The 72089-nt window shown below is 45.9% G+C and overlaps 1 long non-coding RNA gene across 1 annotated transcript; it reads left to right on the top strand.

Annotated features, from left to right (window-relative positions):
- The first annotated feature begins 34656 nt into the window (after positions 1 to 34656).
- On the top strand, positions 34657 to 62983 carry LOC138467127 (uncharacterized). Its single transcript, XR_011268058.1, has 3 exons — positions 34657 to 34944; positions 43568 to 43657; positions 62896 to 62983. It is a non-coding gene; the product is annotated as an uncharacterized lncRNA (long non-coding RNA).
- The last annotated feature ends 9106 nt before the right edge of the window (positions 62984 to 72089 follow it).

Raw genomic sequence — 72089 nt, 5'->3', positions numbered from 1 at the left:
GGTCAGGGAGATTCCAAGAGAGGGGTGTTATATAGGGGTAGTCATCCAGAACGCATGAACTGGACATAAAGATATATCAATAAGGGTTTCTATTCAGTATCCCAGACTAGGCATTGACTTAGCTGTAGTGTTGAATTGAATCCTCTTACAGAGTCCTGCAGATGGACTTGAGCAACATTGCAGTAGAAAGTATTGTCCTGCAATATGTGAATGACATCCTAATTTGCAGCACAACAGAGGAGCAATGTAAACACGATTCTATTCAGCTATTGACTGTACTGGCTGAGAAAGGATATAAAGTTAAAAAGGAAAAGTTACAATATTGTCAACAAGAAGTGCTGTATATAGGCCAACTGATCTCACATGAGGGCAAGAAGGTGACCCCAGAAAGGGCTGAAGCCATATTGAACACGGCTAAGTCACACACAATAAATCAGATGGAGAGCTTTTTAGTCCTATGCAACTATGTCAGGGCATGGGTTTTTGACTACAGATCTTACACTGAGCCTTTACTGCAGGCCCTAAAAAAGGCCCAAGTGACAAAAGAAAAGATTGAATGGTCTGAGGCAATGGAGAAAGAATTAGCCGAACTCAAAAGAGCCATCTGCACAGCACCAGTTTTAGGGATCCCAAATTATGCAGAAGAATTTACTTGTTTTCGCACACAAATGGCAGCGTCATGACAGCGGTGCTCGCCCAAAGAACCTTGTTGGGGTACAAGCCCCTGGCATATTACAGTGGGAATTTGGATCCAGTAAAGAGAGGTCATTTCCCGTGCGATCAAGGTTTAGCTGCTGCAGCGTTCGCCATAGAGAGAGCTACAACCATTGTGATGGGATGCTCAATTACGTTGTACGTCGAGCACTCACTATTTGCCATTCTAGAGAAACCAAAGGGCACATTAACATCTCAGAGAGCTTCTGCTAATGAAGTGATCATATCAAATCCATCGATCAAGATAGTTCGATGTAAGATAGTCAACCCAGCTATGTTCATAGTGGAACCAGTCACTGAAGGAGAACCGATACATGACTGTGCAAATTATGAAGAATTCTATGATGAAATCCCTAGGGTGAAAGAAAATGCCTTGGCAGGAAGAGAGATTGTCTTTATTGACGGGTCTTCGAGGATTGACCAAAATGATTGGCAAAGATACACAGGCGTTGCTGTGGTGAAGAACACAGCAAATGGGAAATTTCGAGTGCTTCTTAGTGCCCAAATACCATCTCATTATTCTGCACAGGCTGCAGAATTATTGGTACTGATACTCGCCATTGAGAATCACGCATACCAAGAAGTAACGGTGTACAGTGAATCCGCCTATGTGACGTCCACAGTGCACGCAGGCTTAGCGCGCTGGAAAAGATGGGGCTACCTCCAAGCGGACGGCACACCAGTGCAGCACGCAACCTTATTGAACAGGCTGATCAAGGCACTACAGCTCCCAGTGGGTGTAGCAGTCATGAAATGCACCGCCCACATGAAGGGGACAGATTTTATCTCACACAGAAATCACGCAGCAGACACGGAGGCAAAGCGTATGGCATCCAAAAGTGAGACGATCATGGAGATAGAAGTCATCCATATCAATGAAAGGATGATGTGGGCACGAACTACACCTGAGAGTTATAGCAATTTGGGGCAAACACAGCTAATGGAACTCCAAGGGGAGGCACCACAGGAAGAGAAGAACCTATGGAAACGTCAAGGGTGTTCTTTAAACCCCTCTGACAGCTTGTGGCGACAGGACAGCACTGGTAAACCAGTGATGCCTGTAGCCCTATCAAAAATAGCACTGGAACAACTACATTACCCAGCCCACATGACTAAACAGAATCTAGCAGCAACGCTTGTGGAAGACTGGTTCATACCGAATTTAACCAAGCACGTTGCATTCTTCATAGTGAACTGTATAATTTGCCAGCAATTTACAGCAGGGCACACATTAAAAGTTATGAGAGGAGTCATCCCCAGGCCAAATGGGCCTTTTCAGCACTTGCACGTCAATTACATTGACATGATTCAAGTATGTAACGGGTACAGATATTTAATTGTTTTGTATCCATTCTCTAGGTGGATTGAGGCAGGTCCATGCACACAACCAGACTGTGCGGCCACATTTTTAGTGAGGGAAAAGTTCCCGAGGTGGGGGGTTTGTGAAGTCATGAGATCAGATAATGGCCCTCATTTTGTCAATGCTATATTTGAGCAGATTAGCTTGCTGCTTGGTATAAAGCACAAGTTCTCGTTGGCGTATCATCCACAAGGTAATGGGCTCTGTGAGAAGCTCAACAGCTTGTTAAAGGAAAGGATAGCCAAGTTGAAGCTTACTCTAAAGAAGGGATGGTTGCACTGCCTTCCACTGGCACTGTATGCTCTTCGGAACCAACCAGGCTCTGACCATCATCTTATGCCAACACGAGATAGCCACAGGAAGAAGAATGAGAACTCCCTTGACACCCCGAGACAGAGCTAGATGTGATGTCTAGTCAACAGTAGAGGGTTTAGGGTCTGGAATGCGAAACTATCTAAACTACATGACATCTAGCCTTACTTTAATTTCAGACCAGCTGCAGCGATGACGAAAAGGGTGCAGTGCAGCACAGAACACAGAAGGAGACACTAAAACAGACCAAGTTCAAGGTCTGTGTGTTCCACCCGTCTTTCCTGGAGACGCCGTCCTAGTGAGGAACTATGCAAAGAAAAAGTGGGACGAGCCAAGGTTCAACTGACCTTTTACAGTGGAGGACTGCACTCTGTCCGCTGTGAAATTACAAGGCAGGAGAGCGTGGATTTTTCTCGGCGATATAAAACCCTACATCAGAAAAGGCCCCCTGCCTGTACCCCAACGAGAGGAATTGACGAGTGACGGGGAAGAACCACAGCACGTGCAGACGAGATCCATGACACGGAAGAAGGACCCATGACCAGCCAGACAAAGACAAAGAACTTTTTGCAAATTGTTGCCTAAATTGAACACTTCCTCTAAGCAAAAAGGGGATAAGGACATAAAAACAGACACTCTGTGCATCCCAGTTGAAGGGTGAAGACGAAAATTGCATGCACAAGCCACAATACAGTCAGATGACTTTAAACTCTGAACTAAGGCACACAAAAGCCTTAATAAAGAAAGGAGAACATGAGAAGTTTTGATCGAGGACACATAAACTGGAAGAACAACCAGTATCCTGACTCTTTTTGTACGATAACTCTGTTCGGAATCACTTATGGTGTCCAACAGTAGAGACATCACAAAGGATGTGGTCACCTATTTCAACCTGTTGCTAACATCATACCCGTCATTGGTAGGGAGGCTCACCAGTGCCATTGACTTTCTACAAGATCCTGAAAATGAAAAGATAATTAGACAACTGCTCACTGTCATTGCCGAACAATTTATCCTACTCCCTGAGTGCAGTGAGAAGGAACCAAATGATCCCAACACAGGCGGAAATAGATGAGCTCATCAACACACTGTTCTTTCTCATAATCGAAGATTGTCCAACTCTCATTGGGAGAACAACAGACACACTCACCTTTCTTTGAGATCCAGAAAATACAGAACATTTGAGCCATCTCCTAAATAAGATAATCATTCTGGTTGCACTCCATGCGACCGGGCAGTGCAGACATTGTTTACATCAAGGAAAGAACATATAATCCTGAACCTCAACAAAGACAGGACAGATGTCCCTGTCACCAGAAGACAGCAGGTTGGCACACAACATCCTTTTTTTGCCTAGTTACTGACTTTCCAGAGCTAGTGGGGAGACCAATCGATGTTGACGTCCTCACTTTCATCAGAGATCCAACTAATGTTGCACAGATGGGAATGCTCCTGCATGGAATCATGCTTCAAGTGGAACTTTCTAACCATCAGAGGAGCTATCTGAGGAGATTCTAAAAAGCTTTTGCCGAGGGACAGATCGAGGAAGCAGCGTCAAGAACTTCATTTGCATTTGATATTTTCTGTCCTTACTCTTCGTATCTGACCAACATACACCACGTCCTCAGGATTGAAGCAAATCAGGGGGGTGGATTGGGAGCTCACCTATTTTGAACATGCACAGTAAAGGGGACTCACTGAAGTGTTATTTATTTTGATTATTCACATAGTCTAGCAAAGGCTCTGCATCCTGAATTAAGAGACAATTTGTCACCCGCAAGAGGGGGGACACTTGTGGAGTATCTGACATTCTAAAACACTGAACTCAAAAGACAATACTGGTTAAGGAAATACTAACACTGACATTTGGCGAATGATCAAGATGGGGGTCCCGAGAAGCAAACTAGTCCTCCCACAAGAAGAGAGGTATCTCGCTTCTCTGGAAGAAAATGCTGCCGCCTGACTTACAGGGGCATAATATATCTATGCATCATATTCATCTTTATTTTATTGTCATTAACAATCAGAACTGCATTCGTTATTGGTGCACAAAGCATTTCAAATTCAGTGCACCCACCTAATGATGTATGCATAAGACCCACAAAAACACCCATACCTTATATAGTCATTCCAGTCCCTAGAAAATCTGATGGTGGAGTGAATGAACTTGAAATGAATGTGATTAGCATTGATACACACACTCTTGTGGTAACAAAGGGAAAGGAAAGCCAGAGACAAGGTTGGCAAGGGATGAATGAAGTAACATCACTGACAACTACATGCACGCAAACAGTGAATGCACACGAAACAGGCCTAGTGTCAATGACTACAGAACCACAAACACAAACAGCAGAGAAGAAGAGACTGCCCGCCATAAGAAACTCCACAGCAGATGTTGGGAAAAAACAAGAGTTAAGAGGACAACCAACAGAAACCGTCATACCAGAAACTCTTAAGAAAACAAGAGCCAACTCAGAGAAACTCTCCACATGGACACAACGGATAGTAGACTCATTGTTTCCACACATAGCCAGAGCAAGGAAGCTGCAAGAGGAACTGAAGAACAAAACTGCAGAAACTGTATTACAACGCATATATGTCCCAATGAAAGGAACAAGCTCCAGTTCCACAGTACAGCCATACACCAGACAAACGGCGGAATAGATACGAACGTTTATAACCCGACAAAGAAAGATGCATGAAGAGAGGGAAAGAGCTGCCAGAATTGGATCTACCCAAATGGCGCAGATGAGAAGGCCTGCACCATCGACCAGGATACCTGAGAATCCCCCAGCAAGAAAAAGCCATTCAGATGCCTTCAGTGATGTAGTCATAGCCAGCCACAGGAAAACACTAAGAATAAAGAGAAGCATGCATGGATATGACAATGAACTAAACGACTACCTGGACAGCACAGCACATCTGGGAAACAACATTTGGTACCAGCACATGAAAGAAGTTGGAAGACAAAGTTCAGAAGGGGAATGTTTTGCATGTGCACTCCTACCATAGAGCATGCAGAAGTCCAAGATCTTTGTGGCTGTAGAAATTGATGTCCAGACAGCACACTGTATGTCACATGTAGCAATGTGCAAGATCCGAGGCCTGTTCATGGGTAGTGATGCCTCTCTGAAATGGGCAACTGAAGCAACCGATCCAAATGAAGACGATTATGTCCAGGACATAAAGACAAGAAACAATGGAAAGATGAAACACATTGTGATAAGGTATGAGAAGGCTGGAGTTAAAGGAGCAGAGATTAGAAGAGAAGCAAATCAGAAGCTAAATGTCCAAGGAAAAACTCCAGAAGAAGCTCAGAGATGGAAGAATCAAGGCCAAATGCAAATTTGGGGAACCGTGCTTTCACCAGACGGATGGGAGAAAGGAGTAGTGATATGCCGAGCATGGATGGTCTTCGATCACTACGAGCCAACCATCAACATACTACAAAACGGATGCAACCCATTATGGCCGAAACTTGTAAAACTGCTAACATGGATCGAAGACAGAGGAGGACCCCTGCAGATAGTGCCACCAGAAAGCCCAAAATTGTGTTTCAGGAACAATGGCACAAGAAAGATGGGAGAGAATCAGAACTGTGGACGAGTTATTGACGCTCCAGGAATGGTACAAGGAACTGCATTGATTATGGACCATTATTGGGCGTGTGGATCCAAAGCATACATCAGACTGCCAAGAGACTGAGGAGGCTTTTGCACGATAGAGAATGTCCACGTTCCAGCATTGGTAATCCCAAAAAGTGACCTAAATATTGATAGTTTCCCGAAAGCAGATGCTCACCTGAGGAAGAAGAGATCTGTGGAACTGACAACCCGAATGAAAAGAGAAAATTACTTCTCTGCCGAATCAGAAGAAGCCTTTCATGCAATCCCATACAAACACAGGCTGTTTAGCCTCACCTCATCAGTGTTCGCAACAATTTTCATGCCAACATTTCAGGTTGGAGCAAATACTAAATGGTTGCAGATAACCAGATGGGAGTTACTACAGACCATTAACTCGACCATAAAAAGATTTAATGCGATTAAAGAAGAATTGAGAGCCATCCGACTGATGACTCTCCAGAACAGATATGTCCTTGACATGATCACAGCTATGGATGGAGGAGTTTGTGCAAAAATAGGAGAATCGTGTTTCACATACATACCATCAGATGATGAGAATTGAACCTTAACTGAAGCCATAGTTATGCTGACAAAATAACAGAACCAAATGATTGATGAATCTGATGAAGTTGATGATGACAGTTGGTTTGGATCACTGTTCTCATGGGTCCCACAATGGATGGCAGACATATTTAAGTTCCTGGGAGCCCTGCTAGTAAAGATATTGCTAGGATTGTGTGTTATTAAGATAATAATATCACAATGCCAGAAGACTTCGAAGAAAGCTATAGGGATGAAGATCATGATTGATGTTGAGCCAGGATGGAAGCCCAAAGACCTGACTGATGAAGAAATAAGAGACTTTGTGAAGGCCAGCAGGCGCGCGCCAGAAGGAACGAAGTTTCACTATCCCAAGAAGCACAGAAATTATGTGGGAAGATGGGTTTACTGCAGCCCAAATGGACAATGTCAACTAATGACATGGAATAAAGATGAACATGTAAGAACAGCAGGAAGCCTGAAAGGAGTAATAAAAATATGGACTCCAAAGAGACACTTATTCAAACCTTCATGTGTATACCCAGAAGATGAAGAAGGAATGAACCTAAGAGAAGAAGTGAAGGAGAATACAGAAGAACAGAACAAAATGGATCTAGAGAAGGAAGTGAAAGTGGTTGATGAATCGCCCAGAGGGGGGAGTGTAGAGGAGGTCCCAAATAAAGCCTTCTCTCCAATCATACATTTTGAAGTACCAGGAACATTTACACCACAATATGTGACATATGATGAGCAAATAAACCAGCAGAGAGCCTCAGTAGGGCCCTGCCCAGTACCCATTAGAAGAACAGCACCTATTGACGTACCTATACCAAGAACACCATGGACAGTAAGGTATCCATTAAGAAAACCCTACCAGCAAATGAGACAAAATTAAGATTGCTTAAGTACCATCCTGGAAGAAACCAAAAAGGTCTTAATGGAAGACGAATGGTGATGTCATGAGGGCCCGGACTGACTTGCAGATAGAAGAAATGACAACCAGAGAATGATGCAGAGAGATGAAACGCTATGAATAAAGATATCGTGAACATAGAATGAAAGAACGATGTTGAAACATGAAGAAGCTTAAGCTGAAAGCAGGATGAAGATATTCAACCCGTTAACGCCTGTACATATGCTTGAAACGCAAGAAGCTAAGAAACCAGTGCGGCTTGCTATGCTTGGTAGAAGAATAGAGCGGCAAGTGCCATTATACATAATGTACCTCAAGACAAGGCACAGTATTATAAGTGCAAGTCCACTTTGCACGAAAAGCAGAATCAACTCAGGTTACTAGAGGCCAAACAAGACAAGATTCATATTCTAGCAAAATGAGAAGAGACGGTTGAATCGAAACTCAGCAAATGCAGATCATGCCAAAGGAGCCATGGTCATATGAATAGAAGGGACGAACAGTAGCTACATCTAATTGAAACTTAAGAACAGAATATCCTGCCTCTGAAAGGTCGAGATAAGGAAGTGTAGGCAGGTGGCAAGCCAAATAAGAATTAAATGCACAAATCGAGAGAAACTAGGCAAATTCACAGTGTCTGCATCATGTGACCATCCGAGCGAGGAGAAGCACGAGTTCACACCTACGCGTGGCATCTGCCCGGGAGAAGATAGCGGTACTTTCTCAGGTAGAAGATGCAGTTTCAATAATTGACACATTGTTGTTGAAGTGATGATTGTTTGTAACCTTAATTAGATCAAAGCCGGGTAGCTGAGGGGGGCACCATGCACCAGCTGACCGTTCTGCATGCTGCTAAGCGAAGTGGAAGAATATGCTTGGGGTTGGTGCCAACTCAATCACAATGGACCAAATAATCTAGGGTCCTATAGTTAGTAGAACCAATGGGACGTCGTACTTTTAGTGACGTCTACAGTAGTCATTTTTGAAGGAAGGGTTTAGATGCTCACCTGACAGTGTTTATCTAATCCCCTCACCCCGTTACCATATACAGATATTGCACCTATATTAAAGTTACCCTTTCCGAACGAATAGAAATGCTTATTAACTTCTGAGTATCACATGTCAAGTATGACGATTTTTGAGTATAAATGTTATTGTTTGTATGAAGTTCGTTGGAGTTGAAGCGAGAAGGACGATCGCATCAGAGCTGATTTCCATGACTCCCCGTTTTTTGTACTTGTCATTAAACGGACTCCCTTTGCCAAACCATTGAGTTGTCCTTATTAATTGGTGTTGGAGTAATAAATCTGCACCCCAATCCATCTCAAGATGCAGCTATCTCATCTTAAAGTACTCCGGAGCAAACCCTGACTCTATGGGTCGGTGGGGGGTCTCCTCAGTATAAGCTTTCTGCACATTGTGACAAAACACATGTAACACCAGACACCACCACCATAACTGGAGCACCAAAGCCCTCTGTCGACTCTCCCTCCAGGTCAGGGTGACACTTTCTTATGGCATGCAGCCTAACCTGGGTAATGTGCCAGTAGTGAAATCATTTTAAGGTAGTCCCTTGTGCTTCACACAAGCTGATGAGGTCCTTCCGTGGCCCATCTCCAGGAGAACTCCATGTCTGTAAAGGTGATGCCCAGTTCTTCTCCCCACTTGGTTAAGTAATAAGTGGCACCTAAGCTTTGGAACCTGCTCCCGGCGGCCTTAAGATGCCAAAGCTCATTGACGGCATTTAAGAAAGACCTAAAAACCTTGTTATTCTCTTAAATCCAAGCTTTGTCTCCCTTCATACCCTGACAAATGATACCAGATTGCACTTTTCATTTTTCTTCTGTTGGTTTGTATTTACTGTATGCGCCCTAATGCCTGTGGGTCCAAGGTGCACATTACAAATAAAAAAAATCCATCTGTGTAGTGGAGTAGATGATCTTAGGACGTTGCACGTTGGACTAGAGAGAGTGTTCAAAACTTGTCGGGGTTCGTATGGCTGCTTCCTTCTTTCCCTTTTGTAACGCCTACTGCCTTAACTGCAAATATTCCCATCTACCCGTCTCAGTAATCCCAAACTCTTCCTTGCAGTCCTTGAATGTGTTGATGTTTCCATTAGTAAACAAATATGAGATCCGTAAACTAAGTTGAGAAGCTACCTCTTATAGTACCAGGAGAGAAGGAAGGGTTCCTAAACAGTGGCTTGGAAGGGTTTCCCTTAATGGGGATTAATCCCTTACTATCAAGACCAATCCAGTTACTGGGTCAATGTAGATCAAAGGCAGCCTGCTAGATTCATGCAGCCAAATAATATCCCACATATGTCTCCCACTGATAGCCGTATCCGTTGCCCACCACTGTTTAGCAGAGAACTGCTTTTCCATACCCCAAATATGTGCAATTGCATCACGGGATAGTACCTGAATAGATCAGAACACCGAAATGCCTTCAAGACGGCATCCTGTTAGCATGACCCGTCTAGCTATCCTCAGACTCTTCCCATTCCAGAAAAATGGTATCATCTCCTTAGTCCGTTTCAGTAATCCTTATAAAGTGCACAATGAGACCCTGAAACAAATATATAAATAATTATGCTTGAGTATGTTGTGCCTACCAAACCATGACAAAGCTAATTCACCCAATCATCCTGTAACTGCTTTAATACATTCCAAAAACACATGGTAGTTAGATCTATATAGGTTGACGACTTTTGTGGTTACCTTAACATCCAGCTTTTTAACAGAAGACTTGGCCCATGCAAACCTCACTGTCTCGGAAGTCCGTGTTCAGTCACCCCCACATCCCCAATGCTTACATCCAGCATTTCAGATTTGGTTTCAATACTCTAAAATCCGGAAACTCTGAAAAAGTCTTAAATTTCTCTTTGGAGGGCTGGAAGTGAAGCCAATGTCTTAAGAAGGTGGCAAGGATGTTCTTGGCAAACATTGACCATCTATATTTGGCCTTCTGGAATTCAATTCCTTGAACAGCAACATTTTCCTGCAATCTTCTTGTAAATGGGCAAACGTGCAAATGACTAAAAGGGGATAGAGTCGGTTTTCCTGCGTAACTTCCAACTGAACAAGGATTATCTCCAATAGATATCCAATTGCTCTCACTTTAGTAATGGGACTGACATAACACTTAATTATGTATCCCCAAGTAAAGAATGTCACCACAAAAACGATTACTCAAGGTCGACTCCATGAAGGCCCAGCCCACCCTCTCAGAAGTCCTCTCAGTATATACTGTGAGAAGGGTGGGAACCCACAGAATCCTGTCACTGTATCGGGAAAATGAATGACCTTTCTTATATTGTGGAATGTTTGATGCCCGTGCTCAAATCGTTCCTGAGTCTTAAATATCTAAATTTAGTAATGGTGTGGGCCTGTATGAGCTACACATTTCAGGAATTCCCTATGCTTTCAGTATTAGGCTAAGAGTAGCAACCCTCATTGAGTCCACCACAATTCCCATCATGGAAAAGGAATTAAGCAGCTGTGTAAGGAGGGCCACCAAAAGACTTATAGACAAGGGTAGTTAGGCATCTGGATCTGGGACGTTATTGACTTTCAGAGAGGAGACAGCCCTTGCCATTTACTCTCTGGTCATAGGTTTCTCCAGAGGTTCTCTTTATTCAAATGGGAGCCTAGGAAGTTACGCATTCTTAAAATAATCCATCTGTAGGGCAGGGTCACAACATCCAGTAGCATACAGAGTTGTATTTATTTATTTGTTTATATTTATTATGATATATTCTACAAACAACCTTCAGACAAATTACCATTACACCATACAAAATCTTTTCGTGGCACGCATAATTTAACATATCACATAGTTCATTCCATATTCCATCCTGTAAATACAAACAGCATTTTATCATTAATTAAATTAAAAGTATCTTATTTAATTCTTATTACATTCTTTAAAAGTTCACAGTACCTTGTTTCTTACTTTTCTGTCACCTCTTACACCTTTGACCAGCTCATCGGAATCATTTCCCAAATTCAAACATCTTCATTATTGAGATTTTCTTTTCCGTCATGATCCATTCCCAAATTTCCCGAGTATGAATAAAGTTAGCATTGTGTTCAGAATGCCCAAATATTTCCCCCCCCTAATAACTTCAAACCAATACAATTCATGAAAAGATGTTTTAAGGTTTCAACTTCTCTCTCAAAGAATGTACAGGTATGAGACAGGCTGAACTCCTTTGTACATGGACCCAAAACCTCTAAGGTCCCTAGAAATGTTGCTCTAAATCTAAGCTAGACATATCTCTTTTCCCTAGAAGTAAAGATGATCAAAGAGGTCTGAGTTTTAACCTTGGTACGGGCATATTTCAACATAGTTTTTAAACCTTTATTTCCTCCTTAGGTGTTAGCGATTTCTCGTATGGTCCCATTGTAAAGCTTGTTTTTATTATATCCCTCAGGACCCTTCCCAGATCATCCTTGATGTAACCTATTTGCAACATAAATCTTTTACATCAGTCCATATAAAGTAAAACAGTTTTTTTAATGTTCTTTCTTTTAAATACCATCAGATAGATACCTGTTTCCAGAGAATAAAGAATGGTAGGTGCAATTTCCATTTTATATCCCTCAATGAGAGGTGTCAATGTGAAACCCCATGTTTCCTATCACAGCCCCTCAATGCCCCCATTATTTCTCTAGCTTTGGACTTTATTTTTTCATTAATTTTAACTTCAGAGAATTGGGTTCCAATAAAAATCCCATTACATTTTCCAATGTATTGTTTTCAAGATACCTGTCCATTCCCCTATGTTTTCTTTTTCTTTGAAGACCTCAAATCATGATTCTAATTTTTGAATAACTAATAATGTATTCTTTGGCTTCAGCGTATCTTCCTCTGGAGACCCACTTTGGTTCGATCAAAGATAACAATATCATCTGCATATGCCATAGAACGCATTGGGTAAGCGCATAATTTGCGGGTAAAATGGCGCATTTTATGCAGGGCCTACTCCAGGTCTGCTAAATACAATTTCAAATGACATGGGGCAAAAACACAGCCTAGTTTTCGTCCTCTATTAATTTGATTTTTTTCTGTGAGAACTTTGCTTGCACATAGGTCTTGTTTGCGGGTATTTGTTTGCAGAAGAGTAATCAACTGCAGCAATCCGCTGTCCATTCCCCAGTTCTTTCATTTTTGTCACAGCCGTATTCACTATGTCAAAAGCTGCAGATAGGTCAAGCCCTGTTCAGTTGTTAATGCGTTCCCTAATGTTATACCGGGCATTGTGCCACATCCACGTCTAAATCACGTTTAGTAAACTGATAGATTGTGTGTTTCTGCTATCCACTTATTAACTGCATCCAGAAGTAGTCCAGCAAAGATTTTGCTGGACACGTCTGTGGAGCTATACGTCTCCAAAAGTATCTCTTTCCTGTGATTCTTCAAGCTATATAGTCGACCACAAATCATGGCTGACTGGGCCAAGGAAAAGCTGCTTCTTGGCCTTTAACATATAAGCCCACATCTTATCTGGCTTGTTCCCCTTTTCCTAACAGCTGTGCTGTATATTTAGAATGCTGCATACCACTTTATTAATATGTGTAGTAGATAGGTATTTTCTAACCTCTTTCTGGTAAGCTTGTTTGGAACTGGATTCTCTGGATTTGGTTTCTGCTCTTTGCAATTGCTTCTGCAATGTTGACGTAGTCTACTTCCAAACTGCTGCGACGAGAGAGGCACCAGCAATGAGAGGCCTTAAACACACCAGTGGAGTTGTGTGAGCCCATTTAGTGTAGGAAAAGACACTGGGCCTCATTACGACTTTGGAGGTAGCCATGGCGCTATTGGTGCCATGGCTGCCTCCAAAATCGGGTCTGGGTTCCCTGGATGGGGAATTACCAGGCCATTCTGAGTTTGGAGGGCCCGGTAATTCCTCCTTCAGGGAACCCGGGCCCGGACCTTCCCCATTCCCATTTGAGCCCACATAGGGCTCAATGGAAATGGGTGCGGGAGCTAACAAAGGGCCGATTACGACCGGCCTGTTGCTGGCTCCCTGGACCCCTCGCGGGACCCGCTCTGGACGTCTGGGAAGACCAGACGTCCACATCGGGTCCCTTGAGGGGACCTCGTAATATTGCGGAATGGGTTTAACGTCGCCGCCACCATTAGCAGCGCCGGTTAACCCATTCCGCAATACTTGTAATGAGGCCTACTGAATATGTCAATGAAGTTTACTCCTTCATTCAGCAGTCGATGGTCCTTAATGGTATGGCCTTGAATGATGTGACAACAGAGCTGATGCTAGCTGGTACAGCAAGCAGGATAAATAAATAAAGCTGCATATGAAAGCTTTGTTATAGTGTTGCACTATTGCAACCTTGAAGAAGGTAAAGACCTTGGGCGTCTATTTAGATTCGAAGCTGAGTATGAAGGTGCATGTGAACAGTATTGTATCCACCTCGGATTAGCAGCTCAAACTGTTGAGCCAATTGCAACCTTTCGTATCGAAAGAATAGCAGTACAGTTGTGGCGAGAGCTATTATTGGAACCAAGTTGCATTACTGCATCAGCTTGCTACATGGGATTAGCATGGGAGAGATATCGAAACTGCAAGTGTTTCTAAATAGTATAGTTTGCGTGATTGAAGGCCTAGGTAAAAGAGAGCATGCTTCTGAAGTCAGACGAGCATTACAACGGCTGCCAGTTGAAGCAAGTATTTCTTTCCGAATTCTTACTCTAACTCATAAATGCCTATTCGGCACTAGTCCAATCTATCTTTCAGAATGAATCTCTTGGCTACCTAACCATAGGACACTAAGGTCAAATTCTTCGAACTTCTTGTCTGCGTGGTGATCAAAACTGACTACAATGAGCCAGAGTCAGGGTCGGATTGGCCCTTCGGACTTGGCCGGGCCCAAATCATCCCCGGAGAGTGGGGGCCAGTTTCAGGCCATGCCTGGGCCGGTTTGGAAAAAAAAAATGTGGAAAAAATAAATATTGTTTTTTCAATGTTTTTTTTTTCTCAAAAAGCCTTTCATCCTTCTTAGGTCGATAAATGAGTACCAACACAGGTTGGGTGATATTGTATGCATATTTGCTCTATAAAAAAGAGTTTAAGCGTAAGTGCTATACATTAACATATTATCATTTGGCCTTGGACGTCTGCTTGGATTCGCAGTAATTTAGTGTATTTAGGAAAAATGCTATTTGATGCCACTTCCTGTTTTGTCAAGGGGTGAAAGGGCGTGTTTCATCACTTCCCAGGATGTCACTTTGGGGTCGGGTCAAATGTCATCACTTCCAGTGATGTCATCAGAGGTCAACGGTCGTGAGGCTAGGGGTGGCACTTTTTTGAGGTGAGGGGTGGGCCACTTTCTTTTGGATGACCGGTCCTATTTTTTGTCCCAGTCTGACCCTAGCCAGAGTGCTTTTCACGTCGATGCACTCAAACTCTGGATTTGAGGGGTTACAGCTCATTGACCTTGTTTAAACAAAATCTGAAAACCTACGCCGTTGGTTGAGTTGTTATCTATAATGCATAATGATTTCCTGGCTTGTTGTCTCTCTGGACATGATTCTTTATCATCTGTCTTTGTGAGCACCCTGATGCCTCCAGGCTTGCCTTGTATTGGTGCTATGTAAGTAAATAAACAAGTATTCTATTATATGCACTCACATTTCTTCTACCACTCCATTATCTTTCAATACATATCGCAGCAGATGCCACGGTTGTCTGTACATGATAGTAATCGGGCAGCAGTTAATCATTGTAACATTTCACTTGGATGTCGCCTAAGTGGGGTAGAAGGGTAGTGCTTCATACAAAAATGCCTATTTTATTATGAAAATTAAGGCAGTGTGAAAAAAGTATAGTCCCTCTCATTATGACTGTGTTATCTCCATGTGTCTCTCAGAACCAACCCACTCCTCTTTAGCCTCTCTACCAGTTCTGTTCTATCTTATATATTTAGCACCTAAATTGCTCCATCAGAAGGTGTATCAGAGAGTTAAAATCCCCCCACTGTGATTTTCCCATTTATGACATCTTCCAGCTTCAGCAGGATATCAAGTATGAAAGTATCTTGTCTCTCATTGGGCGCATGCATTGATGATAATGTGATGGACTTGCCGGATAGTTTTCCTCTTTGGAAAGCAAATCTATCCTTTTTTTCAGATAGAGTAGCTTCCAGCTGGAGGGATTGTTTTTACCAAATCCAACAGTTCCTCCAGTCCGTTTGGACCCCCCCAGGTGCCTGCACAATTATGAAGCCGCTCCACCCCCCACCAGTGATGCTCCGTCAATTCCACCTCGCCCAGGCAAACTCACAACACACTGCAACATGATCCCAGAAGAATAGCAAAACATTAGAACACGTTGACAGTCATCAATCTAATGCCACAGCTGCCTGATGATATCACAGAGAGCTCATGCACTCTTGATCCAGTGGTCCCCTGTCGGTTCCTTTCTCACTCTAGAAACCCACACGTGGCCAGACTCTTTTTCTGCTTTCTGAACAAGTCATGAGAAACCCACACGTGGCCAGACTCTTTTTCTGCTTTCTGAACAAGTCACGAGAAACCCACACGTGGCCAGACTCTTTTTCTGCTTTCTGAACAAGTCACGAGAAACCCACACGTGGCCAGACTCTTTTTCTGCTTTCTGAACAAGTCACGAGAAACCCACACGTGGCCAGACTCTTTTTCTGCTTTCTGAACAAGTCACGAGAAACCCACACGTGGCCAGACTCTTTTTCTGCTTTCTGAACAAGTCACGAGAAACCCACACGTGGCCAGACTCTTTTTCTGCTTTCTGAACAAGTCATGAGAAACCCACAGGTGGCCAGACTCTTTTTCTATTTTCTGAACAAGTCACATTCTCTGGCAGGTTAGCAGAAAGATCAATGTTTACCAGGTTACAACCCACCTGACGGTGGACATAGATTGCTTAAAGTCCTTGAATACCAAGTATTGATCAGGGGGAAAGGCCCATCTATAGGTGATCTGGTTCTTAGGTAATTGATTGGTAATGGTCCTGAACTCTTGCCTCTTCATGAGGACCTGTGCAGGAATGTCTGTAAAGATGTGTACTTTGTTCCCATCATATTCCATATCCAAACTGGTGTGAGCAGAATGTTCTATTTGCCACTCTAGGAAAGTAGCTTACCTAAGACAAGCCGGGACGGTTACTTGGATTTTGTGAGTTTAGGACCAACGTGTGTGCGAAGCCGATGACCATGCCCAGGACAGTATCCAGGGGCAAAAGAGATGTAAATGAACCTATCAGTAATCAGGGTGGAGCCGCAGTTTACGCGTCCTATTGAAACATTTTAGGCAGAGGTTATCTCTTCAGGGTCTATTTTTGAAGGTGGTCACACTTGTCAAGCAGTTGGGCTGTCAGTAACTGAAGTGCCTCAGCTATATTAGGGCTAATGTTAATTATAAAGGCCAAATCTGTCTTGAATCAGCATTCTCTTTACTCTTACATTTACATTCACCAGCAGTTACATTTCTCACCAATATTCTTTAGGCATTCATCTGTATATATCTGCATTTTTCATTCATAGTAGAATTGTCTTTTCTTTTAAGCGTAGAACTCGCATTTTGCAAGACTTTGTCAAGCAGAACGTCTTTTCCTTGTATATAATATTGACAATTAGCATGTCCGATCATTGTTTCGCATGGTCTCTGAAATCACAAAACCATCGAAAAATGTGTTGTAATTGGGGCCTTCAACTCTGCTATAAAAGTGTACTTTGTGCTGTACCACATTCTCTTGGTGCTTAAAGCTGTGTGCCAAGCACCTGGCGGCTTCAAGAAAAACGGTGTCATCAGTGGGAACACTTGGCAGGGGCTCCACCTGAGGGCCTGCACATATGCAGTATCCCGACAACCCTAAGGCATTTAGCGCCATTGTTTTCTTTCTTGAAGCCAAAAAATAAGTGATCCTCAGTGCCTCAATGTAGGATTCGAACATCGGTAGCCACTGAATCCAGGCTTACAGGGTGAAGGCCAATACAAATGTTTTCCCTGGCACTTGCAGTACCGAAATGGGACAGTTCACCTTTATTTGTTTGTTATTCTTCATCAGGTTACATAGTGCAGTGGTGAAGTGTCTGGTCTACAAACCCAATTACTGCGGCTCGATTCCCCGAGGTTGGCTTAAATTCAAAGAACACATTCAATGTTTCTCATTTTAGCTGGGGGGGACTGAGTCCACCCTCTGAATAAAGCTGGGGGACGGAGTCCCCCCGCGTGTACCCTCGACTTGAGCCCTGGCCCTGAGTGTTTGTATATCAGTCAGAGCTCTGCCACAATGTATAGAAAGTATCCATCCTTGGTTTAGAAAAAACATTGAAACCACATGTACCAGTTCCCTGTTTTCACAGTGCTCATTTAAAATGTTGTTGTTTGATTGTTTAAAGCATGGACCTAGCTCTAGAGCAACAGAGCACTGTACAGAGTGTGGGTAGCCGGCATTTGGGCTGGCATCTTTTAACAGTAGCACAGTACTGTGAGGTAGTTGTGTCGGTATGTGTGTCCATTGGAATTAGTCCGTGGTCAGGTGTTGTTGAAAGAGCCATGTTTTTAGAGATTTGCGAAACTGTAGTATTGTGGGGTCATTCCGAGCCGACACCATGATCGAGTTCCAAGAAGCTGGGTGCATGACAAGAGAAGGATTGTTTGCGGGTCCTCTCGTTACGGAAGAGTTGTAATTCAAGCTGGTTGGTCGATTTGCTGTGTGAGGAGTGTGTGCCAGCATATATGTGGAACTTAGCCGCCAGTTACGCTGGTGTGCCAGTCGTGACTGCTTTGTAGATGATACATGCAGTCTTGAACAGTATCCTGACTTGGAGTGGAAGCCAATGTAGATTGTATAGAATGGGGGTAATTTGGTCACATTTAAGTGATCCCATAATAAGACATGCTGCATCATAGTGGACTGCTTGTAGGGAAGCCAAGTGAGCAGCTGGGGGCCCTGTCAGGAGAGCATTTCCCCCATCAATGTGTGAGACCATGAGGGCCTGCACTAGGTTCCAGAAGTCCTGCGGCGGGATGAAGGGTTCCATTTTTGAAGGGTAGAGATTCTGAGTCAGTCTATTTGGGTCTTCTCGGCTGCATGTTTCTGGAAGGAGCCATTGCTGTCAAGGGTGAAGCCTAAAGATTTTGCTGAGTCTGAGAGTTGTGGAACATATCCTTCTAGGCGCATATCATTGAACCATTGCTGTACACGTTGTTTTTGAGTGGGCGGACCAATGAGGACGTTTTCAGCCTTGGATGAGTTTAGTTTGAGGAAGGCAGTTGACATCCAGAACTGGATGATGGCTAGGTAATCACGCAGATGAATGATGTTCTGCACACTATTTACTCTCATGTACAACTGAGTATCGTCTGCGTATTGGTGGATGGCTATAATCAGATCTTGAAGGAGAGTGCCCAGAGGCCCCATGTAAATGTTAAAAAGGATTGGTGAGAGAAGAGAGCCTTGGGGGATTCTGCAGGGGACCTGGAGTCGGTTAGAACACAACAAGTTCATCAGGACAGCCTGGTGTCTGCTTGGGAGGTAGGAGGTAAACCAATTCAGCACATCTTGTCAGCATGGAGGGAATGAATGTTTTGGTTGTTGGCAGTCTCAAATGCAGCCGAGAGGTCAAGGAACACAATGAGGCATGAGTCATCCTTATCCATTATTTGGAGAGCATCATGCACCACCTGGATGGTTGCTGTCTTGATGCTACACTTTGGACGAAACCCTGACTAGTCATTTGGGAGGGGGGGCTTTTCGATTCTGGTGAGAAGTTGTGTAGCAACTACTTTTTCCAAGACTTTGCCAATAAATAGGAGGTTCATAATGGGCCTGTAGTTGGCCAGGTCATCTGGATCGAGGGTTGGTTTTTTCAAAAGAGGTTGTATGAGACCAGTCATGAGGGTGTCTGTGAATTTATCCTTCTGCAAGGGAGGCATTGATGATGCTGAGGAGCGCATTGAGCGCTGGGCCCGTCAAATGTTTAATGATGGAGGCTGGAATTATATTGTCAGAGTAAGAAGTAGGTTTGAGCGAGGCCATACTTTTTAGGAGATCTGGGGTAAAGAGGAGAGAATTTGTTCCAGAGGAGTAGTGTGCGTGCTGGGTTGCAGGTGATGCTAATGCTGTGAGAGGTTAATTCGATGTTCTCTCGGATTTTGTTGCATTTTTCCTGAGTTGCTGGTGCCTCGGGGTCGGGTAAGGGTTTGGTACAATGCCTGACTACTTCAAAGAGGACTTTGCCCATGTTCTGTTCATGTGCTGCTGCAATGGTGGTGGAGCAGTAAGCAGTTTTGGCCTCAGTAATCAGAATCCTATGGTTTGCGCACAGAGATTTGAGGTTGGTGAGGTTTCCCTGAGTTATGGTTTTTGCGCCACCATTTCTCCAGCACTCTGATTGAACGTTTGTTGGAGGCTAGCTCCGGCGTGTACCACGGGGTGGATGATTTGGTCTTAGCCCGGCTGGATTTTTGGGATGCATGAGTGTCCATCAGTATCATAGCAGAGTTGCTGAATCATTTTAGGAGGCCTGAATGCTGAAATTAATTCCAGGAGGCCTCAGTGCTAATGAGTATGTGTATTTCATAGATCTTTTTACAGTCTTCTGACATATATCATGCAAGTCATGTTAATTTCCTACTAAATCATTTGATAAAAAGAGAGAGGAGCTCTGTCTCTTAAAAGGCAATTGAAGCCTCATTAATTGACAAAGCGGATCAGATTTTGAAGAGTCATGTTGGATCAACATTTTGGGCATCTCCAGAAAAGAAGATTTTCTAAGGAATAAGAAAGATAATTGAATACACTGAGAGACCGATTGAAGAAGATGTACATTTGATTTTAGCTGTGCTGCATTGTGATTTCTTTGGAGAGTTTAGAAATAGCACATGTCGGGAGCAAGAAGTGCTGAGGAGAGACAGGTCAAGGCAAGCGAAAGGATAATCAGGAGAGTAGGACAGTAGTCCTGATGGTATTACATTTTCTGGTTGAGAAGTTCTGACTGGATCCCCAGAGGCACAGCAGCAGTGATATCGCACTATTGTTTAACATTGATGCACTTCCTGAGATATTCTCCCCTGCCACACAAAGTACCAGACAGCCATTATATATCTTTTGTGCCCCTATTGGTTCTGCTGGCTAATCCATTTTCTTTCTGCCACATACAGAACCTTCTAAGGTGCAGAGGGAATGTGTAATCCTGAAGAATTGTACTATTTAGTCAGGGTGGGATGTTATTGTTGACTGAGGGACGTTTTACAACTTTTACAAACATGGGTGAAATCACTCAAGTCGGTGATGGACAATCGAGGCCCATTTTCAATATTGAAAGAAGATTTTCCGGCCCACAGAAGCAGATTTTGAGTGTCAAAAGGATAAGAACCAATCAGCTCCAGGATCTCCAGGAATGTCCCATATGTGCTGCTTCTTCCAGGTAAGTTTCAGTAAACAAAGGCTGAGGGCTTTGGTGGGCCCTAAAAGGGTCGATGGGACAGAACTACCACATTGGCATTTTCTCTTGCTTAAAAAAAGGGATGCAAAACGAAATGGCCAAATGACTACCATTGACAGAAAGAGGCTACTGAGTGGTGAAGGTATTACACACTTTGCTCTCAGCCCATTTCCTGGAATCCCATTTCCCTGCAATTGTTTTATCGCATTTTACAGCAACAATGTGGCTGGAGGCTTGGGGGTAGGTATTTAGACAGCTGGGGGTGTGGTTGAGAGGACGCAGGGGTTCCCCCCTGCATTTATTGCAGTAAAATGTTGAATACAGATTTGGGGAAATTGGATTAAAGGAACGTGCTGCGACTAAATGTCATAAATATGTGGTGATCCAGCTGCCAACAGCACACACCCCCAACACAATTTCTGACTGACTATTGTCCTCTGCATTGTCCACAAGGCGTTCTGGGGCCTGGGCCCAAAATACCTTCAGCTATCCCTCTTCAAATACCTCCCATCTCAAGTTCTTCACTCCTCTACCTCTAAATCCCTCAGGGTCAGTCGTTTTTCAAAGAAACGAGCTAGGAGTAGATCTCTGTCTTCGGCTGCGTCCTCCTCTGGAACAGCCTCCCTGACACTCTAAAACCGGTTCTGGAAGCACCTCAAGACCTTCCTCTTTGCTTCTGCCTTCGCTCCCCCTGCTGATATGTTCTCTCTTGGCACTGTGCACCTGGCCACCCTCTGTCCTCCGAAACCAGGTACCTGCTCACCCTGCCTCCTCCCACACTGCCTCCGGGCCACCCTTTGCACTGGGGTCTGTATCTGTACCCATACAGCCCCTGCCCCTTTTTTTTCTCTTCCTGCACTTATCAGACATACCCTGTCTGCTGCCTTAAACCCAGCACTTGCCACTTGCTGGCTGCACTACCACTGTTTGCTGCCTTTATTATTTATTTAGTTATTATTATTTGTTCCTCCTTTGCTCAGCACTTTCCACTTCTCCCCCTTCCATGCACTTTTCCCCTCCCCCTCTCCCATGCACTTGCGCAATCTCAATGCCACTGGGCCTAGTGAGATCGCTGTTTTGTTCTCCCCTTTTCCCTTCCCTTGCCTTGTCACGCTTTGAAAAATTTGTGTACGAGTGCAATAGAAATAAAATATCAATTCAATAGGCACCAAAAAGCTAGGCTAGCAAAGGATTAGGGGACTAGCAAAGGCAGCAAAAGGACCCCTGACAGGGAATTCTGATATAAAAATGATGTACAACACACCTTTGATATTGATTCTTTTCTGTTCCCTAATTCATGCTCCCATTCATATTCAATGATTTGAAACTTCTCCTTCGAGCAATAGAGGTGCTAGACATGTAATCAAAATAACAATATTGTCCTCCTTCCTCTCTATTTCCTCATACTTTGCCCCCTCCCACCCCACCCCTTCCTTTACTTTCCCCTCAGGATGTTGCACTGGCCCTTTAGAACAATTCAACAGTCAGACATCCCCAACTTAGCAGTCCAAGGTGACCTCTCAATTGTTCTCCTTAAAGACAGGACCTAGTACCTTGAAGTTACACGGTTAGCCTCTGCAGCTTGGTTGGAGACACATGTTGCATTTAGTCTGTGGTGGTATGTGTGGGAGGGCAGAAGGGCAGAAGGAAATTACAGGCCTTTAAACCTTTCTCTAGACGTCTACGTGTTCCTCGAGCACTCATTTGAATAAAGGTGTTTGGAAAACTTTTCAATGAACTGAAATGCGTTCCTTTATTTTGCAAAGATTACAGCCGCAATCAGCTGCACCGAGATAACTGGGCGTGATATGAACTGGCCATGCACGCACCAATCACGAGCTCAGCATTTCTAGATTGACTCATTGGGATCATGCTAATTTGTGACTCTTCGCCCATATTATGCAATGCACTGCTATATTGTGTAATGTAATGTCACTACAGACTTACTCGGTACTTCGAGGCCATAGCAATGACAGTCAAGTGTTTTACAAATGCCACATAAATTAACATCTCTCTACCTGCTGCGGAAGCTGCCTCATTCGGTAATTCAAATATACACTTTTTTGTATTGTTTTGACAGTTTATAATGTAAATCGGATTTCCACCTGTATCTACTTCTGAAATGCTAATGTCTCCCGGTGCTTGGAAATGGCTAGTCTGCGAGTCCATTTTGGTGCAAATTAATTTGTGTTTCTACAGATTTTAATTAGAGCCTGCGTGCGCTTTTAAAAGTGAAGGATTGCAAGTCCTAGCTAGAGGGGCTTCATAAAGGGCAGGCAGGTGCAGAAGCTTCAATCCATGGCTTCACTTTGGGTACCCCGTGCATTGTCTTTGAGAACCCTAGGTGTGTGAGGAACAGTAGAATGCATGTGTTGAGTGATGGCCTCTAAAGCATGAGGCTGTATAAGGAGATAGTGCATGCATCCAGCTTTCAACCCATCTCCAAATGCTCAGAGGTTATACATCAAAGTGGATCTTACACACTTCTGAAGTATAACTAATACAACATACATCTCATACCTGTTTGCCTCACCAGGATCCCTCTTATTGCTGGCTGGGCAGCCTCCTTATCAGATCCCCTTAATGCATCTTTTATATTTTCTGGGGAACACTTAGAGTTCAGTTTTTATTTCTTGTTTTAATTGTGCCAGAGGCCAGCTAAAGATAACTGTTTACCACTCTATTTCATTGTAACAGAAGCATACACTTCATTTCTGAAGCGTGTGTATGTGAACTTGACATATGGTTGAAGCACCTGCACCTTGGATAAGGTTACCATACCTAGGATATGTGACATCAAGTGGCATTACATGGCATGTACGTATTTACGAGACATTGGAGACTGTACTCATCATTTGATTCCCGCAGATTGACGTAGGCCGTACCAGACATATTATGTCATCCCTGACATGTGAAGCGATAAGATAACAGTATGGGCATATAGCAGGCTACATGTAACTTATTATGACAATAGCTGGAAATGTGGGACTGCATTAGACATATAGGGCCAGATTCACAGAACGTTTTCCAATGGGATCGCACCATTATAGAAACGCTTCTGTGTTTCAGGCTCATAATGACTCTACCTGCTGTGCAAAGCTATAACTACCATAGGATGGCAGTAACTTGCCCTATGCAGCTGTATTGGCAAATGAGGGCAATGCCCCTGACCTATGTTGGTTCTGCTGGATTAACCCCTGTCATATCACAACCATTCCAAGGCATAGAAAGGCAGAAACGGGCAAACACGTCCTTACTAGATGTGTCGCTATGGCAAAGGTCTATACAATATTTTATACAGACTTTGTTCATAACTTGGAATATGTTGGCAGTAACGAATTCTGGCACAGAGCCGTCAATGCAAAGGGAAAAGGAATGAAATTATACATTGCTATGTATAATGTTTGGACGATTGCTGAGAAATCATTGGACATAAACATATAGCAAATGTCAACTCGGGGATGTCCCGTGGGAACGTCACTCCTAGGAAAAAAGGGAAAAACTAATATTTATTCATTGGTGGATTCATGGATTCCTTTTTACTAATCTATGCCTTTTATGCTATTATTTTTTTCTATCGACTCAATATGTCAATATTATTTTTAATGAATGATTGTTGTTCGAATGTAATTTCTTACGTCATGTGAAAAGCTTATAATAAGCTGTAACACATTAGTAATAAATAAATAAATAAATAGAAAGGCAGCGCTCGAGTTATAATATGAATGGTAAATTAAATAGTTTTTTTAATGATTTAATAAATATGTATTGTTTTATCAATGCTGATATTTTAAAGTTGCATTACATCCGAAACATTGTTTTCAGGTGACGTCATCAAAGGTCCATAATGCATCACCTTATGTGACATCCACAAGTAAGCAATGTCACTTCAGCTACCGCTGGCAATCTGGTGAATTAATGTCCCTACGTATCTACTGATCGAATCCTACTTCTCCTGATGCTGGCAACCAGCCTAGTCCGGTAGTCTGTTTTGCAGCAAATTCATTTGTGTTTTGGAAAGGGTTTATTTTAATTCCACCTGTCTATTTTAAAGGGTTTCCAAGTTTATCAGCTGCCAGATCACTATTTCTCCTTCCGGTCAGTCTATTTTGGAGGAAATTCATGTGTGTTTCTATCCCATTTTCACCACTTTGAGCATGAAGACTGTCCTGCTTCTCACTCATTTCCAGCCTGCTTGGACATCTTGCCGCACACAGAGCTTTCACTTCCCAGTGGTTTAGTGAAATGTACAAAAACTATTCCAAGGGATCAGCCTATGCTTCGATATTGGCCTAGTGCGTCGGCATGCAGATATCGGCCCCCTTCACTTGTGTCATGTCCCTTGCCTCTTCCTCTCTCACCATGCTGCAATTCTGCTGGCCCACCTTAGCACTGTACATGGAGCAGGCTGTCCAGTGTCTGCACACCAAGACCATATTCTGCAATAGATTGCCAGAATATTCCACTATTCCCATCCACTGCACCCATCCCTCAGTATTTCCCAGTGTAAGAATGACCGTGTGAGGGACAGCCCACACACCTGCTTTCTCTTCCCAGATGTGTACCCCTTATGCATCTTGCACACAGTCATCTCTGAGCTCTCTCATCTTGGACAGGCGGGTGGGCAGTCCCAGATTTCTGTCTCTCTGGGGTCTGTCAGATTACAGTAACACCTAATGCGAAAAGAAAAGCCTCCACATTCGAAGGGTTCACTCTAGCACATCTTAAGCTCACATACATCCACTGACTGACTAATGTCATTACTTCCCTGTAAGCACTTCTCACACAGGTATTCACTCATTTGCTGGAGCATTATGCATGTGACCTTTTCTGATGAGTGGTATTATTCTACACTGATCTGCAGTCATGTGATTTATCACAAACTCTTTCTCTCTTTCTTACCTGTGCAAATTGCAGTTGTGCATTGACCCTTTCCCCTTTTAACCATTACCCTCCTGTGCTGCCATTTTCTACTCCATCGCAGAGCAAAGTCTACAAACCACTGCCGGGCCAAAATATGTCACTCTACACACAATTCTGAGTGCTGTACAATTCGAAAGTACAAATTACTGCATTTTCTTTTTTTGTTTAATAATGTGGGGTGTCCCCCCTAACCGTTGATGGGTCAAGAGCAGCAACACCTGCCATCTGGCATGCCAGTGACACCTGCCACAGCAGCACCGACCATGCCAGAAACTCACTGGAGCCTCAACCTAACATGCAGTAAGCCATTCTAGCATTTCCCTCCCAATGACTTCAGCAGTAATTGTCATTGCAGCAAACCAGGTCATACTTTGGGGATGTGAGTATCTGCCTCTGAGTCAACTGTTGAGGTAGCCAATGAGCCGGTGGATAGCTCAGGGGCAACGTGCTTGTCTTGGAAGTAAGACAACGCCATGAAATTGCTTATGAAAGCAATTAAACCACTGCTTAATGAGGAAAACAGGGCAACGATAGCCAGAGCCATTATTCTCTCACGGCTCGACTACGGGAATGCCCTGCTATTGGGAGCAGCATCCAAGGATCTAGTTGTCAGGTGATCCAGAACGACGCGGTCAGATTAGTGAAAAATCTGAAAAGGAAAGACCATGTTACTGAAGAGAGGCTTGCTTTGCACTGGCTCAGAGTAGAAGAGCGCATCAAGTTCAAAGCTCTCTGCCTGGTGCACAAGTGCCTTTATGGCAGAGCGCCTGCCTACTTGAAAACACATATAGTGCCCTACAACCCCAGCAGAAACCTACGCTCGGGTGGAAAATGCCTCTTGCACGTGCCCAAGTTTAAGCTAAAAACTGGGCTGGGAAGATCCTTTCTTGTGCTGGCTCCTAAACTGTTGAACAGTGTCCCCGAATCCCTTAGGTCTGAAGTTAATCACTCCGCTTTTAGGAAGATGCTGAAGACACACCTCTTTAGATGAGAACTTGGGCGAAGGACATCTCTCAGGGATTTTGTTACGCAATAGCTATTTGTACTCATCGTCCGTCTCATACTTGTTGTCCATCTTGCAGTACCAGTGTTTTATGTACAAGCGCCCTGATGCCCGCGGGCTACCGGCACTATACAAAAATTAAATACATACATACATACATACACAAGCGGCAGAGGTTCTAAACCGGCTCCTGTGACTGTTATTGCGCTTCCTGGCTCTGGCATGAAGTGCAATATATCTGTTTTAACATCAACCCCAGTCTCTGAGCATGAGTGTACCAAGTCTAACCAATAGTGCCAAATTTGGGCAACTCCGGATCACTTCAAAAGCAGGGCCTCATTTGGCTACCTTGCGACGAATGAAGAAGATGCTGTTCTTGTATGTAGTGTTTCCAGACAGCAAGATGCTGTGAAATGTTCGAGTGGGCAACCTTCATGTGTGGGTGCTGATTGAAAATAAAATTAATGTTTGATGTGAATTGCACTTCAATCCGAGTCTTGCAGTTGCAATGTTTTATCCATAAAAGAACAAAGGAAACGTACATTTTTTATGAAAAATTTGGAAAACGTGGCTGTTTTTAAATTGTGTGTTCACCTAGGTGTGGACAATTCTTTTTATAAGACGCACAGGAAATAATAATTAAAGAGTGATGCATCTTGATTGCAGCTGGAGATGCACGGGCTGTTCTTGTGGAGGGAGATAGGCAGCCATTAATAGTTATCCAAATATGTAGATCCGGAAGGATCTGGTGTCAGCCTGGAACTGTTTATGTGTCCTTCTCTTTTACAATGAACATGAAGGCTTCTTTCTGAAGTTACAGCGAGTTCTTTACAGAATACATGAAAAGCCAGACCAATTTATCAGATATCACATAAATAAAAACATCTGTGATCAAAGGTCGTAATTATACCGTGCATTCACAAACGTGAACTTTGATAGCATCCTCTCAGCAGAATGGCTTGCTGACCTATTTCTGTGTAGGATCCTCTGTACACCAGGGGTAGCCATTCACCAAAATGGCAGGGTTAGCAGAAATCACATTTCACACTCGCCCATCATGATGAAACCACAGGAAGTGAAGTCACATGACCTTTCAACTGATTAAATCACAGGAAGTGGCATCACATAACTTTTGACTCCCAAACCCTGGTTCTCTCTAGGTTGGACTATTGTAAACAGCCTCTTTCCAAATCTACCTGTCTCTACTTTCAACTTGCAACTCATCTAGAACAGGACTGTGAGACTTGTCCTTGGCCTCAAGCCCTGGGATCTATCTCTCCAGCCCTGAAATCTCTCCATGGGTGCCCAGTGGATGCAAGGATTAAATTCAAAACCCTCTGCATTGTTTGCAAAGCTTTCTGGGGCCTGGGTCCAAAATACCTTCAGCTATCCTTCCACAAATATCTCCCCTCTCGAGCTCTTTGCTCCTCTACCTCTAACTCCCTCAGGGTCAGTAGTTTTTCAAAGAAACGAGCAGGGAGTAGATCTCGGTCTTCGGCTGGGGTCTCCCTCTGGAACAGCCTTCCTGCTACTCTGAACTTGAGGAGAACCATCTCAGGTTCCGGAAGCACCTCAAGACCTACCTCTTTGCTTCTGCCTCCGCCCCTCCTCTCCCCTGCTGATTCTGTTCTCTCTCGGCACCCTACACCTGGCCTACCCTCTGTCTTCTGGGCCAGCTACCTGCTCAGCCTGCCACCTACCCACACTGCCTCCAGGCCAGCCTTTGCACTGGGGTCTGTATCTGTGCCCATACAGTCCCCCCCACCCTTTTCTTCTCTTCCTGCACTTATCAGACATACCCTGTCTGCTGCCTTAAAGCCAGCACTTGCCACTTGCGGGCTGCACTACCACTGTTTGCTGCCTTTAATATTTATTCATTTATTTATTTTATTATTCATCTGTTTTTCCTTTGCTCTGCACTTTCCACTGCTCCCCCCTTCCAAGCACTTTTCCCCTCCCCCTCTCCCATGCACTTGCGTGTTCTCAATGTCACTGGGCCTAGCAAGATCGTTGTTTTTGCTCTCCATTGCTCCCCTTCATTGCCTCGTCACGCTCTGAAACACTTGTGTACGAGCGCGATACAAATAAAATATCAATATCAATGCCGATATCAAAATCATTACACCACATGAAGTGATTCCAAGAGATACTTCATGTGTAAGATTAATAAAATAGCAACTGTTTCTAAAGGTAAAGGCTTGTTTTATCATCAGTTATTTGCATTACATGGGCTAGGGTGCGGCCATGTTATAACTGTAGAGTCAGACATAATGTGCATTGAGCACACCCAGGACAGGCGTCATTGAACAGGCTTTTTGCCATCTTATGTCCAGCTGCAAACACTTATGACCCAATACCACCATTGTATGCCATGTGCAGACTTATATGTCCAGCTACTGCTTTTTCCAGGTGTGGCCTCACATGTCAATTACAGTCATCACATGATAAATACAGTTCTCCAATGAACACCTCACCGAATCCTAATGGACAAATTCCCTGTCACCAAAAGCCTAACACTTCTCCTTTGCCCCTAGCTGTGTTCTCCCCCTTTAAATGGACTGTAAACTTTCCCTCCCTCAAACACTTCTCCACCTCCATCCCTCTCTGGTTGTATGATTGTGTGCGCGCCCGCACAGGTCCAGCACAGTGTTCCTTCCCTGCTAGGTTTATTCTTTATACATCCGTATACATACACAAATAAATGCAATGGACATCACATGTCCAGGTATCGAAATCATATGGCAAGTGCGCCTTTACATGCTGTAACCATCATAAGCTCGACTCGGTCTTATCCATCTCTTCAGAAATGCGTAGGTCCATTTGCACTTCCTAGGGCTTAGCCCGCCATCCCATGGTCAGTGTTCGCTCCCATGCCCAGCTGTAGCCTCAAATGGTTACTAGTGGTTATGCAAAACTTGAAAGATGCAGAGCTAGGAAATTGCTGAATTGTTTAGATGCGTTTCTAGGGACTCCATGCTGGAAATGCGTTCAGAGGTTTGATATGGAGTCTCCTCCCCATGTATTCTCTCTCCCCAGTAGAGTGTGGCCCCTACTTGTGGGCTGCGCTGTGAGTCTAGCTGTGTGGGGCTACTGAATGGCTCATAAGGTGCTGGCACCGACTACAGTATGGGGACATGACGTTAGGATTTTCACTAATCTCAGGAATGTGCCAGTGTACACATGTGTTATAGTGCTCACGCTAGAAATCAAGTACCTAGCAGAGTGGTACGTTTGCTGAGATTAAACATCAGTGCCGCTGAATACACGAGATTGGGAGTTGTTCTTGGAAATTGAAGCAACTTGAATGAGAAATAAAGTAAAGTAGACTCTACCTTACATCTGGAGAAGATGAACCCTTCTAGGGCAATAGGGTGTGCGGCCCACACCGATGGCTCATCAGGCCAGGTCTCTTTTTTCTCGCTAAGGCGGCTACTCTGCCCACTTTCCCGCACTTCTGTTGTCATGGCAACACCCTTTTTGGCATCCACCACAGCAATGCCGACTTTGTGATTTACTGTGAACATCCTGATGCTACTTACGGCTTGTGCTGAAATGTACACATACTTCCCACTATATATGTTACACGCCTTTCCAAACCCCATGTAATCCTTCTTCCCCTCCCTTAATCTATATGGTACCTCACTCACAAGTCCTCAAACCCTTGCAGGAAACGGAGATATGAATGCGACACGTAATGCATTTATAGCTGTGCCCCGTTTTCGTGCTGACCCAAGGCAGATGACATCGCTGCCACGCTCACCTACTCCGAGTTGTGTGAGCCCTTCATTTCATGCCACCTTGAGACGTTCATGCGGGCGTAAAATAAAATGGCTTCCTATGGAATCCGCCTCGGATTTGTAGCTGATCGAAAGCAGGTGGGTTCCATAGCAACGCATGAATAAATGTGACCCGCAGAGCGTATGCAGGGGAATGCGCAAAGGCATGCACTTTACACGTCATATAAAAGGACTCTAGCATTACCTTATCAAGACGGCCTCGGGAGATATTAGCGAACCACCCCAATCATAGTATGTGTAGCACATACTTGTAACGCTGGTGCTGTATTGGGCTGGTGTATCTGCGTGCCACCTGCTGGGAGTGCTGTTGAGTGAGTGCTTTCCTCTTCAGCTGCAGCTGCGCTGCTTGTTTGATCTTAGGGTCGTTCTTGCTCATTGCAGGTTAAGACCTACTTGTAATGGCCTTCTGGCTGCGTACCTGCTCCATCCCTCGTACCTTCCGCTGCAGTGTAGGGAGTCTGCCCTGTGGCTCAGGTAAGAGGCATGTGAAGGGTTGTAGGCTGCAGCTAAGGAGCCCCGCTCTTGACTGAGACGTCATCTTCCTTTTGCAGTACTTCCAGTTATCTTCTGCTAATGCTATAGACCGGAGGCCTTTGCACTTGTGTACCAGAGTAATAGTTTGACACCCCTTGCGGGTACAGAGCTCGTCCTCAGCATCTTGCATCCAGAATACCTCAGGAGGCCTGATCTCATCGGTCTCCATGGTTTCCGCCTCCTGCTGTCTGATGAACTAGTCTTCCTGCTCTGGTCTAAGCAACGAACCAATGTCTTGCAACTTGCGGTGTGCACGACTCTATGCCCAATCCCTCCACGACCTTCCATCTATTGCACAGGCAGTGTCTCTCCATCTATTGCACGGGCAGTGTCTCTGTATCTATTGTACAGGCAGTGTCTCTCCATCTATTGCCCGGGCGGTGTCTCTCCATCTATCGCACTGGCAGTGTCTCTCCATGTATTGCACAGGCAGTGTCTATCCATGTCTCTCCATCTATTGCACAGGCAGTGTCTCTCCATGTCTCTCCATCTATTGCGTGGGCTGTGTGTCTCCATCTATTGCACGGGCAGTGTCTCTCCATCTATTACACAGGCAGGGTCTCTGCATTTATTGCACAGGCAGTGTCTCTCCATCTATTGCACGGGCAGTGTCTCTGCATCTATTGCACATGCAGTGTCTCTCCATCTATTGCACGGGCATTGCCTCTCCATGTCTCTCCATCTATTGCACAGGCAGTGTCTCTCCATGTCTCTCCATCTATTGCTTTGGCTGTGTGTCTCCATCTATTGCACGGGCAGTGTCTCTCCATCTATTACACAGGCAGTGTCTCTGCATCTATTGCACAGGCAGTGTCTCTCCATCTATTGCACGGGCAGTGCCTCTTCATGTCTCTCCATCTATTGCATGGGCAGTGTCTAGCCATCTAATGCACAGGCGGTGTCTCTCCATCTAATGCACAGGCGGTGTCTCTCCATCTATTGCACAGGCGGTGTCCCTCCATCATTTGCACGGGCAGTGTCTCTCTATCTATTGCCCAGGCAGTGTCTCTGCATCTATTGCACGGGCAGTGTCTCTGCATATATTGCACGGGCGGTGTCTCTCCATCTATTGCACAGGCAGTGTCTCTCCATCTATTGCCCGAGCAGTGTCTCTCCATCTATTGCCCGGGCAGTGTCACTCCATCTATTGCACGGGCAGTGTCACTCCATCTATTGCACCGGCAGTGTCTCTGCATCTATTGCACAGGCAGTGTCTCTCCATCGATTGCACGGGCAGTGCCTCTCCATGTCTCTCCATCTATTGCATGGGTAGTGTCTCGCCATCAAATACACAGGCGGTGTCTCTCCATCTATTGCACAGGCGGGGCCTCTCCATCTATTGCACATGCAGTGTCTCTCCATCTATTGCCCGGGCAATGTCACTCCATCTATTGCACGGGCAGTGTCTGCATCTATTGCACAGGCAGTGTCTCTCCATCTGTTGCACGGGCAGTGCCTCTCCATGTCTCTCCATCTATTGCATGGGCAGTGTCTCTCCATCTAATGCACAGGCGGTGTCGCTCCATCTATTGCACGGGCGGTGTCTCTCCTTCTATTGCACAGGCGGTGTCTCTCCATCTATTGCCCGAGCAGTGTCTCTCCATCTATTGCCCGGGCAGTGTCACTCCATCTATTGCACCGGCAGTGTCTCTGCATCTATTGCACAGGCAGTGTCTCTCCATCTATTGCACGGGCAGTGCCTCTCCATGTCTCTCCATCTATTGCATGGGTAGTGTCTCGCCATCTAATGCACAGGCGGTGTCTCTCCATCTATTGCACGGACGGTGTCTCTCCTTCTATTGCACAGGCGGTGTCTCTCCATCTATTGCCCGAGCAGTGTCTCTCCATCTATTGCCCGGGCAGTGTCACTCCATCTATTGCACCGGCAGTGTCTCTGCATCTATTGCACAGGCAGTGTCTCTCCATCTATTGCACGGGCAGTGCCTCTCCATGTCTCTCCATCTATTGCATGGGTAGTGTCTCGCCATCTAATGCACAGGCGGTGTCTCTCCATCTATTGCACAGGCGGGGCCTCTCCATCTATTGCACAGGCAGTGTCTCTCCATCTATTGCCCGAGCAGTGTCACTCCATCTATTGCACGGGCAGTGTCTGCATCTATTGCACAGGCAGTGTCTCTCCATCTATTGCACGGGCGGTGCCCCTCCATGTCTCTCCATCTATTGCATGGGCAGTGTCTCTCCATCTAATGCACAGGCGGTGCCTCTCCATCTATTGTCCAGGTAGTGTCACTGCATCTATTGCACAGGCAGTGTCTCTCCGTCTATTGTCCAGGCAGTGTCACTGCATCTAATGCACAGGCAGTGTCTCTCCATCTATTGCCCGGGCAGTGTCTCTCCATATGTTGCACAGGCAGTGTCTCTCCGTCTATTGTCCAGGCAGTGTCACTGCATCTATTGCACAGGCAGTGTCTCTCAATCTATTGACCGGGCAGTGTCTCTCCATCTATTGCACAGGCAGTGTCTTTGCCCCTTTGCCCATGTAGCTTCGTTTGGTGCAGTTGAATACCCTACCGTGTACACTCAGATGGCCAAAACAAGTAGCTGGGGGCGTGTTCGCCCCTGCCTAGTTCCGGGTTTATTAACTTGTTTGTTTCTGTATGAATGGGCTTTGTGAGGTGGCAGGATGGCGGGCGGGATAGGATAGTGCCCTCAATGAATTGTAACCCAGCAAATGTCCCAGGACTAGCAATCCTTCCTTGCACACAATACACATCCTGGAATCAAGGATGGACCGTCACGCTCCTGACATGGACCTCCTTTTAAACCCAATTGTCTTTTCATGCCTAGTCCCAGATCTAGTGCTGTACTTTATATGGGGGGCGGGGCGTGGAGGTTACTGTGGTAGGGTCAGGTAATCATGCAATGCATTTCTCTACGGGGAGCAATGGTGCGGGGGAGTTCGGGAAGGACCCAGGTGTGCTTGGAGATCTCTGGTCCATATTGTAGAGTTTTCACACAGGCTGCCATGCACTTCACCTCCGTGTCTCTATGCTTCAGGGCGGGGGGGCCCTGATTGCCTCTGGGGGATTCATTATGGCGTGTCCTCGTTTATTTAGGGGCATTCACATTTATTAGGTGGAAAGGTTTGATTACCAGGAAGGGCTCCATTGTTTCTGTGTGAGAGGGGGTGGTGCCTGGAAACCCGGTGCTTTGTATGTTTCCCGTGGAAGTCGCATGGTTTTAATGAAAGGGCAATGCCCCCGTTCTGGGCAGCAGACTTCAACTGTCTTAGGGTTGGGCAGAAACAATTATTTGCGTGTAAAACGGCGATTTGCGCTCCATTCTGACGGAAAATCCCTGTCTGGTGAATGGGGATTTGCAGGAAATCTGTCACGCAAATCCCCGTTTTACACGCAAATAATTCCATGAATCAGGGCCAGTGTGGAACACTAAGGTTTCTGCACGAATCTGTTGCCAAGCCTATGACTTGCAAGATGTGTTGCTGCTTTTGCAAGAGGAAGATGTGAGGAACTGCCGTCCGTGGTGTCAGACGCGTGCCTGTCTGTTCTTCGGTGTTCTGCACGCCGTGCCCACTCGCTCAGCCTTTGTGGCAGACATCGATGGGCATGGTGCTGCCGTGTCTGTGGGAGGGTGGAGCATGCAGGTGGTTCATGAAGCCGAGGTGGCTGTACGTCTGGTCTCCCATGGCCCTGGGGCAAGTCATGCGTATTTCATTAATCCGAGGCATCCGGCTACCATACATGCCACTTTACCTTCTGTGGACGGAGTCGGGTGCTGCAGGAGCCAGAGGTACACGTATGTTTCTATTTAAAGCTGTTTTTTTGTGGGTTTTTTTTTTTAATCAAAAGGAGACACCCCACTAGCTTGCCCCAGTGGCAGGGGAACATGGGGTGGAGTGGGAAATAATGATGACTGAATGCACCTGGTGCCAGCTGTACGGTTTTGCTTTGCATTCTGAGACCGGTAGCCATGACTAAATTGATAACAAGCATTGGCAATGCCAACAGTTTGGGCTTTTGCGTGGGCATGGGAAAGGCACTTGCCAGGCACTGCCAAAGTAGTATTAACTGGCTATTGATAGCAGCAGGTGCAAAATGGTGCAAGTACCTGGGCATCTCATTGGAGTGCCTGGCAAATGCTTAATAACTATATACAAACCAAAACTGTTGGCTTTGCCAATGCTTGTTTTTAACACGACTTCCGTGAGGGACAAGCATAGTGCTTATAAATCGAGTGACTGAAGGCAGACCCGGTTAAGCCATTTTTATTACACCAGTACTGCGTTTACAACTCCAATTAAGTCATTAACTCTCAGAAGACAGCTTTGAGAAAACACTAGCCGGCACTTGAGTGCAACATTTGATGGTAAGGATTGATTAAAGTGAGTTCAAAGAGTTCCAAAGAGGAGGTGTTTGGGCGCAGAGAGGCAGGAACTGGGTAGGAATGGCCATAGGGACTAGCATGGTCATGGGCAGCCAGTGGGTGGACAAATTACCAAGTAACACCTACAAACTTTGAGTCCCTCCTCAAATACCATTTCTCTCTGTCTGTACTCTAATGCAACACTTTCACCTTATAGGTGGGGCTAAAGCACCTCCTAAAAGCTGAAACTAAAAAGGGAGATGGTGCCTGGATCGTGCCTATCGTTTTCCTGTCTTACCGTTGTGTACAATCCTGATGTGCCAGCCCAGCTTCCCCTTCCTACAAGCTGTTCTTGTACCCAGGCACTAGGTGCCAGGTTGCCACCAGCAGTCTTCTTCATGTACATTACTCTAGGTTCTATGGGTGAGGATGGGTAGTGGAGGTGGTGGTGTAGGAACCAGAGGTGAACACTTCTCAAAAGGAGACCTTTGTTTTTCTTTTTGTACCAATGGGTTGAAGGAGTGATGTCAGCGAGAGATGCGGTTGATGGTAGATAGAAGGGGTGGCTGGATGTACAGCAAATAGACCTGATCCCATGGGCGGTGCATGGAGTGGGGGTGATTGGATGTTAGATTTATAACTGCCATTGGGAAGCAATAGTTGGAAGTGGTTTGGGATTCTCTATTGTCAGGACCAGAAAGGTCATTTATATTATGTTATGTTATTTTGATTTACACCATGCGCCACTGCCATTTTTATGGCCTCCAAATGTTCTGGTGCATCTGAAAAGGAAGGGGTGTTCAGGAGGGTGAGTTAGTGGGATCGAGAGGGAGTGCACAATTTATATAATATATGATGTGGCATTTATAACGCGCCTATACGCAAGTGTTTCAAGGCGCGTCGAGGCAAGGGAGGGGGGACAGAAGGAAGACAGACAACAATCTTACTGGGCCCAGTGTCATTCAGATCACGCAAGTGCATAGTAAGGGGAAAAGAGCGAGGGGGAAAGGGAAGGTGCAGTACATGAGATAAAGAATAAATAGAGAAAAAAAATTACGGCCAACTGGGGCAAGTGCAAAGTAAGTGCAGACATAAGTGCTGGAAACAGTCACCAAGTGCGGGGGTTGCCAAGGAGGCAGTCCAGGTGTGCAACTGGCAGGGCCCGGGACCAAGATCAGAAGGGTGGCTAGGTAACCAGTGCAATCTCAGTTTCAACCAGGAATTCAGCAGGGGAGAGGGGGAGAGAAAGCAGAAGCAAAGAGGAAGGTTTTAAGGTGCTTCCGGAATCGGAGATGGTTCTCCTCAGGTTTCAGGGAGGCTGTTCCAGAGGGAAGCCCCCGACGAAGAGAGAGATTTACCACAAACTCGTTGCTTGGAGAAGCGACTGACCCTGAGGGAGTTGGAGGTGGATGAGCGAAGAGCTGGAGGAGGAAGATATTTAGGATGTGCTGATGGTAGCTTTAGTTCAGGAAAACCGGTCACTGTGTGCTGGGTTTGTTTTTGGTTGGTAATGGTTTGGTGGTGTTTTGTGAATGAGGCGGAATGGGGTGGTCTGTGGGCTGGTGGTTTGATTTCCTGTAGTTCATTCGGTGTAAGAGGTATTGCAGATTTAGTATAGTTTGTGGTGGCTTCAGATTTCTTCCCTTGCAGAGGTATGTGTGTGTATTGTTTGGGTGTTTTAGGGTGAATATGCAGGAAATTAGAAAGTTGTTGGGATTAATGATGGGGTCTTTCTGCGCCCTTCTCTTCGGGCGTGATGTTGGTTTGGTAGGGATCAGATTCTTCTATGGTGGCTTGCGTTAAAGTGGCTTGTTTCCTTCGGTATCCAGGTTTCATTAGGTTTAGGTGTTGTGGGTGTTTCTCTTGTGCTGTTTTAGCTATTTTTCTCTGCCTGAGTTTTCCATTTAACTTGGTGAGTTAAAGAGCTGTTAGATAATCTTCTGTTGTATGAGTTTCTTTAGCGGGCGAGTGCCACTGTTTTGCCAAGTTGCAGGACAATGCTGATCCACCAAATTTCAGTTTTGAGTATTGTTTTGGTTTGAGGTGAATGTTGCTGCTGGATCTCGGTGTTCAATTTGGTTTGAAAATGGAGATTTCTTCCTGTATGAATTCCCCTCCTTAGCCATGGATTGGTCTGTGGGTTATGCAGAGTTTCGAAGGAAATTCTTTTTTGACCAGTAGCCAATGTGGGGTTCTAAGTGCTGCTGTGGTCTGTTCTCTCTAGGTGAGTCTGAGCAGTAGTCTTGCAGGTCTGTTCTAGATTTGCTGTAGTTTTTTGGTGAGGTGGTCTGGAATTTTCAGATAGATGTTGTTTGCGTAGTCTATTCTTGACATGACAAGGGAGATGACTGCGAGTGTCCTATGTTGGAAGGTGAGGAAAGGTAATATATGTTTAGGTGTGTGTGGGTTGAAGAAGCACTTCTTTACTACTGTGTTAGGACCAGTCGGGTGTGCGCCCAAATGAGGAGTGGGTTTGAAAGGATATATTTAGACATGACATCCATTGTGGAGGAGAACACAATAGGTGGCAGTGGAAACTGTGGGTGCTAATGTGGACAGACACTGAACATTTTCAACACACTTACTTTTTACCTGTTTTCTCTTGAAGGGGTTATGCATGCTGGAATACCAATGCACACATTTTCATTTAGTGCAAGCTGCAAGCAGTTTCCCGCTCTTTGCACCAGGTTATGCTTACTCGCTTTTCCTTCTCGAAGCATTTTTCTTCCCATTTGCTTCCTGTGTGTTTCCACCTCTCTTGTTTAAGTATAGAGAACTATAGAGAATGGGTCCAGTTTACATACATTTTTTTCACCACATGTTGCTTTTTGATTTCGTTTCATAGCTGGTGCCAGAAACAAAATCTATTCTTTGTACTGTACATCTTTGTATGTTTGAGCCTTAATAATAATACAGAATATGTTTTATAATGAAAGAGCTGTGATATTGTACATTATTTTTCACAGACTTTCTTTATTGAGGTGATATGCCCCGGGTGACGGGCCCACCCTGTAGGTAATGGCATGGTGCCCAAGGTAAGGGCCTGAGCGCACCAAGGGTACCGTAACAAGGGTGGCGGGCCGTTACCTACAGGGTGGTCCCAGCCACTGAGGGGCATATTGCCATTAGCACCTGTGTAGATCACTAGCCAGGTGCTAATGTTTTTTTGTATGTGCACAAATAAAAGAAAAACGTAGCTGGACTTTATCTTGCACCCGATGTAGCAGAGTACTTTAAATCAGGAAGTCCGTCTTCAATGTTGATAGTGAAGAGCGGACTGCCTGGCTGAAGGAACTGTGTGGTGCCGTGCAGTGAGATAAAGGGACGTTTTTCTTTCTTTTTGAACAAAATTAAGAAATCACACCATTGGCACCCGTGTAGTGTTCTACACAGGTGCTAATGAGAATTGGAGTGGGGAGCAGGGAAGAGAAGCACCCAACACTAATGAAAGTCCCCCGAACGCAGACTTTCCACTTTGAAAACAGGCCGCGTTCCGACCATTTTCAGGGCACTAATGTTTCAGGATTGTCAGTGGGTTGTGCAGTATCTTCCAAGCTTTATATTGGGAAACTGTGTCTTACCTCCTCACTACTATCCCTGACAGGGCTTTCTTTTTTAAAATTTCTTTATTGTATTTATGGTCAACATGACCTTTTACAATATTTAACTAGAAAAGAGAAAAAAAAAGACTCCCATCCTTACACTCACTGTGGTGTGTTAGAAGAGTATTGCTATATACGAAATTGGGTGAGTCAGACCGCAGCTCAAATGCTCTCCTACAGCTGTTGGGTAAAGGAATGTCTTTCAATTGTTTGAATCCATTGATTGCAGATTTAAAGGGATTCACTATAAAACATTTGTCAATGTTGTTCCTTGAACAGGAGTGCTTAGAAACTTGTCCTGATTCCGAAGAATAATCAAATTAAAGATCCAACAATGGGATTTGATTTCCAACATCGAGAAACTTCATCAATGTAAAAGATAAAACAAAATGTGTATCAAAGTTTCAAGGGAAACATCCCACAGAGCTATCTAACCAAATTTAGTACCTCCATTTTAATATACTTCCCACTAAAGAATGTATTAGTTGTTGGTATGATACTGCTTCACAAGATGCTCTCTGTAGATGTAATTTAGAGATAGAGACTGCGTTTTAACATCATGTATCGCTTTAAAAGATTTATACAAGAGGGGATACATTAAGTTTGTGAGTTCCATGTATAATATAAGAGAGGACCAATTTTGTTCTACAATTAGGGGGCTCAGTCTGTCGTGAATAGCGCAGCTGCTTTTGATATTTGGAATTTAGTCACAAATGTCATGGAGATTTGAGAGCGTTTAAAAAGATCATTTATAGTGATTAAGTGGAGTTGAATTTTATTTTAAATGATGATGATTTTGACTTGATTGATTGTATTGATATGGTTGTATTATTTCTGATCGAATTGTGAGGTGATTTTAAAAATTGAAGATTAATTGTAATTTGTAACCTAATTTTGTAATGTGCTTAAAGTTTATTTGTAATTAAACTAACGCACAATAAAAATTAAAAAAATAAAAAATAAAAAAATAATAGAAATAAAGAGGGAGAAAGAGAAGTAAAATAAAAAATTACATTCATAATGTGTTGTTCAAGAATGGTAAGAATAAAGATAAATAATTCAGTGCACTCCACGAATTCACTTATTTAGTGATCTGATCTCTACGTAGATATCTGTTCAATTTTCTTAGTGCTAATGTATCAACGTTTCAGAACTGCAATTAGTATTGTGTTGTGTCCTGGCATCAATTTCTTACAGATTCTTATTTTAGTGTGTAAAGTCAAGCAGGAGTTATTGCCCAAGTAGCAATTTCTCACCTTTTGAAGTACCTTGCAATGTAATATGAGATATTCGGTACATTTCACTGGGCTGAATTGCACAATGTACAGGTATGGTCGCTCCAAGGAATATTAATTTGTGCACCAAGTCTTTCCATTGTAGGAAACACGTTCAATGTCAATAGCAAATATATGAATGGTTGGACAAGGAAATTCATGCAGTTAATAATTTGATGGTACTGAAGATTTTCTTCTCGACCTGTTCAGTTGTCCCGCAGTACATACCTTTTGCACAGATTGCATCCCTAGGATTATCTGTATTGGCACTGAGTTCATTAGTTTGTTTGTGCATCAGCTTTTAATGTTCCTTCAACTGTTCCCAGAACATCTCAAAGGGTCAATATTTGTAGAATCCGTGGCAGGGTCGGTCTTTGCATTAGGCAGTCCAGGAAGGTTTCTGGGAGAGCCGGCATTTAAGGGTGCTATTTGACAGGACAGGAGAGTGGGTACCCCCACTGGCCTTGTGATTCGTAAGACTGTTCTGCAGGCATGCTGTGCTGGGTTACACCGAGCCAGCCAGGGTATGAGGGAGAAGGATGGGCTTAGACAAGGTGCTGAGCTACGTAGTAAACCCACTGGAGCTCACGTTGCTCCAAGGAGTAATTTGGAAGCAGGGAGCCATTACGTGTTAACTTAGACATAGCTGGCTCCCCGCCGGCAAATTTTCATCATTTGCATGTTGGAGTGAATAAGTGCAGGGTAAAAGGTGGCGTACACGTGAGTGTGTAGTTGTCTCTACAAGGTTTGGAAAGGATACTGCCCCTCAGTGCTAAACTTTAATCTTACAGGCAGGAGGAGAGGATACAAAGTTGTAGAGGAAGTCCCAAGCAGGGGCGCACTCCAACCGTCCATTTTGAAGTGTAAAGAACGTTCACGCCAAAATATGCGACGTACGATGAGCAAATAAACCAACAGAGAGCCGCAGTGGGGCTCTGTTCGGTACCAATCATACCGACAGCACCTATTGAAATACCGACACCAAAGAAAACATCGACAGTAAAGTATCCACTGAGGAAACCATATCAACAAATAAAACGGAATGAAGATCGTCTGAGTGCAGTCCCTAAAGAGGCCAAGAAAGTCCTAAAAGAAGATGAATGGTGACGTCACAAGAACTCAGACTGACTCTCAGATAAAGAAAATGACAACATGTGAATGATGAAAAGAGACGAAACACCATGGATAAGCGACATCCCGAGTTGAAGTTAAAAGGACGATGTCAAGTATAAGAAGCTTATGCCATAAGAGCGACGAAGATATGCAACCAGTTTACACGTGAACATATTCTTGGAAATGCAAGAAAGCTGAAGAAATTGTGCGGCTTGCTATGCTAAGTAGAAAATTAGTTTGCGGCAAGCGCCTCATATATATATCTACCTCAAAAAGAGAACTTTATACGACATATATGTCCACTTTGCAAAAGGGCAGAACCAACCGCAAGTTACTAGAAGCCCCAGGAGAGAAGGCGCTCAAACACGGGAATCGAAAGCCAAAGGCAGAAACGAAACTCAGATGCATGAGACCCATGCAAAGAAACCAAGGTCATCTTAGCTGACACAGGCTAACACAATTTATGACGCAAAGAGCAGAGTATCCGGTTCAAAGGAGTCAAGATAAGCAGCAGAAGGCATTTGGTGGACAGAAAGCTAAAATCAAATACACAAATTGCATGGAGGCGGAGATGATTTCATGGTGCCTAAAACACGTGACCTGCCAAGCAAGAAGAGTTGGGGCCTTCACACCTATGAGCAGCCTTGAGCCATGTACAGATATCTGAGTTCTCCCAGACAGAGAGGCAGCATCAAGGCCTACAAATTAGAAACTAATTGACACATGGCCAGTGGGTCAGTGATGGATGGTGGTACTGGTTGGTGGGAGGCTAGTGGAGCTGACGGGCATCCTGCACCTTGCTGACCATTCTGCATGCTGCTAAGCGAAGTGGAAAAATACAAGGTGACGTGGTATCAACCCAACCACAGTGTACCAAGTAATCTAGGATCCTATAGTCTGTAGAACCAATGAGACATCGTACTTTTAGTGACGTCCACAGTAATCATTCTGAAGGAAGGGCTTAGACGCCCCACCTGACACTAGATATGCAATCATTTAACTCCGTTGCCATATACAGATATAGTATCTATAATAAAGTTACCTTCCTATAACTAATGCATGCAACATTTTAGCGTTTCACATCAGCGATGATGAGTTTTTAGTATAAAGAATGTGATTTTTGTGAAATTCATCGGAGAAGGAAGATCGAGCAACCCCTGAGGAAGATCGAGCAACCCCTGATATTCATAACTCCCAGTTTTTTGTACTTGTTATTAAACGGACTCCCTTTCCCAAACCATTGAGTTGTCATTATTGATTTGATGCTTGAGTATTAATCTGCATCCCCATCCATCTCACGGGTGCTGCTATTCCATTTTAAAGTGCTTTTTGGGAAATACCCAGTCTTATGGGCTGGCTGGGGTCCCTCCTGCACAAAGTAATAGATCAGGTTTTGACAAACTCAAATAGACACAAATCATACATTTTGAAGGAGTTTGGAGATAAGATACTAATAGAATATTTGTAATGAGCAAAGCTTGGCAGCGGGCATGGCATTGTGGTTGGGGTCATGCAGAATGTCCCAGCACAGATTACATTCAAGCTCCTTGTCACCCTGAACTGCAGGGCTCTCTGGGAACAGTATACAGTATTACTTCTAAGATAATGACCTCCAGACTACAGAAAGGTTGCACTGATAAGGCAAGATATCTTTTCTGGCTCTGAACCATGCACTTCAAACAGCCTCCTGTGGCAATATAGGGAGGAGGGAAGGCCTCCCTGAGGGCTGACCCATGCACCATGTCCCCGGGCAGTGGCCAGAATGAGGGGATTTGCATTGAATTCTTTAAAAGTTCAGTGATGAATCGTGAGACTGAAAGCTGGCAAGGTGGCTCAGCAGGTCAAGTGGTTTGCTGAGATCTGTGCGTAACCTGCAATGCGCTGCAGCCGTTGTAATCCTTGAGGACATGAAAAAGCAGATTAATTCTGTGTGGAGAAGTTAAATGGGCTGGTTTTTCGTTCCATGGTTGCACCAATATTTCATATATACTTTAAAGTTGATTTATCATGTGACATGGTAGTTTGCAAGGCCACTAAAACGTTTATATCTTCTCACTACAGAGCAGGCAAGAGTGGAGAGCACACACAAGAAGTGTCCAGTCCCATCTTAGGCCACAGCAGCTCTACAGTCCTCCTTCAGAAGTTGATACAGTGAGTGCCATGAAAACTAGGGGACTACTAACCCCTGTTATTAGAGTGCTGAAGGAATGAGAAAGAACTCTTCATGTGATCTGAATATATATGTATGCTGGAAAAGCTTATGAATCAGCTTTACTTAACATGTCCAAATATAATGTGTATCACACAGTGAAATATCACTGTTTGCAGAGCAGCAATGGTGCCTTTCGATTACATTCTAGGCTTCACCTGATCCGTGGTGTCGGAAGGGCGATCAAACATGGTACTGAGATATAGCGAGGACTTGGAACACGCGCCGTTCATGGATGGGATATCTCTCATGGTTAAACTGCTCCACAGGATGGGGTTCTGGAATAGTAAACCACAGCTGAATCACCCAGTGAAAGTCCATGTCTGGGAGTTGGGGGGGGGGGGGCTTTCAAATAATGACAGAACAGAGCACATTGCCTGTGGAAAGCTAGTCCTACACATGCAAAGGTTTGATCTCTAGCACCCAGAAAGGTTCAGCATGATGCAGGATAACCGAAAACATGTATCTGCTGGAGTATTCATTGGGTTCCAGGACCCACATTGAACGCAGAACCCTTCTAAGCCTCTGGACCTAAACCCAATTGAAATGGTGTTGTGCACTTCAAGAGACACGCGAAGCAAGTTCGTAAACCCCTTACAAAGGCTAAGCTAGTCAATGGTATCAACACATTTTGGTTTGAAGTACTTTCACAAGACATTTGCTGTAGGACAACTGCCCCAGTTAAAACGCTAGTCCCAGTGTTCATGAAAAGGAATGGGGCAGCAGTGAATATGTGATGTGTGTATTCTTATAGTAGTTCTGTTAAAATGGTGGCTTGCAACATTGAAAAAATAAAGCAAGTATGTGATTGGGTTTGAGCAGACTGTATGCCATACTCACTTTGAAACGATTTTGGGGGAGCGGATGCTGTGGGCTGCAGCGGGGGGGGGGGGGGGTTCATTGGGGCCATGGCTAGGCTTTTGGTCATTTTTCATGACCATCATAATGACAAGGAATGTAGGAATCGTGGTGCAGGGGAGAGATTGCTCTCCAAGATGAAGGAGCTGAGATTCACCAAAATAGAAGCCTGTGTGGAAAAATGCAGACAGAGAGCGAGTCTCAGTAAAAAGCCACACATTGTTTCTATGGAGGTGCAGGTGATGCTTCAGTCTGCCCATTTCATTGAAATGATCTTGGCACATGGGTCGGCCCTGCAGGTGCCCAGCTCTGCTGTGGCATATGTCCTTGCGGCAGAGAAAACAAACATGCAGCATTTTAATGTCACTGACTCCCGTAAATGGGATTAAACCCCCACCTCAAACTCTTCTTTGGCCCTTATTGTAGAAAAGGAACAGTAAATGTAATAGCTATTACTGTACTTTATTAGAGAAAAAAAGGGACACACGCACAGCAGAGACGTTAACACAGGGGAAGCCGTAGGTTTATCATTCAAAAGCTGTAGTGTTGATGAGATAAAACCTCAAGGGGGGAAGGAGGAGTCGAGGTGTAATAAGGAAGGTGCTGCTCTCCAAGTTTCAACAGTTGAGTTTATCCTAAGATAGGTCGATGTGGAAAAATAAAGAGAGAGTAGCAGTCTCACTGCAAAGGCTCTGAGCAGTTATTCACCTGTAAACAAGTGAGGCAGGGAGGTCGAGTGGAGTTGGAAGTGAGCTGCCAGCTTTTGGAAGAGGATTCACTGAGAAGGGCAGCCTATAAGGGAGCCAGAGGGTGAGTCACCACTTACCGCTATTCATCCCCGAATTTTGGGTGCTGCCCATACAATTCAGTATATACAGCAACGCTGAGAATAGAATACACTTAGCACAGTCTTTAGAAATCTAAGCACTCCATTTACGACAGGCAGCACAACAAATGAGGCCTCAGCCAGTTCTCTTTGACTTCCAAATCCGTGGCCAGTTCAGGAGTTCTGTCTTTTGCATGCACTCACCATAATGCAGCCCGCCTTTGCATGTCTGTCTGAAGAAAGAGTCCCACCAACATCTGTGTGCTATAACTTGATGTGCAGCCACAAAAGCAACAATAATAGTGTCAACACTTGCAGGGGTAATCAAACTGTGATTGCCTGACCATAACCGATTGAGAGGTTATCATAAAAGCACCCTATATCGGAGACTTCCGGTGCGACAGGATGACGAGCATTTGAATGCTTGTGTTCTTTTAAGTGAGTCTATGGCATATGCTTCAACAGCGCAGGTGTTAAATGTACTGCATACTGAAAGTATTCACTGCGGTCCGTCCCTGCTTCCATCCTTCTACAGTGGTTTGCTAGTGTGGTGTGCCCCAAAAAAACATTAGATTTCTATAGAAATACACATAGTGAATACTTTACACACACAGGACTGGTACATTGACTGACAAAAGCAGGGGATACATAAATGCATTGAATAATACATAACACTGAATACAAATGAAACACAGTACCCCAAATAGTCCACAGTGTGCATTGACAAAATAACACTGGCAGAGGTGATTGAAACCTGATTGAAGGGTTCACTCAGTTGATAAGGGGTTTCAGCAGGATCGGAAATCGATTGCGGGTCCATCAGGAAGGTACTCAACCTCTGGTGCACCAATGTTACAGGGGTCTCTCCTTATGTCTCTTTTTGTACCTGTGTGTCACTGTGTGCCTGTGCCTGACTCTCTGTGCAATATCTGTCTCTGTGTCTTTCTGAATCTCCCTGTCCGTCTGCACTTCTCTGTGTGCCTTTCGCTCTCTGTGTTCCATGCTGTTTAGAGTAATTTCGGAACAGTTGAGGGAGATTGCGAGAAGCACAACAACATTGCGAATAGATGTGCAACGACATTGACAGCAGCAATGCGGCACACTTTTACCGATTGAGAGCAACATAGATCTACTTCTATATAGCCCGACCGGAGTCCCCAAAAAGTAAAACAACTTTGTAAATATAAGCGCGTTGGCAACAACAACAGCTGAAAGGGGTCCCTCGTGCTATGGAAACAAGGCAATAACCATACACGAAAAGATGCGCCAGACACGAGGTTCAAATTCCCAATGCTAGGGTTTATTGCAAGCAAAAAATAGTATCAATTGGCCAATTCTGATCTCACGCCCCGCAACGTGAGTTTCCTAGACCTCGAGGGACGCAAGAGAGCGAATTACGTACATCAGTTACATATATACAAAATGCATATCATACAATCAGCAAAGTCATGTTCAACACCCCTCTTCATTAAGTTCCCTTGAACTCGGGATGACGATGGACATATCCGACGAGTATGACGATTATGACATTTTTAATGTCTATTCTAGTAACAATGTGCAATTGGAAAGTGCGGAGGCATCTTTTAGTTGTTCAACAGAACACAGTGGTTCTGTTCTTGGATGCAAGCTGCACACGGGGGAAGAGCCACATTCCAAGCTTTGCTATCTATGAGGTACTATTCGTGTCCTGGGAGCCGACACGTTCTAAAGGGTTTTGCGAAGGGGGGCCGTAAGAAGAGCATAATTCAAGCCTTTAGCTGTTTTAATTCTAACACATTCTACCATCGTACGAGACTGGCTGACAGCTGTGAAGTGATTAAATGCCCCGCAGCTCTCTCCCAAGGCTACAGAGAGGGAGCGTGGGCATTCCTCTCTGGGCTACTCATGAGGAGTTTCAACAAGCTCTTCAGTCCCGCGACCTTGTCCTTTCGTATTCAGACAACAATGTTAACAGTTGAGCAGAGTAAGCAAAATCCACAAGAATTGCAAGCTGCAAAGCAGTTTTCAGACAGAAAGCAATGAGCAATGGTTAACAAGCAAAATGGCGATTCTTGCTACATTTAAAATTGCCGCTCCTTGGTCAAGTATAGCAGTTTATATTTCTATAATTCGGTGCATAAGACGGTTGGCCCACGGCCATCAAGTTACGTCTATCATTCAAATGAAGGGTATTCATTTGTCCAGATTGACAAACCCTCGTTTTGGCCGTATGCCAAACGTCTTATTTATTCATTGTATCCTCCTCCAATGAGAATAAGTCTGGGGTATCTATATCTGAATCATCTTCATCATTAATGTCTATCGCCATGAATTGTTTTACTGTTTTTGTTTCCTCAGTGTCTCTGTTATTTCGGCCATGCGTTTGTTTTCCTCTCGATACCATGTGCATACATCCCTTAGTACATCCATCAGTTATTTCAGTGCAGACTATTGGTAAGCATTGTATGCAACAGCAGCATGTTATGAATATCCCAAGTACCATCATTAGTATCGAAATTAACTTCCATCCCCAAGACCGCAATAATCCCCAAAACCAGGATCCTATCCACCAACCCCCTTCTTCAGTAGAGAGAGAGTGTGGAACTTATGACATGTAATTTCCGGATCGCTTTAAATATCGTAGGGGAGTAGTCATCTATATACACACAGCATGCAGTTTTTACGAGTTTGCAAACTCCCCCACGATCAACTAATATTATATCGAGAGCCATCCTGTTTTGAAGTGCCATTAGTCTTATTCCTTTTTCTTCTAATGTCATATTCAATAAAATATCCGTTGTGGAATCTATTGTTTTTTGTAATATTCCAGACAGTTTTCTTATATTGTAAGAAGTTTCTATTTGGGACAAGAACAGTATAAATGATTTGGCTATATCCATTGCTATCATTCCATCCTCGCTACTCCTTTGAGTTATACCTTTTGTTCGTTTGGCTACTTCTGCTGTCTCCAAGAGGAACACTCCTGGAAACAGTAGACCTAGGTAGCATGTACCTCCCCAGTTTCTAGGTAACCATGGATATGCTTTTTCTCCACATATAAAGTAAACAGGGTCTCCTACGTACAGGGGTTCTATTTCGTGTTTTAAAACCACTCTGTTCAGGAAGTTGCTAAACGTTCCTACTTTATAGGAACCCCTTTTCTGTAGACATAGGGGAGCAGTTTTGGGGCTGTGATCCACTGTATAGGCAGGGGGCACAGCATCTTTGTTCCATTCATCCCTCATTCGAAATGTCATTACTGATGTTTTTTCTGCTGGCAGGGTTGGTCTATTTTGCCTATGTAATCTATCTAGTCTTGTTATCTTTCGTGTATTCTTTCTCATGGGTTCTAGTGCAAACACGCGAGCTTTTTGGAATATGGAACATCCCACAGGTGTCATAATTACTTCCTCAAATTCATTCATATTGGTCTCATCTAGCTGACCCGTATTACTCTTGTTCCATTTCCCAAAGAACATTGCACTTAATGTTACCTCACATGAATAAATCAATGGCAACGGTTGTACATACCAGCCTATCCCTTTCCCACCGTGCTGTGGTAAATGGGCGCAAACCCAGCAATCTTTTTTCTTTAAAACCGCATGGGTCATGTTCATGATGAACAACAATGTATTGTTGCTGTATCCTTCTCTATGTCTCTCTTCCATTGGGGGCAAAGTACCAGTGATTACATGAACCAGGCTTTCAGTAGCTGCTTTTGGCAAAAGTGTTTCTAATGGGTGTACGTACTCCAGGAACCATAGTGTAATAGCTGTTATTGTTGGTACTATCATACTTGAGAAACACAGGACCAATGTCCAAATCAGTACCTTATTCCTTTTACCATACTTTTTCCCTAAACTTACAGTCTCTAAATCTATTATCTTTTCAGAAGGGGTGCAGGAGGAAGCTGAAACCGGTCTTGACTTGTTCTTCATCGTCCATCTTCTTGCTGGCAAAGTTCGTTGCGAATGTCTCTCGTTCTTGATGCCAGAAAAGTTCAACGAAAAAAAATGTCAATGTTCAATTCTGCCAGCCTTTTCACAGCCTAGATCATTTATCCACTCCGAGCAAGATTAGTTGTTCTTTCTCCCACTGCTCGGACGATTTCCGAACAGTTCTTTATTGATAGAGTACTATGTGCATCCAGCTTGTCCCGCTCTGGCTTAGGACACATGTACTCCATCAGCCTTAGTACTTATGTGCGTCCAGCTTGTCCTGCTCTGGCTCCTGACACATGTACTTTTATAAGCGCACTGAGGAGCCGTGAGTCTTGAATTGCCCGATTTGCACAATTCTCACACTTCTCTCCTCTACGCCCCTGGCTCCTACTCCGTCCGTGAGTGGAACCAAAGGCAAAAAGAAAAGCACCAAATATCTGTGGATCACTTTGCCTGTCAAGGCCGCAAATTATACCGATTCACTCCTGGTATTGTATGATCCGTGAATAGTGCCGTTGCATTTCCAGTATTAGGCTCAGAGTCAGTCTGTGGCACAATGATGGGTAGCGATGAGCGCTGTGGCAATAATGTAGTTTCTTTCTTTGGCTTTGGTGCATTTGCAGGAACTGGTGGGCGCCAAAGGGGTACACGCGTTGTTTCTGCTCGTGTTTGCCATGCAGGGTTTATGTTGCTCGGCCGTGATGTTGTTTCTGTTGCGCACCGTTGGGGCACTTTTCGCCCTTTCCCCTTACTGGCAGCCTCCTCAGGCTCTGTTTCGAGTTTCACTTCTCGCTTGCGCTTTGTTTCAACTTTCCCTTCTCACTCAGGCTGATGCTGTGGCACTGGACTGGCAACAGTTTCTTTCGTTTCCGAGACCGTTTCCTTTTTCTGGTCGTCGGAAGTTGTCAGCAGTCCTGGGAATCTTTTGGCATGTGTCGCGTGGATCCATGCCTTCCGTCCGTCTACTCGGATGGCCGTCTGTGTTGCCAAAAGTACTTGATAGGGGCCGCGCCACCTGGGTGCTAATGCTGTCTTTCGTTCGAAATTTTTAATCAAGACCCAGCTCACAGGCTCCAGCGAGTGTCCCGGTCTGGTATATCGCACTGGTAACGCCTCCTGCACCTGCTGATGAATCAAACGTAACTTTTGTATTAAAAGCCCACAATAAGTGCTTAACATAGGATGCTCGACCTCACACAATCTTTTGGGCTGCGGTGCGCACCACACATTTGCTGGTCTCCCCATTATAATCTCATAGTGGGAGAGCCCAGTCTTAGCCTGCACAGACGTGCGCATACACAACAGCGCTAGGGGTAATGCATCCACCCAACTCAACTTGCTCCCAGCGCAGATTTTTGCTATCTTTGACTTCAAGATTCCGTTATGTCTCTCCACAAGCCCGGCAGAACTGGGATGCCTGGAACTGTGGAATCTTTTCTCTATCTGCAGAACTGCACAGATCTGTAGCACTACTGCGCCCACAAAGTCGGGGCCGTTGTCTGACCACAGGACACGGGGCAACCCAAACCGGGAGAAATATTCTTTTAACATTACTTTTACTGTGGACATGGCAGTACAGTCTTTCAAAGGATATGCCTCCACCCACTTGCTGAATACACAAACTACCACTAACACATATTTGTAGTTCTGGCACCTTTCCATTTCTATGAAATCAAAATGGACCACCTCAAATGGCATAGAGGGTGGGCCGAAACTACCTGCTGGAGTCACGGTTCCCTTCCCTACATTGTGTTGCAAGCAGGTAATACAATTCTGCACTAGTCTTTCTGCATTCTTTTTTATGTGCTCATTCTTCCAAACTGTGGATAAATGCTGTACCATCTTCTTCGCGCAAATGTGGGTAGGGGTATGCGCCATTATAACCATTGCAGTCACGTAACAATTTGGCAACATCCAGTTCTTTGTTTCCTTGTCCACCCAACATCCTTCCAAATCTAACTCAGCAGAGCCCTCAGCCCACCCCTGAATCTCTTCGGTCGTGGCCTCAGCCTGCATTTCTTTGACTGTGGCAACTCCATTCTCTATCATACAAGGTACTTCCTCAGTCTGCACTGTCATCATTTTATTCCCCAAATCTGTGGCTGTTTGCTTCGCAATCCTGTCTGCAAATGCGTTTCCCTCTCCCACTCTACATGTTACTTTCTTATGCGCCTCGCACTTCACTATAGCTAGGCGCTTTGGAAACGTGAGTGCAGACAACAATCGCACAATCAAAGGGCCATGCTGAATCCTGGCCCCATGTGATGTTAAGAAACCCCTCTCAGCCCAAAGTCGGCCAAAGTTGTGAACCACGCCAAAGGCGTACTGGCTGTCAGTATAAATATTCACGTTCAAATTCTCAGGGAGTTCACAGGCTTGGGTCAGTGCTATTATTTCTGCGGCTTGCGCAGAATTGTAGGGGATTCTTCTGCTTTCTACAACACTCTTTAGAGTAGTAATTGCATATGCGGCCGTTGATGTGCCATCAGGTAATTTAAAACAAGAGCCATCACAAAATAACTCCCCATCTGGCTCCTTCTGTGGGATATCGCTCAAATCAATCCTTCCCTTTGTTTCTTCTTCAGTGATCATTAAACAATCATGGGGTGGTGATTCGTTGTCACCAATTTCTGCTATGGGCAGTGGCATTAATTCTGCAGGATTCAATGTACTACACCTCATAATTTGGATGTGGGGTGCAAACAAGATGAGCTCATATCTTGTCAGTCTAGCTGAGGTGAGGTGTTGTGTCTGCGTCCTATTTAATAGAACGTCTATAGCATGTAGCACCATCAAAATTAAAAAGTGCCCCAATACCATTCCTTCCGTTTGGTTCACTGACGCAGCAGCCGCTGCGACAGATCACAAACATCGTGGTAGTGCGTGCGCTACAGGGTCCAATGCGCAAGAAAAATAGCCGCACAGCCTATTTCTTCCACCTTGTTCCTGTGTCAAAACCGCCAATGCACATCCTTCACTCTCACTCACAAATAGTCTGAAGATCTTTTTATAGTTAGGAGTGCCTAAAACTGGCACAGCACACAATGCAGCTTTCAATAGCTCAAACGCTTTCTGACATTCCTCATCCCACTGTAAAGGCATCTCTGCATCCTTTTTTGTCAACTTTATCATCGGCTTCACAATCAACGCAAAATTACTGATCCACTGCCGACAATAAGAGGCCATGCCTATTACAGCTCTCACTCCTTTTTGAGTTTTTGGAATAGGCATACTAGAAATACTCTCTATGCGTTCTGGTGTTAATCTTCTCCCTTCTTTCGAAAGTAGGTAACCCAAATAAGACACCTCCTTCTGATTATACTGGAATTTCTTCAAACTTGCCTTGTGACCATGGGTCGCTAGGTATGTCAATAGTAATATAGTACTTTCTTTGCAGATCTCTTTTGTGTCAGCTAGTAACAAGTCATCTATGTACTGCAAGAGTACGTAACCTTCAGGTAATTCCAGCATGTCTAGCTGCTCTTTTAGCGCTCTGCTGTAAATACTCGGGCTTTCTGTGTATCCTTGTGGAATGCGTGTGATCGACCTCCTAGAGTGAACGCGAACAGATATCTACTGCTTTTAACCACTGGAATGCTAAAGAATGCGTTCTTCAAATCAACTACACTAAAGTATTCTGCAGTGGCTGGTATCATTGTCAGTATTGTTGTGACATCTGGGACCAAAAGGGAATTGTCGGTCTACCACTCTGTTTAATGCGCGCAGACCAATTATGAAACAATAGGGTACCTCATTGCCTCCTTTCTTGTAAACTGGAAGAATCGGGCTGTTGCACGTGCTACCTGCAATTTCCTCAGCCACCCCCAATCTCACCAGGTCAGTAAAAATGCTTTTCAATCCCTTCTCACCTTCAACAGAAATTTTATACTGGGGAATTCGTGGTAGTGTGACACCTTCTTTCAAAGTTATTTTTGCTGGCTCTATTTTCAAGCATCCTACTTCGTTATCATGCATTGCCCACAGACAGGTTGGTACTCTACTTAGCTCTTCTGGCAACTCTTTTGACATAAATTCCGTCACCGGTGCATCGTGAGGCCACATCGTGAGGAACACCCCGTCTGCCGTACAATGTATGACTGCCCCCAATTTTCTCAACAAATTTAATCCTAGCAAGTTCTCTCCACAATTTTCTGTCAAAAGAAATGGACACTGTTCCGTAAATGGTCCTATTGTAATTGGGACAGCTTCGGACATGGGGTTAATTACTGGTGTACCTGCGAACCCTAAAGAAACATTCTTCTGCCCCGACAGTGGTATCTCTGGAACCAAGTGGTGGTCTATCGAGCACTTCTGTGCCCCTGTATCTACAAGGAAACGGTGCTCCTTATTCCCGACTCTCATTTCTACGTAGGGTCCTCTCTGATTCACGGGAATAGACACTGGTTCCGACCCCTGCCGTGGGCTGTCCTATCGCGAAAATAACACATCGTCCGATGTGTAGTCACCGCTACTGCTATAATACGTGTTTGGTTGTGTATCAAAAATATTCCCATTTCTCCCTCGATGTCCTCCACTCTGATCATTTCTCTGTTGGCCCTGCCCGCCCTGATTTTGGTTCGAAACACTTTGGTTCAATGCCTGGTTCTGTTGCGCTTGGTTTTGACCATAGGATTGGGTTTGAGTCCCTCCATTGGTATATCCCTGCTGCTGCTGCATGTTATTTCTGCTTGGGCCGTTTGACCCCTGATGTCCTCTATGAGGCCTTCTCAGACCAAACCCACCTCTATTCTGTAGGTGCAGGCATTGCGCTCGCCAGTGTCCCTCCTCCTTACAATACGCACATTGATTTAATCCCAATGACACCCCATGCATATTATTCAAATTTCCCCTGCCTTGTGCGTTTCCTCTACCTCTATTGTATCCAATGCCCTGCTGAAGTAACACCCCCACTATCGTTTGCATCGCTTCTTTTCTCATCTCCAATGGGTACCCATTACATATTTCACTTACTTCCTTTACTGACGTTCTTTTGTTCGACATCCATCGCATTGTTTCCCCTACCCATACCTGCAATCTTTGTTTATCACCTATTTGTCCCGGTACCGGCAAATGCTTTGTACCACCTGGAAAAGCTCTCGGCCATGATTTTTTCATATTCAACCTTGACGCCTCCTTCCTACCTTTCTTAATAAACTCTTTACTATACTCAGGTGTAGCAAACATCTCAGCATATCTGTCTTCCATTTCATTTTTTACTTCAATGAGTTTGTGCACATGTTTTCTCACATCCTCATCTCTTTGCTCACTGCGTGCTAACTTATTCAAATCTAACAATCGCTGTGGCAGTAAATTCCCGAGTATCTTTTTCCATTCTCCCACCAAAATTTCCCCCATGCATTCCAAAACTACCTGTCTCTCGTCGCTTCTTCGTTACCCATACAATGAGGCCAATGCTGCCGTCTCATCATTTCCTTCTATGTACATTTCTGCCTCTTGCCGTAATTCAATCTTTCTTTCTTTGCTGATCGCGCTTCGAGTTACCCGTCCAAATCCTGTCCCTTCAGCCCCGCCTCTCGCCTCCCTGGTCTCAATTTCGACTCCGGGACGGGCGGATGGTGCTGAATCTGTCTCTGGAGCGGGAGGTGCGGATGAGACAAGTGACACAGGTGGCATCTGTGAAGGGCCTTCCTGGATGCTGGGAAATTGTGTGTCCACAGTCTGCACTTGTGGGAGTGCTCGCGCTGTGGGCGGGGCTTGGGTTAACGCTTGCGTGAGGGGAAGTGCTTGGGCTACGGGAGGGGGTAAGAGAGCTACTGGTTGGGCCTGCACAGTCACTGCTGGCGTGTTTGGTTTCGATTCTGGTTTTGGGCCTCGACCCATGTTAGTTAACAAATGTTCCATTAATTCGTCTGCTATGTGTAGTTCCCGCTGCGGGTATATTCTGTCTATATTCATCTGGTCACGTCTCCCTTCCCGTCTTAGACCTGCCACCCACTCCTCCTCTTGCTTCTCTTCTGCTACCTCAAGCTTTGTTTTGTGCCTACGCGCATGCTTCTCTCTACTCCTAAGTCGGAGCATTGCTTCCCTCCTCCAATCTTTGACAGTCTCAAAAGCCGCAGGTCGTGCTTTCTTTCTAATTAGCACCCTTTCTAGGTTATCTATCCTCCCAATCTCAAAACTACCATTAATCGGCCACTGATGGTCGGGTTGCTTTCTAGTTTGCCTATGCCAAATTTCACAAAATATTATCGCACCCATACCATATTTTGCATACATATCATAAGCCGGCGTTCCCCCAGGCGGTGCACTTTGACCATACTCCAAGGACTGTCTACCGCAGCTGAAAAGCCCCGCTAAAGTGGACAGTACTCCAGGCATGTTTCTTTAACCTTCCCCTTTGGTTAGCCATTTTTACCTGGACGTTTGAGTTTGCAAAATCAACACTCTACCAAAAACCAGGTTTCTCTTTGAATCAGGGAATGACTCACCTGATAAAACAAGTCACCTGTTCTAACGCAACCTCTCCCAACGTCGTGTCTGCGCTCCTCTGGCTTCTGCCTCGTCTCGGGACCCTCGCCTCCTTTGCCCTCTGGCCCGGTACGTCGATCAGGGATCAGATGTGTGCAGATCTGCGGAAGGAATCTCTCCTCACTTCTACAGGGCGCCCCGTACACTTCTTGATCCCGGCTCGACCGTCCTGTCCTCGCCGTTCTTCCGCCTTTACTCCGTTACAACGTATACGATGGGGCAAGTGGGGGAGGGTCCCTGTTCGGGCGCCATCTTGAAAGGGGCCCCTAGGGGTCCCTCGTGCTATGGAAACAAGGCAATAACCATACAAGAAAAGATGCGCCAGACACGAGGTTCAAATTCCCAATGCTAGGGTTTATTGCAAGCAATAAATAGTATCAATTGGCCAATTCCGATCTCACGCCCCGCGACGTGAGTTTCCTAGACCTCGAGGGACGCAAGAGAGCGAATTACGTACATCAGTTACATATATACAAAATGCATATCATACAATCAGCAAAGTCATGTTCAATACCCCTCTTCGTTAAGTTCCTTTGAACTCGGGATGACGATGGACATATCCGACGAGTATGACGATTATGACATTTTTGATGTCTATTCTAGTAACAATGTGCAATTAGAAAGTGCGGAGGCATCTTTTAGTTGTTGAACAGAACACGGTGGTTCTGTTCTTGGAAGCAAGCTGCACACGGGGGAAGAGCCACATTCCAAGCTTTGCTATCTATGAGGTACTATTTGTGTCCTGGGAACCGACACGTTCTAAAGGGTTTTGTGAAGGGGGGCCGTAAGAAGAGCATAATTCAAGCCTTTAGCTGTTTTTATTCTAACACATTCTACCATTGTACGAGACTGGCTGGCAGCTGTGAAGTGATTAAATGCCCCGCAGCTCTCTCCCAAGGCTACAGAGAGGGAGCGTGGGCATTCCTCTCTGGGCTACTCATGAGGAGTTTCAACAAGCTCGTCAGTCCCGCGACCTTGTCCTTTCGTATTCAGACAACAATGTTAACAGTTGAGCAGAGTAAGCAGAATCCACAAGAATTGCAAGCTGCAAAGCAGTTTTCAGACAGAAAGCAATGAGCAATGGTTAACAAGCAAAATAGCGATTCTTGCTACATTTAAAATGGCTGCTCGTTGGTGAAGTATAGCAGTTTATATTTCTATAATTCGGTGCATAAGACGGTTGGCCCACGGCCATCAAGTTACGTCTATCATTCAAATGAAGGGTATTCATTTTTCCAGATTGACACAGTGACGCGGTAGACCTCAATTGATGGTCATCACTTTTGGAGACAGCGCCCAAAATACAGAGACACAGTGTATTTGGCACTTTTTCTTCCTGTGGAACCCCACAGTGGTTTACACAGCCTGTTCCTCACCAACCCATCAAATATTGCCACCTGGAAGGACTGTCACCTACGAACTGTTTTCCTCAAAGCAGCCACTTCAACTCAAATTAGTCATTTTCACCACTTTCCATCTACTCGTCCTGATGAGGCTGGTCCACAAATCATCTTGAGGACCCTCGGTGAAAGCTGAAACTCGAATCGCCAAAGACACTGGTGTAGAGGAGGTCCCAAGCACAACCCACAGTCCAGCCGCCCATTTTGAAGTACCAGGAACGGTCACGCCGAAATATGTGACGTATGATGAGCAAATAAACCAGCAGAGAGCCGCAGTGGGGCTATGTCCAGTACCTATCAGAAGAACAGCACCTCTTGAAGTACCGCCACCTAAGAAAACCTGGACAGTAAGGTACCCATTGAGAAAACCATATAGACAAATGAAACAGAAAGAAGATTGTCAGAATGCAGTCCCTGAAGAAGCTAAAAAGATACTGAAGGAAGACGAATGGTGACGTCACAAGAACACAGACTGACTCACATATAGAAGATATGACGACCTGTGAATGATGAAAAGAGACCAAACACCATGGATAAGTGACATCCTGAACCTAAAGTGAAATAATCAATGTCAAAGATATCAGAAATAATGCGATGAGCACGGTGAAGATATCCAGTTAGTTTAAACACGTACATATGCATAGAACCGCAAGAAGCAAAGAATCACGGGGCTTGCTTATGCTACGTAGTAAAATAAATTGCGGCAAGCGCCATCTATACATATCTACCTCAAAAGGAGCACTTTATATAAGTATAATTCCAATATGCACAAGAGCAGAATCAACCAAAGGTTACAAAAGGTCTCAAGAGGAGAGCTCAGAAGCAACCCAAACCGAGAATTAAAGACAGGAAGAAACTCAGACGAGGGCAAATCATGCCAAGAAGCCATGGTCTTATCGGCTGAAATAGACCAACAGTGGATACAATTTATGAAAGAAGAACAGAGTTTCCTGTTCAGAAATGTCAAGATAAGCCACAGGAGGCAGATGGCTGGCACAATTAATCCAAATACTCAAATTGCATGAAGAATAAGATGATTTCACAGTGTCGGACTCACGTGACCAGCCAAGCGAGACGGGATGAAACTTTCACACCTACGCATGGCTTAGTGCCATGCACATATATCTTAATTTTTCCAGACGAAGAAGGAGTTTCGAGGCCAACCACAAAGAAATAATTAACATATCACCACTGAGGTGATGATTGATTGTAGCAATAATTGGAGGAAAGCTGGGGGTGCAAACAAACTCCCTGCACCTGGCCGGCTATTCTGCACGCTGCTAGGCAAAGTGGAAAAGTATGAGTGGAGTTGTTGTCAACCCAATCATAGTGGACCAAGTAATCAAGGGTCCTTTAGTGAGTAGAATCAATGAGATGGCGTACTTTTAGTGACGTTTACAGTAGCCATTTTGAAGGAAGGGCTTAGATGCCCCACCTGACAGTGTTTATCCAATCCCCTCACTCCTTTACCATATACAGATATAGCACCTATATTAAAATTACTTTCCTAGAACCAGTAGAATTGCATGCAACATTTTAAGCGTTACACGTCAGTGATGACGAGTTTTTAGTATAAATGATGTGTTTTTTATGAAGTTTGTTGGAGTTGTTGAAGCGAGAAGGAAGATCAAGCGATTGCTGATATTCATGAATTCCCAGTTTTTTGAACTTGTCATTAAATGGACACCCTTTGCCAAACCGTTGAGTTGTCATTATTGATTTGATGCTAGAGTGTTTATCTGCATCCCCATCCATCTCACGGGTGCTGCTGCCTCATCTTAAAATGCTATTGGCCAACTCCCAGCTCTACGGGCCGTTTGGGGTCCTAGTGTACACTTGGTAGCAGAGAGAGGATGGTTTATCGACTATCGATTAGTTAAGACACCCATTGGCCGTCGACATAAGTAACTCTGAGTCCTCGGCAATATCACAAGTCCTTTGCCATCCGGCTAAGTAGACCGAGAAGCTCCCCGTAGATAGTGGTTAGACTAAAGTGTAAAAGCTGCAAGTTGAAGTCTGAAGGAACCTGTGCTTTCTCCCACAAACCCCTTCCCACTTCTACGAGCAGCCGATCGAGCGAAAAGCAGGAGAGGCGGTAATGAAGGCGGTGATCCCGAGTATCCAGAGAGGAAAAACATGCGAACGGTGAGTGAAAAAGACTAAATGCTTTGGCAAAATGTTGCATGCCTTAGAACAAGTAAGGGAAGGTAACGGTGGGAGGCGGCACAAAAATAATGTCAAAGGTAGAGTAGAATGTATATATATATATATATATATATATATATATATATATATATGGGGAAAGAAATAGTGACTCGATGGGGGCAGAGCTAAAGAGAGGATACCGGGAAGGGTACCCGAGCAACAGAGGATACTGGGAAGGATACCCGAGTAGAGAGATACCAGGAGGATACCTGAGCAGAGAGAGTATACGCCCAGATACCTACGCTTTAATTTAGCACTAGAAGAAGCCTGCATTCAAATTCCTGAAAAGATAGGGCGCAGTAGGAGATCTGAATTGATGAAAGAGACGATCTGAAAGGGATGGACTTATATTCCATGTCGGAATAATGATAGGGGCAGGAGATTTGTGTAGCCAGCGGGAGTCCGTCTAGTCTGTCACATCTGTCTCGTGTTTTTTTTTCTTTTTCTCTGATTTCATAAAGTAAGAATTATTTTTGGGGAAACAGCACGAAAATTGTGCGATTGTATAGCTAGGATGTTGTATGATATGAATTGATGATTGTTGTTTGGAAAAGTAAAAAGAATTTTTTGTGGAAAAAAGGTATTGGAGCTTGCGACGATTGGTTCTCGCTCATATTGTTGGTTTTGTTTAAGAAACGTAAAAGCATAACAAGGTGTTATATGAGGAGAAGGTGAACAGATTTAAGTATGGAAGACATTCCACCGTTCATAGACTTGTGCAAACAGTTGCCAAAACATGCACCTAAACTGAAAAAGTACAGTGCAGAATGGGTTGAATAAACCGCCCACAAAATGTTTATGCCATGGCCCCAGGGCAGGATTGTTATCTAAAACGGTCCTGCAACCAAGCCATTCTCCTTGGGGACATCAACCTAGGCCTCCTTGACAGCAAGGACTCAGCAGCCAAATCCCTTGATTCAGCCCTTAAGGCACTAGGCTACAAGAACACCATCTCTGGCCCCACCCACACCCTGGGCAGAACACTTGACTGTATCGCACAGCATAACTGCCCACTCCTCATCACTGGAAACACTCCCACGCCATGGTCTGACCACCATATCATCACATTTAGCATCCCCACCACCAGCTCCTCCATTCTCGCACCCCAACCCCTGCCACCCAGCCTCGCAAGAAGCTCCCGCCAGCTCACTAAGGAAAGGTTACTGCCCTTCCTCCAAGGCCCAGCCTTCAGACCACCCTTCTCCTCAGACCCAGAAACCCTTGCATCAGTCTATGATGTTGCCATCAAAGCAGCCATCAATTCCATAGCCCTACTCAAACCCCGTAAATCCAAACCCACCACCCATTCCAACTCCTGGTTCTCCCCTGACCTTCTCTTCGCACCGAAAAAAAGCTGCCCTTACACAATGGCAAACATCCCACTCTGACAAAGACAAGATGATCTTTAAAGCCTGCTCCAACAAATACAAAAAGGCAATCACCCAAGCAAAGGCCAAAACCTTTAAATCCAGAATCTCTGAAGCCCAATCTAGCACAAAAGACATTTTTGCCATCTTCAGGGAGCTAGAGACTCACACTCCCACCTCCCAGAATTTCACCAAAGACAAAGGGCCTCATCACGACTTGGGCGGTAACCCTTAAAATCGGCGGTAACGCTCTTAGCGCCGATTTTAAGGGTCCGTCGGATCACGACTCCAAATACCGCCGGCGCCATTACAGCCGGCGCAAGGACAGCCGGCTGTACAAGCGCCGGCCATAATACCACCAGGAACCATTAGCGCTAAAACATCAGCAATCACGAGTCCGGCGTAAGCGCTATTAGCGCCAGAAAATACCTCCAGCAAAAAGCTGGAGGTAATAGAACACAGGCCACAGCAATAAGGGCCCAGGTGGAACCAATGCAAATCAGAGGCCTACAAAGGACCCACTCATCCACAACACATCCTCCCCAACACCATTACACCAGCAGGAGCAGGGAGGAGACAGCAATGAGGGCCCAGGTGGAACCAATGCAAATCAGAGGCCTACAAAGGACCCACCCATGCACAACACACCCTCCCCAACACCATGCTGCCATTTGGAGCCGGGAGCCTTGATGTCGACTTCTACCTGCTGCGCCTGGAGCTACAGAGGCCAGTCAACCAGGCCAGGGCTCTGGGAGTGCAGGGGGGAGTGGGGATGAGGAGCAGGAGGAGGAGAGCAGCACTAGCAAGGCGTCCAGCCATCCCCAGGGTCAGGCCAACACCCTGGGCCCTGACTGATGGTCAGTTGGTGACAGAATATCGGCTGGACAGTGCAACCATCACCCAGTTGCTGGACACAATCCAGGGTGACATATGCAGCCGCATAGCCACCAGCACGGCAGTACCTCCCCTAGTGAAGCTCGTGTCTGTGCTTCAATTTCTTGGGACTGGCAGCTACCAACATACCGTTGCCATGATGCATGGAATGGCCCAGTCCACATTCAGTGCCATGCTGGGACAGGTGCTTGATGCACTGTTGAATCATGTGAACAAACACATTGCATTGCAAGCCATACAGGCACAGGTGCACCAGCTTAAGGGTCAATTCTATGCCATTGCCCAAGGCACTTGTACCACCCCAGACACATGAGGCTGCCTACAGAAACCGTAAACAGTACCATTCCCTCAACGTGCAGATGACATGTGGTCCTGACCTCACCTTCAGCCACTGCTGTGCCCGCTACCCAGGATCCACCCACGACTCCATGGTCCTACGCAACAGTACCCTGCCAGCGTACATGGAAAGGCACCGAGGCCAAAACACATGGCTACTGGGTGAGTACAAATGTATACCACAAAGCATGTCAATCCACAACTGATGGTGCCTGTCACAGAATCCATCATTCCCAATAGGCAGCAGCATCACTGCAGCATACACATTCAAGCACCTTGAACCTTGGACATGTCCAACACAGCAGAACACACCCATGCAGGATGTAAGACATGTGGCGGCACAGTGACATATGGAAGCCCTATCACAACAAAGCCTCCTGTGTGAGTAGCACCATGGCTCCCAACACTGACACAGTACAGAAATCCCACCCTGGCAATCCGACAGTAATGAAATTCCAAACCATGAGCTGGCACATCCACGAATGCTCCACACATAAGTAGGTCGAGTAATGACAATGCACATCCCACAAACACTGTCCCCAAAATGGCATCGAAATGCATGGAGAACAGTACAGAATAGTGAAGAGCAGCAAATGCAACTGTAGCCAAATGGATTTGCAATGACACATGAGGCAGCCACTTCTGTCAAGCAGAAGTAGATGGAAGGGCCCCCTTATCTTGCAACAAGTGAATGAGTACTGTTACATACAGAAACATAGGCGTACCAAGTGGAGAGTACCCCATTGATTCAATCGTGCCCGTAGGACAGCACACTCCACAATGTTATAGGCCAAATGACAAATATGGCAAAATCACACTGATGACAGGGCTCTGTACACCCACTGGACTTACCTTGTCCCCATACCGGCTTTCTCTCCCCTGCAGGTGATTCTGGATATCCCCAGTACACGTGGCTCATGACCCCTGTGCGTCACCCACACACGGCGGCGGAGCGGGCATACAACCTTGGCCATGCCCGTACACGGATCTGCGTGGAGAAGGCATTTGGACTGCTGAAGGCACGCTTCCGGTGCCTCGACCGCACGGGAGGGGCAATGATGTATGCACCAGAAAAAGTTGGAAAAATTGGACTGACATGTGCCATGCTGCACAACATCTGTTGTCGCAGAAATGTGCCACTGCCCCCTGATGCTCATGTGCAGCCACCTGAGGATGGTAGTGAGGGCGATGAAGTGCCAGAAGGTGTTGCACATGCACAAAGGGTTGGGCTGAGGGAGGGGAGGTTGGCCAGACAGGGATTGATTGATGGATTCTTTTAGAAATGGGTAATGGGTAAATTGTAAATATGTCACTTCGACATTAAATTGCATTTGTAACAATCACTACTGTCCATGCATTGTGATTTTTGTAACGTGATTTATTTTCCGTCCAATGAACCCCCCTCCCACCAGTAAACACCCAGCACACAATCCCCCCCCCCCAGTGAACACCCAACAATCCCCCCTCCCCCCAGTGAACACCCAGCACACAATCCCCCCTCCCCCAGTGAACACCCAACAATCCCCCCTGCCCCAGTGAACACCCAACAATCCCCCCTCCCCCCAATGAACACCCAACAATCCCCCCTCCCCCCAGTGTACAACCCCCAAATGTGCAGTTGCCTCATCAGGCCAACAACAATGATGCCATGCACCACTAGGATGGGCGCGGGCGCTTCCCTCTCCCAGGCCCCTCCGGTGTGCGTGCCCTCAGGTGGCTCATGGACCGGCGCCTCGGAGATGGGTCTAGTGAACCCTCTGTGGGTGTGGTGGAAGTAGAGGGTACAGAAGCGCTGGCCATCATGTGTTGACGCATTAGGTTATTGGCCTCGCGTTGCTGTTCTGCAAGTGCTGACACTGCCTCTGTGAACTCGTGGACTCGTTGCCCAAAGCCTGTCAGGGCAGCAGTGCATTGTTGTACGACTTGCCGTGTACGCGCATTGTCCCGCGCCACGTATCTGCTCCCATGCCTGATGGAATGACTGACAGCCTTTATGTGCCTGCTTGCACCTTTGCAATGGCTTCAACCCGGGCCTGTTTGGCCTCGATGATGTCCAGTCGGCCCATGACTGCTGCCCCAGTGACAAAGGGCTCCCCTGGTGCGTCACGTGGTGGACCGCAAATTGGGTACTGTCGGAGAGGAGGGGCTGCATGGCGAAAAGCCACCAGCCTGGACTGGGCTGCCTGGCTCAGATTGCTGGTCCTCTGGCCTCCCATAGGACGGTGTGTCCACATCTGGCTGCGGTGTGCTGCAGCGACGCACAGGCACATGGCGAGTCCCTGCCTGCTGTCTGCCTGGGCTTGGGCTTCCCTGGGGTGTTGACACCCCTTCTCCATCACTACGACTGTGAGAGTGTAGTGCGGCGGCATGATGCCCACGTGGAGGTGTTGCTTCCACGTCGGGATCCAATTCAGACCTCTCTCTCTCAGCATCGGGGCTGTGGATGGTGGCTTGGGGTGAGCTTCCGGCCGCCTCCCTGCGGCCATGTGGCTGCTGCTGCTGTCTGGTGGGGCTGCGTTGGGTGAGGTGGGTGTTCCCCTGGGTTGTCTCCCTTGGGTGCGGCGTCTTTGTGGGGTGCTGGTGCTGATGGAGGCACGGTGTTGTGGGCGCGTTGTCGGTGGGGCCTCATCCCCATCATCACCGGGCTGTTGGGATCGACGTGTGCCTGTGGGGTACATAGGGGGTGGTTTGAGTACAATGCTACATACATTTGTATGATGCAGGTCATGCCAACAAGTGTGATTGAAAACAGTACCAATGACGCACTCAACTTGCATTCTGTTCAGTCACCATGTGGTGCTTGTTGTGGATGTGCATGGAGGTACACTGCATGGGAACGCGTGGTTGGGGTGGACTGCACTCAGGCTTTTGTGGTTGTGTTGATGCACAGTACCACTCTACGTAGCTGTCCTATGGCTATGGGAGTCTATCCCCTGCCCCTGTCATTCATGCACTGCACGTATGGGGTTGTCTAGGCAGCACTAGCGTTCTAGGGATGTGGGCCTCACTTACGGGTTTATGCAGTGCCTCAAACACATGTCTTCACTCTCATTCAGATGCATGTATTTGGGGATGGGACTCACCTGCCGTTGGGTCGATGCCAGTCCCTGCCTCCGCTCCACCAATGCCCTCGATGGTTTCGACGTCGATCAGGCCCGTCAATTTCTCTTCCCATGGTGTGAGGTCGGTGGGGGTGGTGGTGGCCCTCCTCCTGTGGCCCTGCTTGCACTCCTGTGCTGGGACAGGATGCCTCGCACTCGCACGCGCAGGTCATTCAGCCGCTTGCGCCAGTCCTCCCCATCCCGGGGCACGCGCCCCACGGCTCTGACCCTTTGGGCGACGGATCGCCATATTTGGCCTCTACGATGGGCACTGGTTTTCTGCTGCTGCAACTCATTATGGTATGTCAGTGCCTCCTCCACAAGTACTTCAAGCTCCTGGTCACTGAACTTGGGTTTCCTGACCCTGTCCAGTGCAGACTTGCCCGTAGTGCGCTCTTTACTCATTTTCCAGCCTTGGATTCCGTGGATGGCTTCCAGTAGCTGTGATATCCGATGGATTGTGATTTCCAAGATGGCCGCCGCTTTATTTCCCGTTCTGGCAGTGACGCGTTTCCCGCGAGCTATAAGCACGACGTGGCGGTAGCGCACAGTGCGCCGGATTTAAGGGTTCGCGCAAATCGCGCTAACGCCAGGGACCGGGGCGCGTGCACGATGACTCGTGATCTGGCAGATTATCTGCCGGGTGCTTTGGCGTTAGTGCTATTTAGGTCCGGCGGATAATCCGCCACATTTACCGCCCAAGTCGTGATGAGGCCCAAAGCCTGGTGCGATGAAATACGAACAGCTTGCAAACTAAAATGAGCCTTCTCCAAAATAGAATACTAGCTACTAAACAAGCTCTGCCTAATACTCACCTCCCTTCCCCACCACCAGCCTCGGACCCCCCCGCCGAATCCTTCTCCTTCAAAGCCATACAGGAACAAGACATCATCAACCTAATGAGGAACATCAAACCCTCTAACTGTAAAGGTGATGCCTGCCCAGCTACTATCATTAAGGACTGTACCGAAGCTCTAGCACCATTTCTGACTGCCTTTGTTAATACCTCCTTTGCCACAGGGAAAGTTCCCACCTCCCTCAAGGAAGCCTGGGTCCACCCTCTCTTAAAAAAACGCACTCTCGATCCTACCTCCCCTAACAACTATAAACCCATCACCACTGTCCCATTCCTCCTCAAAATACTGGATAAAGCAGCCTACCTGCAGGTTCTGAATTTCATTGAAGAGAATTAACTCCTAGGACTCCGCCAATCTGGTTTCTGCCCTAGACACGGGACTGAAACCGTCCTACTTGATCTGAAAACCAGATGGACGATGCCAGAGACATGGGCAAACCAGCACTTCTCTTACTTCTTGACCTCTCGCGGCATTAGATCTCGTTGATCATGACGTCCTCTGCCACCACCTCTCCTCCACTGCCAAGTTCTCCCCTGATGCCACAGCCTAGATGAGCCCCTTCCTGCAAGACAGAACCATGCAAGTATTCTCTGACTTAGCCTCTGCCTCGCCCACCATCATGCTTTGTCATGTGCCTCAAGGCACCTGCCTCTCCCCCACCTTCTGCAACATCTTTACACGTCCCCTCTTCCTCATATTCGATGCTATGGGTATCTCCTACACCAACTGCGCTGACGATACCCAGATCATCCTCACCCTCACTGGCAACTATGACATTGATTTCTTGACCCTCAATAACCTCTACAACACCATCCAAGCTTGGATGGCAGACAATGGACTATGCCTCAACTCGGACAAGACCGAACTCCTCCTGGTAGGTTCCCCCAACACTTTAAAAAATCTACACTCCCAATTTAGTCACTTCTCCATTGACTCCATCAACATACCTGTTTCAGACTCAGTAAACCCTTGGAGTCTACTTGGATTCCAACCTATCCATGGACAGGCAAATCAATGCAATAGACTCCTCCGCTGCATATCATGCTAAACTAATCAACGCAGTTAGGCCCTTTCTCTCCAAAGAGAACTGCACAAACACAGCCAGAGCCATTACTGTCTCTAGGCTAGACTACTGCATCATACTCTTTCTAGGTACCTCCACCAAAAACCTGGAGAGGCTCCAAGTCATACAGAATAGTGCTCTCCGTGCAGCCCAAGGCATTGCCAAGAGAGAACACATCTCTGAGGCCAGGAAACTAGCTCACGGGCTCCCAATAAAGGAAAGAATCATCTTCAAAGCTCTGACACTGACCCACACGTGCATCCACCTACCTGCTCCTGATAACCTCTCACAAAGGATCCACCCCGTTCCTCCACAAGACCAACCAGATCCCCCTATACCAACATGCCCTGTGTGACCCTAATAAAAAGAGCCAGAGCAGGTGGATCCAGCTTCCCATATCTCGCACCCACACATTGGAATGCCCTACCTCCCACGCTCCGAGGAGAGACATCCGTCATCTCTTTCCGTAAAGCTATGAAAATTATTCTCTTTACATAAGGCCCCTTCCATCAGCCTTGAATACTAACCTCTCAACCACTGGATAAGCTGAACTGATGGAATTATGTACTGATTTGTATTTTTGCACTGATTTGTAATGCACCCTACCACTTCTACCACTTCTGTAGCCCTGTAACTAAGTTCTTGCAAGTAACAGCGCCTCAAGTCCCTTGGGCTGTTTGCACACTATATAAATGTAATAAATAAATAAATAAGCTAGTCAGTGGCATCAACACATTTTGGTTTGAAGTATTTTCACAAGACATTTGCTGTAGGACAACTGCCCCAGTTAAAAAGCTAGTGCCAGCGATCATCAAAAGGAATGGGGCAGCAGTGAATATGTGATGTGTGTATTCTTATAGTAGTTCTGTTAAAATGATGGCTTGCAACATTGAAGAAATAAAGCAAGTATGTGATTGCGTTTGAGCAGACTGTATGCCATACTCACTTTGAAACCATTTTGGGGGAGCGGATGCTGCAGGGTGCAGGGTTGCGTGGGGTGGTTCATAGGGGCCATGGCTAGGCTTTTGGTCATTTTCCATGACCATCATAATGACAATGAAGGTAGGAATCGTGGTGCAGGGGAGAGATTGCTTTCCAAGATGAAGGAGCTGCGATTCACCAAAATAGAAGTATGTGTGGAAAAATGGAGACAGAGAGCGATCTCAGTAAAAAGCCACACATTGGGCCTCATTACAACTTTTCTGGTCGGGACCGTGGTGATTCCACAGCGGCGGTAACAAAGTTTCCACATCCGCAAGGTTGGGGAAAGACCGTCCGATTACATGCTGTCAGTAGTGCGCACTACACGGACGCGGAAACATTGTAACTGCCATCACGGAAACACCCACGGAAATGGACATAGCGGCGCCACAAGTTGCGCAAAACCCGTGTCCGCCACCATCGCCACGGACACGGAACCGGAATTACCATGATCGCCGAAACCGGTAACAGAGAGGCGGCCATAACATAAAGCACAATCCATTGCCATCCAGAGTCAGCACAAGCAGAATCCACACTGTGAGAAGCCAAAAGGGACCACCAGCATGTCTGCCAGGATTCCAGCCGAGAGGCAGCGCAAACAGCGCTTTAGTGAGGCGGAGCTAACTGTTCTGGTCGAGCACATAGTGGAGCATGCTGAGATGCTGTTCAGTGCCGATCAACGGCGTGCCACACAGCAGCGAAGGAAGGAAGTGTGGGCAGAAGCAGCACGCAAGTGCACCGCTGTGGGCGTGACTGTGAGGAGTGTAAAGGACTGCCACAAGCGGTGGGATGACCTCAGGCTAAGGGTGCGGAACCTGATCTCCACACACCGCCAACCCAGCAGTGGGACAGGTGGAGGAGCCCCTTCCCCACTGAGGCTGCAAGCATGGGAGAAGCGTTGCAGCAGTGTCCTCCACCTTGAGGGCATCCATGGGATCGGGTAGGCTGAAGCAGGAGTGAGTCCACCTGCAGATGCTGGTAAGTGCGCAAACATGAATGCCATATGAGTATATGTTGAGGGCATGACTGAACCAAAGGACCCATTAACAACCCACCCACCCCCCCAGGCAGTGCATTACTGGGCCAAAGGACCCATTAACAACCCCCCCCCCCAGGCAGTGCATGACTGGGCCAAAGGACCCATTAACAACCCCCCCCCAGGCAGTGCATGACTGGGCCAAAGGAGCCATTAACAATCCCCCCCGCCCCCCCAGGCAGTGCATGACTGGGCCAAAGGACCCATCATGATCCATATGGTGACTAATATCACTACAATGCATTTCCGCCAACAAGCAGATGCATGTAAATGCCACTATTAAATGATCAACCTGTATGATGCATGTGATGCACCCATCAGGCACCACCACATAACTAATTGCATGCCCTCTGTGTCCCCACAGCCGTATCAAGTGACAGTGATACTGCACAAAAGCCCAGGCAATCAGCTCCGGCACGGCTCCAAGCCAGCGTCCCTGCACAGGAGGATGCTGCCAGGAGTTCGGCATCTCTGCCCCCAGTAGCAACTGCACCACATGTGCCGGCCACCATCACCAACATCCCCACCGTCTCCACGCTGCCTGATGCAACACAGGTGCCACGGGCACCCATCATGCCCACCCAACCCACCACAGAAAGCAGCTGCACTGCAGAGGAGGCAGCATGTAGTGACAACAGTGCCCCGGCAGTGCAGTCCGATACAGGGCCACAGGGGGAGATGCCCACATTGGATGACTTGGAATTCTTCCATCAGCTGGAGTTCAGACCCACATCACTCCGAAGTCCCATGAGGTCACCTACCCCATTAATGGCAGAGCTAAATTCCTGTATGCAGCGGATGGAGGAGCAGCAGGCTACCCTCAACCAGCTGGTGGAGAGGCAGCTTGAGGAATCTAGGCTGCAGAGGGAGTGCTACAGCACTTCCGTACGTCACCTCTCAAGGTCCACTGGACACTTTGCCAGCACTATAGTCACCCTGGCACGCCATGTGCGGGAGGGCAATGACAACACCTCCAGGCTCATTGAGTCCATGTTGATTGGCCAACAGGCAAATCTTGCACGTATGCCACCTATTCCTGATTCTGTGCCATCCAATACCACCACCCCATCCAGCTCCACCACTGCCAGTCCACGGAGGCGCTCGAGTCGGCTAATAGGGCTCTCGGACAAGGATGCACAAGCACAGAAGTGCACACGGAAGTGATGGCATGTGTGTTGGGCACAGCAGGACACATGTGGACTTGAAGGGTGTGAGGGGTGGGTACGTTTGGGTGGTGGGGGAGGTCAATTAGGGGGTTTGAATATTGGGGCCTGGTTGGGGGTGGGTACATTTGGGTGGTGGGGGAGGACAATTAGGGGGTTTGAATATTGGGGCCTGGGTGGCGGGTGGGTACGTTCGGGTGGTGGGTGATCACGGGTGAACAGCTTCCCTAACATTGCACCTCCTTACCTGTTGTTAATTCATCAATATATCATCATTTCAAAAAAACATACATGAGTGGACATCCATCATTTCATTTGCAGTACAACAATTCATTTATTGGCATCACCATATCCATGCAATGCTGTGAATGTGCTGTCTCTCAAAAGTAAATGTGAATCAGTTCATCCCGTGCTCATTGTCCATCTAGTGGACCCCCAGGAGGAGTTTGTGCCATCCTATCCCCATCCCCATCCCCATCTCCATCCCCATCTTCATCATCTGTGTCTGGGGGCATTGGAATGTTCCTGCGCAGGCACAGATTGTGCAGCATGGCACAAACAAGCGTGATTGTACCCGTCTTCACTGGGCTGTACAGCAGTGATCTGCCAGATCTTCTCAAACAGCGGACCCGGGCCTTCAGCAGTCCGAATGTCCTCTCAATCATGCCACGTGTGCGGACATGTGCCCTGTTGTACGCCTCTTCATGCCTGTTCCTTGGCCTCCGTACAGGCGTCATCATCCATGGCGTGAGTGCATATCCAGCATCACCTACATGGGATGTAGATGGGGGACATGTCAATGTTTCTGGTATCATGTCTTCATTAGATGCAGTGCAATCTTGTGTCATTGTTCATTCATTCATATGTGGCATCCAGTGTTTGGATCGGTGGGTGGTTATGTTCATCGTAGAGGACGTTGGCAACTGGAGATTGACCAACGCATTGGTGTGCATGTGTACTCCGCCCTGCGGGTGACATTGGCTTGTGAGTATGGCATTGTGCAGTGATGTGCACACATGGCAGAGTAACTCCACCGTGATGAAGTAGTCGATGGAGGACGTCTCATGTACAGGCATCATGTGCATTGGGAGGGCAGTGTTGCATATTGTGGGTGGGTGTTTGCAGTGGCTCCAGGTGTATGGGACAGTGATAGTATCGGCTGTGTGTGTCATGTGGCAGGGTGTGTGGGGGCACACTGTGGTAACCTGTCATGTGTTGCTTTGTGATGTTTAGGTTCCGCTGTCTATTCATTTGATGGCCGGGGGCGGGGGGTGATGCATGTGCAGTCACAGCAGCACACTCACATTGCTCATTGCCCTGGACACACACACACCACTTCTACAGGGTCGGTGCATTGGCAGCTGTACTCACCCAATAGCCATGTGCTTTGTCCGGCATAGCGTTCCATGTACCGTGGCAATGTGGAATTCCGCAGTACCATTGAGTCATGGGTTGAGCCTGGGAAACGTGCGCAGCAATGTGTTATGAGTTGCGTGGCATCACATACCATCTGTACATTCAGTGAGTGGTGCTGTTTCCTATTGCGGAACACCATCTCAATTGCACGTGGTGCTGTCAGCTCAATGTGGGTGCAGTCGACTGCACCTATGCAATTTGGCATGCCTGCTATGGCATGGAAGGCCAACTTGGTGGCAATGACCTCGGGGAGGGTACAGGGTAGGGCTATCTGTTCCGACACATGGCGCAACAGGGCATCCAGTACCTGTACCAGGATTTTGGAGAAACAGGGTTGTGATAGGCCGTGCAGCTCACCAACTGTGTGTTGATAGGTTCCGGTGCCAAGGAAATGCAGAACAGACACAACCTTCAGGAGGGGGTGATGGCGGTGGGGGTGTCTATGTGGCTGCTGATGTCGTC

This window comes from Ambystoma mexicanum, chromosome 4q (genome assembly GCF_040938575.1).
Source record: "Ambystoma mexicanum isolate Mex_15411 chromosome 4q, UKY_AmexF1_1, whole genome shotgun sequence".
NCBI lineage: Eukaryota > Metazoa > Chordata > Amphibia > Caudata > Ambystomatidae > Ambystoma > Ambystoma mexicanum.
The sequence above is the reverse complement of the archived record's forward strand: the minus strand, read 5'-3'. Positions and strand labels throughout refer to the sequence as shown.